Source organism: Microtus pennsylvanicus, chromosome 5, assembly GCF_037038515.1.
Source record: "Microtus pennsylvanicus isolate mMicPen1 chromosome 5, mMicPen1.hap1, whole genome shotgun sequence".
In the NCBI taxonomy this organism is placed as follows: domain Eukaryota; kingdom Metazoa; phylum Chordata; class Mammalia; order Rodentia; family Cricetidae; genus Microtus; species Microtus pennsylvanicus.
Window position 1 is genome coordinate 44,831,755 of NC_134583.1, and position 72,089 is coordinate 44,903,843.

At 38.1% G+C, this 72,089-nt stretch overlaps 6 protein-coding genes and 1 pseudogene across 6 annotated transcripts; 4 read left to right on the forward strand and 3 right to left on the reverse strand.

Annotated features, from left to right (window-relative positions):
• The first annotated feature begins 1,105 nt into the window (after positions 1 to 1,105).
• Positions 1,106 to 2,056, forward strand: LOC142850651 (olfactory receptor 51I1-like). The gene has a single exon (XM_075974585.1). The coding sequence runs from the start codon at positions 1,106 to 1,108 to the stop codon at positions 2,054 to 2,056; it is 951 nt and encodes a 316-aa protein (XP_075830700.1).
• A 2,423-nt stretch (positions 2,057 to 4,479) lies between these two features.
• LOC142850807 (olfactory receptor 51A4-like) lies at positions 4,480 to 5,433 on the reverse strand. Its single transcript, XM_075974713.1, has one exon. It carries the CDS (start codon positions 5,431 to 5,433, stop codon positions 4,480 to 4,482), a length of 954 nt encoding a protein of 317 aa, XP_075830828.1.
• Positions 5,434 to 23,293: 17,860 nt separating this feature from the next.
• LOC142850652 (olfactory receptor 52Z1P-like) lies at positions 23,294 to 24,259 on the forward strand. The gene has a single exon (XM_075974586.1). It carries the CDS (start codon positions 23,294 to 23,296, stop codon positions 24,257 to 24,259), a length of 966 nt encoding a protein of 321 aa, XP_075830701.1.
• A 7,451-nt stretch (positions 24,260 to 31,710) lies between these two features.
• On the forward strand, positions 31,711 to 32,656 carry LOC142850808 (olfactory receptor 52Z1P-like; annotated as a pseudogene).
• Positions 32,657 to 43,442: 10,786 nt separating this feature from the next.
• LOC142850809 (olfactory receptor 52Z1P-like) lies at positions 43,443 to 44,405 on the forward strand. The gene has a single exon (XM_075974715.1). The coding sequence runs from the start codon at positions 43,443 to 43,445 to the stop codon at positions 44,403 to 44,405; it is 963 nt and encodes a 320-aa protein (XP_075830830.1).
• A 7,668-nt stretch (positions 44,406 to 52,073) lies between these two features.
• On the reverse strand, positions 52,074 to 53,015 carry LOC142850810 (olfactory receptor 51V1-like). Its single transcript, XM_075974716.1, has one exon. It carries the CDS (start codon positions 53,013 to 53,015, stop codon positions 52,074 to 52,076), a length of 942 nt encoding a protein of 313 aa, XP_075830831.1.
• Positions 53,016 to 70,882: 17,867 nt separating this feature from the next.
• On the reverse strand, positions 70,883 to 71,776 carry LOC142850811 (olfactory receptor 51V1-like). Its single transcript, XM_075974717.1, has one exon. It carries the CDS (start codon positions 71,774 to 71,776, stop codon positions 70,883 to 70,885), a length of 894 nt encoding a protein of 297 aa, XP_075830832.1.
• Positions 71,777 to 72,089: the final 313 nt, after the last annotated feature.

The window sequence follows — 72,089 nt, forward strand, 5'->3', positions numbered from 1 at the left end:
ATGAATACTAACAACATGCTTTTAGAATGTGAATTCAGGTCTATGATGAAGGAACTTTTGTCTATATTTTAAGCTGTGTAAAAAGAACTTGATTAATTAAGAGAAGAGTCAAACAATAGGTCAAAATGAAATAGTCAACAGAGTTACACATTAGAAAAATGATTGTATCTCAAGACACAAATATGTGTTCACACACACACCTATGTGTGTGATTGTGTGTGATTGTGTGTGTGTGTGTGTGTGTGAGAGAGAGAGAGAGAGAGAGAGAGGGGGGGGGGAGGGAGGGAGGGAGGGAGGGAGGGAGGGAGGGAGGGAGGGAGGGAGAGGGAGAGGGAGAGGTAATGGGTACTCTGCTATCCAGGGTAACTTTTTCTGTTTTATAATTGTATATGTAGCCATGAACATGTATATTCATGCACTATACACACAGAGAATATCGAGGATGGTGTTATCTGTCCAGCTTTATTACTCTCCACCAAATTCCCTTGAATTGAATTCAGGTCTCTCTCTGAACCTGAAGATGGCTTGTAGCCAGTAAGTGCCATTTACCTGCTTCTCTCTGCCAAAATGCTGAGGCTACTGAAACCTGTCACTGTGCTTTGCTTTTTGCATGGATCTGGGTATTTGTAATCAGGTCCTTATGTGAGCACAGCAGCTTCTTTTGCCCACTGACCCATTACTCCAGCCCATGTTCGTTTGCTATCTGTTAAGACTTTGAAGCAATTCTTTTTAAAAGTACTTCTACTTGTATTTGCTGTCTCATCGTTCTCATCCTAAGCTCTTGGCTCTAGCTGGTTTGGGAATGGGCTGAACACCAAATGTACTATTCATTTTTATTGACATCTTAACTGGGTCATTTCTACATGGAGATTAGTAATTAAAAGGATTATTTATCCTCAAGGTAGTCTTCAGGAGAACATTTGTTCCTTGGTATAACTGTTAAGTTCATCTTACCACCAATAAGCTCTTCATCCTTAGACTGTCCTTCACAAATGCTCATTGGAACTTCCTAAATTCAAATTCCTGACATTGATGTCTAACTTTTGCTTTTTTCTAGGTTTCAATGTTGAAGAAACTGTTTGCACAGTGATTCACACAGTCACCCATGTCTGAATTCAATACCACATTTCAAACTTCTCTCTTCATTCTAACTGGTCTCAGAGGGCTGGTGGGCGCCCGCCTGTGGCTAGGACCACTCCTAAGCCTGATGTACATAACCACAATGGCAGGAAACTGTACTGTAATTTACTTAGTGAGGACAGAACGGAGTCTACAGGAGCCCCAATACCATTTTTTGTCTATGTTGGCCGGAGCTGACATTGTCTTGTCTGTTTCCACACTTTTTTCAGTGTTAAAAGTCTTTATTTTTGACCTGTATGAAATTGCATTTGATAGCTGCCTTGCTCAGCTGTTTTTCATCCATACATCTTCCTCCATGGGCTCAGGAATCCTGTTGGCTATGGCTTTTGACCGCTTTGTGGCCATCAGTCACCCCTTGCAATACACCACAATACTTACCAACTCGCGTGTCACCAAGATGGGAATGGCAGCCTTTCTGAGGGGTGTAGTACTTATGACTCCTTTACCTATTCTGCTCAAGAGGCTCCCATTCTGCAAGGGGCAGATGTTGTCTTATTCCTACTGTATTCACCCAAATGTCATGAAACTAGCTTGTGGCCAAGTCAAAATCAATATTTTCTATGGACTTGTTTTGGTTATATTTTCCTTTGGGGTAGACTTTCTGCTCATAGCCATTTCTTATGCTCTGATATTCCATGCAGTCATGGGGATTGCTTCCAGAGAAGGTCAGATGAAGGCACTAAACACTTGTTTGTCTCATATATTTATTGTCGTTATTTACTATGGCCCTTTGCTGGCAATAACAGTAATGCATCGAATCAGTCACAAGAGTTCTCCAATAGCACATGCAGTCCTGGGAAATATCTACCTCTTTATGCCACCGATGCTCAACCCAATTGTATATAGCCTGAAGACCAAGCAGATACGTTCTGCACTAAGAAAGTCTTGGAAGATTCAGATAAGACGATCAATTTGAAAAGTTAATGTAGATAGCTTCAGTGAAGGAATGTACAATTCTCAATTTCACAGTCAACATGCTGTTTATTGTGTTGTATTTTTACACCTAAAGTGTGTATATAGATATTAAAGTGAGGTATAGCTTTTATGAATGAGGATGTTGTATTTAAATACTCAAAAATTATATTTTCTCCTATATTTTGTAGGGTGTGATTTGATAGACTTCATAAACTAAACAGTAAAAAAAAGAATGTTTCTTTGCTGGATATTTTATGTTAGCATCTATCCATGGATAAGATCACTTTATTTTTATAGATGCAAATGAGAGTTATAATTAAAGAACTTTAAAAATCAAAAACCATTAAATATTCAGTCCTATTCTTTTGCTATCTGCTTTGTTCTCTTTCCTTCTGTATTTACTAAAATATCCCCCTTCTTTCTTGCACTATCTCCATATGAACAAAGGTTCATACGCATTTCCTAGACCATTTTGACTGCCCCTCCTATGGACTGTGTAGGTCATAGCAGTCAATTAGAGAATTATTTTGCATCTATTTCCTAAAACATACTATCATTCACATCCTTTAGAAGAAAAAAAATGTTCTGCTTTTCTACAGAACACAACATTGCTAACTAGTTTTGTATCTTTGATTTAGTTCAGTTACAGAACACCTGTATAATCATTTTGAGAGGCTTGCTTTTGATCTTCAGATGGGTGTGCACCCATGAATATATTCTTTGTAACTATAGCCCTCAAATCCATGAAAACCAAAGTAAAATTTATGAACTTTTTCAAATGCATCTTCCTCTCAAATCCCCATATTCCCTCTGCACACAATGACTCTATTTTTATGTTTCCAGAGTGATCTCTACATATCTCTTAAATTTCGTCTTCATTAATATCATTTACTCATATCTCCTGAATTCATCTTAAATGCTTTCACTTTTCTACATCTCAATATCAACTTCACTAATTTAAGCATTCTAGATGCTTCTCTTTATGTAATGTGGAGTTGAATTCCAAATATCTAACCTTACCTGGAGTTTAAACTGGCATTTAGTGTTCTTAAAAGTGTTTTTAAACAAATATGATTGTGTTAAATCTTTATTTCCAAATTAGTAACACAATGTCTGTTTGTTTGGACAAGTTTAACCAAATGTATATGTGAAGCTCTCTATATTCCAACCTTCCTGCTATTTCTTTCATACTCTAATCTTACCAAATAATCTTAGGTTCTCAGAACAGAGCTATAATTCAAGACATTTTTTGTCTGCTTCTATTTATGATTGGTAGTATAGTTTTCCTTTCCTTTATAAAGTATTTAATTGTAATTTAATAATTGAACTAATGGTAGTTAGACTTCTGTAACTGCTAAGAGTTCAATCAAAATTCCAATGATTAGAATTTCATTGTTCGCCCAGTGACCCCTACATTGGAATAGTCATACACGATTTAGCCCTTAATTATTTGTGCCTGATGCTCTCTCAGTAGACAATATCAGAATTTAGTTAAATCAAAAGACACTCAACTAATATTCACTGGAAAAGTACCCACTTGTTATTGGGAAACATATCAGGTATCAGAATTTTAATGCCTCATTACATGATGCTCTAAGTATTGGAGAGACTATTTTGGTTGGGTTTTCCTTATATTCTCTGATCATGTGCATGGTGTGTGAGAGAAAAATAAAAAGGTGAAAAATATTTACAAAAATATAACAGAAAAAAATAGCAAAAGAAATACCCTCTATACTAGATGTTAAATATAAAACTCTAACAATAGCCAAGCACTGGATAATTTTAAATTATGTACATGGAATTATTTCTTAAAATATCATCAGAATAACTGTGTTGCAAGAGTACTATCAGAGCGAGAGCATTGTCCATCTGAAACAAAGTACTACAATGGCTTGGAATAGCAATCTTAGTAGGTTCAGCATATAAATCAAGTTTATTTATTAATTACACAAATAAATGTAAAAGTTGATGTACATTCAGGGGTCCACTCTTTTTACTGACCTTTGTCATGCTTCCCCAGAAGAACTTCTATTATTATACTCTACTTCTTCCAAGTATAATATTCTGTCCTACTCGCACATCTCCGGATATGCTGCTGACTTCCATTCTTTACAATGATAATTCAAAATTTAAAAGAACAATTTTATTTTCAATGTTTTACATTAAAGTTTAAAAATACATTAAAAATCAAAAACTGACATTTCCCCCATTATGTTAGCTAAGTTTGCATTTGTTTTTAAACGATGAATAGCATTTACTTGGTTTTCATACCCCTTCAAATTTTGTATAGTTCATGTGTTTCTTAGAAGACAAGAATATCTCAGTTCTCACATTATTATACCTTGAAATAAAAGTATGATCCTGAGAAGCAGGCAGATGACAGGGAGAGAAGTGAGGCGTCTCTTTCTCTACAGCCATATGCAACTATTTGAGCAAGTTTCCTCTAGTTTTGAATACTTTACACACTGCATACCTTGTCTGTTTGGTTTTTAAGCTATATACCAAGGGATTCAGAACTGGAGTCAAGAAGAGGAAGAGATTGGCCATAGTGACATGGAGCAGCGGAGATGTAAATGTACCAAACCTGTGAATTAGAGCCAGGACAATGAGTGGTACATAAAATATAAAGACGGTGAAAATGTGGGAGACACAGGTGTTGAGCGCCTTTAGTTGACCATCACCTGAGGCAATACCCAACACTGTTTTTAAAATAAAGACATAAGAGATGACAATAAATACAGAATCAGCTGCAAAGGAACAGATGACTAGAGACAATCCATAGATGATATTGACCCTGACAGGACCGCAGGCCAGCTTCATGATATCAGGATGGTAGCAGTAGCAATGGGATAGGATGACACCCTTACAAAATGGCAACCTTTTGAGCAGAATGGGCAAGGGTATCATTAACATCACACCCCTAACAACAGCTGCAAGTCCCATTCTGATAATCCGAGGGGATGTTAAAACCACAGTATAGTGTAATGGATTACGAATAGCAAAGAAACGGTCAAAAACCATGGCCAGTAGGATGGCTGACTCCATGGAAGAGAAGGTATGAATGAAGAACATCTGTGTCAAGCAAGAGTGGAACTCAATTTCTCTGTGATCCAGGAGGAAGACATTCAATACTGTAGGCAGAGTTGATACAGACAGACCCATGTCTGTAGCTGCCAGCATAGACAGGAAGATGTACTGAGGCTCATGAAGGATGGAGGTGGTTTTGATAACAAAGAGGATGGTGCAGTTTCCTAGAAGGGCAATTAGGTACATGACACATAGGGGGATAGAGAACCATATCTGCACATCTTCTAGTCCAGGGATGCCTGTAAGAAGAAGGGTAGTGGGTTGGAACCAGCTACTGTTTGTATTCTCCATGAAGAGATCCCTAATCCAGCCTATGCCAGCTTCCAAAGGTTTCTACTGTAAAGACAAAAATGGTAGATTTTAAGATAAGACATAATTCATAATGTTCTTTTAAGTCAACACTAATTCTGACATATTTATATGAAAAAAGTCAGGTTTCCAAACCTATCTGAAGAACTGTCTGCAGCCTGGAAAAATGATAACTGCTATTATATGTAGGAAATAATATGATTCCCTTGACTTAGCACCCTCAATCTAAAGACAATGATTAAGTATAAATGAAAATTAAGGGCATAATTTATTGTGTCTCTCAATGGTAATATCAAAGTACTCTCAAAATCACAATTTGATGTTATATATTTATGTCTCTGTCTGCTTCATTTGCACTAAACTTATCAGAGTTCTCAAAAGAATCCTTGTACCTTCCCACATACCAGCATCATACTTGGCAACACTCCAGTCTCTAGTAACATGAACATTTTTTTCTGATATTTCTTCTGAATAAATAAAATGCAGGGTTACTTTAATAACTATCATAATACATTTGTCATTGACCAACTTCATTTACTGACTCTCATTCTTCCAGTGACCTTCTATGTCATTTGATATTTTCTTCTAGAATGATAGGTTTATTCTTACAGAAGAGGATGTTGATCAAAATAAGAAAAAGTGATGAAATAACGAAAACAATGACTGTTAGTTTCCTCAGCCAGGGCTAGAACAGGATTGGACACTAACAAATAGTTTCTTAGAAGAAATGGAAACATCTATTTGCTAAAATGCAAACAATGTATTAGTGAACAAACAATAATATTTTATTAAATATTTAGTAAACATTTCAAATCAGCACCATTGAAGGAAAAGGTGCTATTTTATATCTTCAATTTTAAAGATGTAGAAACATGATAGAAAAAAGTGAATTTACATAAGTGCTTTTGGTAAATTATACTAAAAATAAAAGTGATCAAATATTTTTATATATGTAAATATTTATATAGCTCAAATACTTATATATTTCATTGACCTAAGAATCAATAAAATAGAAAGAAATAAGGTATTCTTTCTCAGAGTAAAGGTCATAGTAAAGAGATGTGGCTAACTGGGAGACAGCTTGACCAGTGAAGTGTTTCCTGCGAGAGAATATATATGGGGGGGGATATATATGGGATATATGTGGAATGTGTATATGTTGGATGCATATGTCTGAGATATATGTGGGATGTATATGGGATACACACACACACACACACACACACACATATATATATATATATATACACACACACACACAAACATCAACCTTGAAAAGAAAGCTGGGTATACAGAGTGTGGGAATACCAAGTGCTAAGATGACAGGCAGATCCCTGGCCAATCTCATTGGCCAATCAGTTTAGTGAATCAAAGTTTTCTAGGTTCAGGGAATAAGGAATAAGAAACTGAACATCAACTGTATCCAAAAGTAGGCACACATATACCAACATGTACACACATAGACACTCATTACATACTTGAATCACAGATAGACACACACACACACACACAGAGAGAGAGAGAGAGAGAGAGAGAGAGAGAGAGACAGAGAGACAGAGAGACAGAGAGACAGAGAGACAGAGAGACAGAGATAGACAGAGGGCAAAAACAAATACACAAAGACTAGAATAAGAAATTGCATTTTCCCTCAGCAAGATCAGAATTCTATATGTTTTATATATATGCAAATGTAAAAACATCACAGATGTTATTTTTTTAAAGTGAAAATATGTCTTTGAAGGGAGGTTCCTCAGAGAGTCATGATATATATCTAATGTTATGTTGACCTCTGTTCACTGACCTGCATCTGGTGGCATCTTTACCCATTTTTATGGCATCAAGAACTGGTAATGAGGTTCACAAAGCCTATCTGTTCTGATAATACAACTACAAGGAACATATAGCCCCAAAGAAGAAGCCTCTCTGAGGACCTAAGACACTAAGAACAAGATTATCTTAATGCAACTTTCTCAATAGTTTACTTAAAATGCCAGATTAATTGAAATAAATATTTTTCAAGGCACAGTGCATATTGTACTGGAACATCCAATCCCATGACAAATCAACCATGCTCAGCCATTCATGTCACTGAGTCTCACCACACTAAAACAAAGGACTTTCTTACAAACCACACAACACTGCTATTTTTCATCAATACAAATGCATATAACCCCATACCTCCAAGTTCCTATCCAAATGTATACTATTAGTCTCTCTCTTTAACTTTCTTCCTGAACATGTTGGAATTTACTGTATTTCCCTTTCTTTTCTATGCTTAGCCCTGACCAGATCTCAGACACTAGATGTTAAGATCACCATTGACACCCTTGCAATGTTTTCTGTAAACCTCACCAAATGCTTAGCCTATATCTTAGTCTGTTTCATCTTTTGGTATTGTTTGTAGACACGTCACTGACCCTTTTCCATGAAGGTGTGCTTCATTTCAAATGATCTGATTAGCTTAGTTATTTTGGAGTCTTGGATATTTTAATTACTAGACACAGTTTACTCATTCTTACAGTAGACATTTTGATGTCCTTTGATTATGAGTTCATTAATGTTTAGTTTCCATGCAGCCTTCTACTGTATAGAATATCAGTAGAATATCTATAGATATTTTGGATCATGAGAATTACTTTGGCCATTAAATTCCCACCAAATGTAAAGTGGTTTCCCCTAAAACTAACACTAGCACATTTGATTTAATATCTTCTACTCACTGTTACCTAGATAGATTTTTCTTACTTGATAGACTTTTAGTGTCATTAATGTTGAGATTATAACTCCCCATAGTTTTTGAAGATAGCTATGTTTTGTTTATGCATACAAATGACATAATAAATATTGCTTAAATAAATAAATACATAAACCGAAATTTTGTACATTCCTATTGCACCCAGCAGAGACATAAATTCATCAGTGACACAAACCTATTTCAAGTTCTAGGGTGTGAAGTGTTTGGGGGAATCATAAGTTGGTAGGGAGCATTAAAGCCGAAGAGAAAGTTCCAGTAAACTAAAATAAGGAATAGGTGGTTGTCATCTGAAAGGTGGCATTTTAGAGCTTGTTGACTTACTCGGTGTCTGACTTACTGGTAGGTGTGCCCTGGTGTTCATGTTTCTTTATGATGGATTTTCCATACTAGCCAAAAATTATTCTTCAGTTTCTACTTGAAGATTCAGAAGTTGTTTCAACTTTCCAATTGCTATGACTCACTTCCAGCCTTCTTCAAAACCTCTTGTAACATCTCCTTCCTCCAGATTTCCTTCAAGTCCCCAATCAAGAACTTAATCTGCCATTTCTCTTTTATGACTTCCCATCAATTGAACCATTAACTACTGCAATGTTTATCTCAGTTCTTCTATTAGTTGTCTCTGTTTACACCATTGCAAAGCTCTATTTCCTCTCTTTCACTAAGGATTCCAAGTTTCATTCTAAAATGTAACAAAACTTCACTTAGGAAAATCCTGAAGAAAAGGCCTCATTTCTACTGTACCAATAAACACACCATGGGATCATCATACCATAAAACCCGAGCTTTCTGATTAGCAATGCATCTTTCTCTTCTCTTTCCAGCTTACCCACCTAGGGATGGGTGGTGAAGGATATATGAATTGTTAAGGACATGCCCAAAACCTCTACTAGGGAGAGCTACTTGACAGGAGAGTTATTTACTACACTACAGGAAGAAACAGACAGAAGGTTCCAGAGGGAGGCTATCAAAATATTCCCATGAGAGAGTGTCTTCATCATGGCACACATGAGATGACACATAACAAATTACTTGGAACTGAGGCCTTTCTAACTTTTCTCAGAGTCTTTCCATTCTGTCACATAATCAATGAAGAAACTCTTGTGCTACAGCTGTCTATTGCTAACATGCGACAAGCTTAACATTATAGTTGATGATTTTCTCACAAGTGATATTTTGGTGTCTAATCTTACTTTGAAAAATCTTTCAATGTAACTTTTCATTTTCTCTCTGAGAAAATGAAGGTTACAATCCCTATAACCCTTCATCAGTACCTATTCTTTCACAACATTGAAATATTTTTGGCAGATTTATAGCCATTTAAATTGAGCTAATGGTCTAATTATAAGTGTTGTTTCTCTCTTTTTTCTTCTCATCAAATTATTACCTTTCTTTTCCATCAATTCATATCTATTTATCTATCTATAACTAACTATAGAATATTGGTATATAGTTGTACATTTCTTATGGTTCTAGGTTTTTATTCTTTTTTTCAAAGTTGTATTCCTTACTTCCTAATAACAATAAACTATAATATAAAAGGTTATAATATGTACAGCTCAGTCACAAAACCTTGTACTGACAATCTGTTTTGTCTGCCAGAGTGCTGGAGCAATGGAGGTGCAGAACTTGTGAAAAATAGCCAAAGTCTGGTTTAATTTGAGACCCACCACAAGATGGAGCCCAGGTCTAATACTGCCTGGATTGTCAGACCCAGAGAATGGATAGCCCAAAGTCCTAGGGGAAAATCAAACAAGACTGTGCAAAAAAATCGATATGGATAGGTGCCTTGTGCAGTAATCATCAGAAAGACTTCCTCCGGCAGTAGTGGGAGACAGGCATTATATGGAAGAGAGACAATTTAAACTGGGTGTGTCCACTGATACCTTCCCTCAGAAATTCCTGATCGTCATGTAAGAGGGGGCAGAAAGATCGTAGGAATCAGAGCGAGTGGAGGACTCAAGGATAACATGGCCCACCAAATCAACTAAAATAGGCTCACATGGGCAGAGAGCTACTGAAGCGGCAAGGGTGGGACCTGCATGGGTTGTAGCACCAGGACTTCTGCATATATGTCATTGTTGTTAGCTTGGTGGTTTTGTGGGATTCTGAACCATGGGAGCAGACGTATCTCTGACTCTTTTTTTTTTAATTTATTTATTTATTAAGGATTTCTGCCTCCTCCCCGCCACCACCTCCCATTTCCCTCCCCCTCCCCCGATCAAGTCCCCCTCCCTCATCTGCTCGAAGAGCAGTCAGGGTTCCCTGACCTGTGGGAAGCCCAAGGACCGCCCACCTCTATCCAGGTCTAGTAAGGTGACCATCCAAACTGCCTAGGCTCCCCCAAAGCCAGTACGTGCAGTAGGATCAAAAACCCACTGCGATTGTTCTTGAGTTCCCATTCTTTCTCATTGTCCGCTATGTTCAGCTAGTCCAAATTTATCCCATGCTTTTTCAGACCCAGGCCAGCTGGCCTTGGTGAGTTCCACATAGAACATCCCCATTGTCTCAGTGTGTGGGTGCACCCCTCCCGGTCCTGAGTTCCTTGTTCGTGCTTCGTCTCCTTCTGCTCCTGATTTGGACCTTGAGATTTCTGTCCGGTGCTCCAAGGTGGGTCTCTGTCTCTGACTCCTTTCATCGCCTGATGAAGGTTAATATTCAGGAGGATGCCTACGTGTTTGTCTTTGGATTCACCTTCTTATTTAGCTTCTCTAGGTTCGCGAATTATAAGCTCAATGTCCTTTATTTATGGCTAGAAACCAAATATGAGTGAGTACATCCCATGTTCCTCTTTTTGGGTCTGACTTACCTCACTCAGGATAGTATTTTCTATTTCCATCCATTTGTATGCAAAATTCAAGAAGTCCTTGTTTTTTACTGCTGAGTAATACTCTAATATGTATATATTCCATACTTTCTTCATCCATTCTTCCGTTGAAGGGCATCTAGGTTGTTTCCAGGTTCTGGCTATTACAAACAATGCTGCTATGAACATAGTTGAGCATGTACTTTTGTTGTATGATAGGGCCTCTCTTGGGTATATTCCCAAGAGTGGTATTGCTGGATCCAGGGGTAGGTTGATCTCGAATTTCCTGAGAAACCGAAACACTGCTTTCCAGAGTGGTTGCACAAGTTTGCATTCCCACCAGCAATGGGTGAGTGTACCCCTTTCTCCACAACCTCTCCAACAAAGGCTATCATTGGTGTTTTTTATTTTAGCCATTCTGACAGGTGTAAGATGGTATCTTAAAGTTGTCTTGATTTGCATTTCCCTGATCGCTAAGGAAGTTGAGCATGACCTTAAGTGTCTTTTGGCCATTTGAAGTTCTTCTGTTGAGAATTCTCTGTTCAGCTCAGTGCACCATTTTATAATTGGGTTGATTAGCCTTTTACGGTCTAGTTTCTTGATTTCTTTATATATTTTGGAGATCAGACCTTTGTCAGTTGCGGGGTTGGTGAAAATCTTCTCCCAGTAAGTGGGTTGCCTTTGTGTCTTAGTGACAGTGTCCTTTGCTTTACAGAAGCTTCTCAGTCTCAGGAGGTCCCATTTATTCAATGATGCCCTTAGTCTCTGACTCTTTTGCATACAACTAGGACTCTGTTCTTCATGCTATGTTGGCTTGTGCAGCCTCAATTTGAGGGCTTTTGACTTGTCATATCATGTTTTGTTGTGTTTGGATGTAGTCTCTGGGAGGCCTGCTCTTTTCTGAAGGAAGAGAGATGGGAGTGGATTTGGAAGAATGAGGAAGGCAAATTGTAGTGGGGTTGTATAGGAATCTATTTTCAATTAAAAATTTTAAATTAAAACATACACTTGAACAAAGGGTAATGAATGGATGGAATACTTTACATTTGCACAAAAATAAAGGGGTTTCATTTATCTTCTTACTTAATAAACATTAAAATAATTATTAGACAATCATCTGTCAACAATAAAGGAAACAGCAAATTCTTTGAATTGAATATGATGTGGCTGTTAAAGATGAACCAGCTAGTCCATCACTGATACGCACCCACTGTCCAGAGAATCTGCTTCCTTAACCTTCCCATTTACAAGGAGAGGCCTCAGAAGATAGAAACAAAAGCTTCCCTTGTGCAGTGTGGAAACCAAACCAGTTGTATGGACTTTGTGTTGAATGTACTTGTCAGTTCATGAGCACAAACAAAGCTTGCCCCATACGAAGATACTACCAAATTTTGTGCACTGTTCCAATGTATCCAAGGTATATAAACTAAACATTTATTTTTCATTTTCAAAATATCTGCTGCCATAATTTTGTAGAAATCTGAAACTTGCATTTGAAAACACATATTAATGAAGTTATTGCATTGAATATGTTTTCTGAAAATGTGAAGTTTATTTTAATATCAAACAATTTTGTGGCATCAGGCAAATAGCCAGTTTACAAAATATAAATTTACATTTAGGAGCGAATAGGGTCTAGTGAAGAAATCTTGGTTCATCTTCCTTTGTATTATGTTGCAATTATATAATATAGGTCTATTCTTAAAAAAATTCAATCTATCTTAGTTGCTCACAGCTTTCATATTCTTTAAAAGACTAGCAATTTTAATTAAAAATCTCAGCCACTGCTCCATATTGTCATCAATTGTAAGAATCTGTAGATAAGCTTGCATATCGTTATCTAAAGCCTGTCAAATCATCATCCTTACTTTTAATCTCTGCTTCTATTTCAGTTGCCTGTTTCAGTGATTATTAGGTCTTGTCCATTTAGCATAAGGAAAATCTATTGATAATACTAAGCTATTTAACCCTATACAATTTAAGAGCATTTCACAAACATGAAATGATATACCTGATACATTACTACTTTAATGTGGTTCTATTATTGTATTAAAGGACTATTTCCAATCATATTTGTTATTCTCAATTTTTTTTTCTGTCAGCTGTGTCTGCTTGTCCAAACAATGTTATTTGGCACACAATCCCACATTATCCTTAAAGTTAGGGAAGTATCATTTGTGCTGATGAATTATTTTGCTCATGTTTGAGCTCTGATGTCAGTAATTAACCAATAGAAAAATAATACTAAAAAGGATATATATGGACTTAAATAATGATATATGAAAGTGTGTTATAACTGGTAAGTGCTATAGATATGGGAATTGATTTTAAAGCAATTTTCCTACATATATGTCTCATCTTATATATGACAGTATTAACAGTCTCTGTAGGTGAAATTGTTCTGTGGAAAAATATTTGACTAACATATACAAGAAAGTGGTTTTGCCTCAACATCACGCCATATGGCCAGGATAGTACACCAACCAGGAGGTGCCAGGCAGTTAGGCACTTGGCTCCACCTCTCTCCAATTTTAAAATGGTGGAAGCACCACCAGTGGTAGCTCTGGGGCCACCAGGCAGGAGCTGCACTCAGTCCAACGCCAAAAATGAGCATGAAGCACATAAACCCTTTTTATCTGAGTTACAGCCAAATCTGCCAAGCAGAGCACTGTGCAGGCTGGAAACATCTCTCTGTATGGTGGCCGGAATCCACCATGCTCTCCTGCCTGCCTAAGCCTAGTAGACCTGATCCCACGGCCTGCCCAGGCAGGAAGCGCCAAGCCACAGGCATGGTCTCAGCTACTTTCCTCCCAACTCAGAGTGGGCACACAAACACCTGGGCCCACAAATGCCATTGAAATGCTTCACAGCTGGAGTTCACACTGGCAGAATGGCCCAGGATGTGGCATTTTAAAACCTTAAATCAACACAGCTATTTCCTGCTATAACTGAATAAGAAAAATCTCTCTCAAAGGAGCCAGCAAACAGGAAAAATCTGTATTAAACTGCATTTTTGTGTTTAAAATTAAGCTCCTTAATGTTTTTAAGTGGATTTAGTCCATCATGTTGGCACTAACTGTTGCAAGGGAGAGGGCCGCTTATTTGTCCAGGCTGTCCAACTAGCTTACACTCAAATAACCACACAGAAACTGTATTAATCAAGATACTGCTTGGCCATTAGCTCTAACTTCTTATTGGCTAACTCTTACATATTAGTTTAACCCATCTCCACATGGCTTACAAGAGATTCTAATTGACATCCATCTCAGGCAGAGGATCCATGGCTTCTGTCTGACTCTGCTTTCTTCCTCCCAGCATTCAGTTCTATCTTCTCCACCTACCTAAGTTCTACCCTATCAACTAGGCCAAGGAAGTTTCTTTATTAATTATCCAATGAAAGCAACACACAAACAGAAGGACCTCCTATACCAAGGAAGCATGTCACATCCCAGTGTCATGGTGACCTGAGTGACATAAGGAAACCCACATGTGGGCCTGGGAATATCTGCCTTGGGTTCCAAAAAGAAAACACGAGCTGTCTTGCACCTTATGACACCAGCCGAATGGGCACTATTAGAGTGAGCAGATTATTAGAGTATGGGATAATATGGTATAGGAGAAAGAGAGAGAGGGAGAGAGAGAGAGAGAGAGAGAGAGAGAGAGAGAGAGAGAGAGAGAGAGAGAGAGAGAGAATGGAATGTTTCAAGTCCTATGACAGAGGCATGTCTGAAGAGAAGAGAGAGGAAGGGAGTAGGCTGATATGGTGAGGAAGCTGATCCCTTGACCAGCAGCAACACACAGGAAAGTAATCCCTATACTTTGTCTAGGCAGCACAGCCAAGAAGACACTGTTTGAGAGCATAGGTGAGCCAACTCTGCGGATGGGAACATGGGGCAGGTGGGAGAGCTGGCCTGTGTTCATAAGAAAGGGAGAGTTGTCTTTGCACCCCACAAGCTGCAACACTCTGAAGAGCAGGTCCTGTACCATGTGAGTAGAGGTGTGGATAAGTCAGCCTGAAGTCATGAGCATGGGAGAGCTCTTCCCATTTTACATCTGTCCTATGGTGGCATGGGCAGGAGAGAGTTGCCCCCTCATAATGCCCGAGGCAGAAGAGAGTGCTAGCTTTGTGGTCACAAAAGCAGGGGAGCTAACTATGACCCCCTTCAGCTACAATACTTAGCAGAGTAGGCCCTCTACTTCACCAGGGCAGCCAAACCCACTGGCACAGGGGTGGGTGAGCAAGTTCTGAGATTGTGAGCATGGGAGAACTAATTCAGTTATCGAACTATCTTAGGCAACAAATGTGGGGAAGAGATGCGTCCCCCTGCCCATCCGCCGCGGAAGCAGTGGGAGAGCTGTCCCTGTGGACCCAAGAGTGGGAGAGCTGTCCCTGTGGACCTAAGAGTGGGAGAGCTGTCCCTGTGGACCTAAGAGTGGGAGAGCTGTCCTGGACCCCTGCTAGCTGTAACACTCAGGATAGTAGGCCTGTATCTTGCCAGGACAGCATAATAGAGCCAACCCTGTTAGTGGGGGTGTGGATAAATCTTCCCCAAAGTTATAAACATGGGATAATTGTCCACATTATTCATCTGTCTTGTGGTGACATAGGTGAGAGAGAGTTGACTTCCTGCCTCCCTGCCCCCACTCCTGCCATCAGCACCTGAGGCAGATGGCAGAGTTGGCCCTGTGCTCATCAGAACTGGAGAGCTTTCCCTGATCCCCAACAGATACAACCCTCTGGAGAACAGACCCTGCCCATTACCTGGGCAACACAATGGAGCCAACCCTGCTGGCACAGGTGAGTGAGCCATCCCCAAAGTTGTAAGAGTAGGTGAGCTGTCCCCACTATTCATCTGTCATGTGGCAATGTGGGGAGGGTCAGCGGATGCCCCCTCACTCCTTGCCACTTGCAACAGAGGAGAGAGCTGACCCTCTCCGTTACCAGCTGCCACACTCAGGAAATGAGCCCTGCACCTCATGCATGTTCAAAGGTGAGGGTGACCAAGGCCAGATATTATGAGCAAATGACATCTGTCCCCATTACTCTGGCATGTGGTGGCATGGGCAGAGAATAAATGTCTTCCCCAAAGCCCCAACAAATAAACATGAGATGGGTAAAGGAGCTGGCCCTGGGGTCATAAGAGAAGGAGGGTTGCTTCTGCCCCTCAGCTGCTGCAGTACTCATCGGAGTAGCCCCTGCTCCTCACCTGGGTAACACAATAGAGCTGGCCCTGATGGTGTAGGTGGGGAAGAGTTGACTCTGAGGGCGTGAAAGCAGGAGAACTGGCCCCACCTCTAACTCGTTGCTGTAAGGCTGAATTAGCCAGGGAGAAGCTGGAGAGCTCACCCTGATGATGAGGACAGGGGAAACTGACAGGCAAACCAACCCTGCAGTTGCCTATGCCCTGAACAAGGGTTTTGACTTGACCTGCCCCAATATCCACCCCATCTATGATCTGCTAGGACGTGTGAAGGGGCCTGACCAACAATCACAAAGCTTCAGGATCTCCACAACACAGGGCAACACCAGGATATCCAAGAAGAGTATCAGTGAGGTCCCAGCATCAATGGTGTAGAAACCAGGGGCCTCAAACCAGACCAATGACTTTTTGCAATGAATACTTGTAAGAAAAAAAAAGAGACATATAGACAAAGGGGTTTACTGTTTGACTCAGTGTGTCATATTGCAGCTTTCATGACGAGACTTTTAATTTTTTCCCTTTTTTCCCTCTTAAATGTTGTTTTGCCTTTTTTATGGAGGGGGTGCAGGGAAAGGATGGTAGGTACGAAGGCACAGAGAAACGAATGGGATCAAGATGTATGATGTAAAAGAGACATCGAATAAATAAAAAAAGTTTTAAAAAAGCTGGTTTTAAGACCCAAAGAAAACAAACAATACTAAATTGTGCTTCACTTTATCTCCATAGATTCTGAGCTAAGATTCAAGAGAAATCAAGTCCTAAGGCGATAGCTGGTAAAACTGATCAGTGGCAAAGAGGAATCCCTGTTCTTCTTGGGACCTCAAGTCCAATTCCAAGCACTTGCATCCAATTTCTCACAATCATTTTAACTCCAGTCCTAAGGCACCCAACGTTCTTTTGGGACTCACTGGGATCTCACAGATATGTGTTATATACTCACACAGATACACATACACATATGTAAAAAGTTAAAATCAATTTTAGAAATCAAAGAACAAAATTTCAGTGAATTATTTATAAATCCCTAAGGAATACATTGATGGAGTAAAATTTAGGCTCAGGTACCCTGACAACCAAATTCTTACAGCATTCATTTTTAAATTATTTTTGCCAAAAAAGTCATAGTGTATGTTGCAGGTTGTAAAAGGTTTCACTAAACTCTCAGAACTGTCTCAGAGAGATGATCTTTCTGAGGTGGATTATTTAATTTAAGTGGATCTTTAGGCTATGTGTTGTTTTGCTTTGGTTTGGGTTTTCTTACCTAAGGACCTAAGCCTCAGAAGACCACAGACATCTTCTGGGATCCGTCAATTCTATGGAGTTCTAGGTCTCTTAGGATTGAGAAACTTACACCAGTCTCTGTGTGAGTAGGATGTAATTTATGGGCCACAACCCACCTTGCTGACCACCATGGAGTCTGCAGCTGTAGCAGAGGAGGCAACAACAGCTGTTGTTAGAAATCAGAGAATTCATAGTGCTCTCTGCAGACCATGTCCTCTTGTGTGAAGTGTGAGATTATAGATAGTCCTGATTCCTCAGAAAGGAATGGTGACAACGTCCCAGCTATTCTTGTCCCTGGTAAGGCACTTGTTCAAACCATGGATTTAGCTATTTTAAAGTTGAGGATGGAAGAAGGTTTTCTGTAACTGAATACCTGAAACAATAGGGAATTACTGTTTCAGTCCTACAAGTCTTACAAGAGCTCATTGACAAATAAATTATATCTCTTGATAGGCAATTACCATGATGGAGAATTTCTCCAGAATGTAGATCATGAGTTTTTATTTTTCCTAAAGTAGGAATAAGCCAGAAAACAATAAGGTTTTTTTTCACTATAATGTAGTCAATTACAAGTTAGGTTTCCTATAAATTGAGAAAAATCCATGCTATGGTTTAAGATTCTGACTCACAGATGTTTTCAAATATTAATGACATCAAAAGTTTGCTTCATGTTATTCAAACCAGAAATGAAGGAACACAGTAACAAATTAAGCATTAGTAGAGTAGGTGAGGACATATGATTCTTAAAACAAATATTTGAATTTGCTGGAGCATCTCATGGTAAGTTTCATTTACTGCTTTGTTTAGTTTCTCTTGACATGCTTGATGTGGCACTATGTATTGACTTCCACATGAGGTAAATTTCTGAACACAGTGAAAAAGAAGAAATAGCACATAATTTAGAAGGAAAGCACTTAGGAGTGATGTAGTTAGAAATGAGAAGAAAAATAAATAAGAACAAAAATTAACATGAGTCTAACAAATGTATGAGCAAAAGACTGCACAAGGATCTTAGCATTTTTATGAATTTCTTCCAAGGAAGAAAAACCAATCGAGGCCAATCCTCTCTTACAAAAGAATGCTTACTAATGTTATTTGATTTTCAGTGACTGAATTTTTCTTTGAGTGACTATTCTCTTGACAGCCACCAACCACCGTGACTTCTCTAGCTCCTTGCAATATCTCCAGACATGACACCCACTAACCCTTTGTAATTTCAATAAACACTGGTGATCTAAGGTTTTTATTGCAAGTCTTATTCTCAACACAAAATTTTACCCAGTACACTGGATAGTCATATGTCTAACAATAATAACAGCGTAATGGTGGAAAAGCTTTCCAATAGCTCTTCAAGAAGAGCTATGAGAACTTAATAGGAAGATAACATAACTGTATCCATAGGAAGATAACATAACTGCATCTATAGGGAGATAACATAACTGCATCGATAAGAAGATAACATAACTACATCAAGAATGCCAGAAGTAAAGGCAGTTGAAGGGGGTTGTTGCTATGTAAATAGCAAATGATGGGTCATGTTAAGGACAGGAGCTGAGTTTTTGCTTTGTTATATACAGGCTGTGTGACTTAGCCTGTTCCTATCTCATTTGTATAATGTGTGGTATATAAACCAGTAATCATATTTACATGTTATTATGTTATTATGAAAAGATGTTGCATGAGCATTAAACTACAAAATCACAGGACAAAACTGATATGAAGGCCTTGAAATATTTAGTTTAAAAAATATAATAATACAAGTTATTAAAAGGTATCCTGTGAACAGAATGGTCTAGACATTGTTCCTACATAAACTATGTACCAGAGATAAAATATAGAGGCCCACACAGGCTGTTTAGTTGTTTTCAATGTTTATTTAATCTAAAAGAATGGACTAAAATATGACCAAAACCCCACAGCCTGGTGCTTTTGGTCTTAGAACTCCAAAAATCAGATTTGATGTTTTTAAATAAAATGATATATAAGCTGGTTATACTTTAGTTGTTATAGGCAGAGAGGTCAGAGTAAGGCATGTCTCATTAAAGATCATGGTTGGATGGGAAGAGCTGAACTCAGAGACATTCAGTTGTCTTTCTAGTACACAATGCACATTTGGTCAGCTTCCAGATTGATTCACTGACTTTTTGTAGGCATACAAAATACTTTCCTATTATGTAAAGACAAAAATACAATTTGGGAGACAGACTCTATATTACATTATATTATATTATATCACATTATATTATTATATTCCCTAAGAAAATGGTTTTCTAGTGATATATAAATGGGATAGATTGATCTGTTTAGGAGAGATGTAGAGAAACCAGGAGGACAGTAGAGAAAGGGGGAACTATAAATATTATATACTGTGTGAAAAAATATAATTTCAATAAGAAAAAGAGTAACTATACATATATAAGCATTCTTTGTATATACGTATATACTGCTTGCAAGTTTTTTAAGAGTCATTTGAGTGCCTGTTTCCTGTTTGTGTTTCCTCCAATGTGTTTCATGGCCTTTGTTTGTATAAGATAGAGGAATTCGTCAAGAATAATCCTAGGGTGATTTCTGGACCTTCAAAACCACAAATGATCTTACTTCTGATAAAAAATGACAGGAAGAAATCTGGCATATGGGTTGGTTTCTAATTCCTCTATTTGGTGCAATACATGAATCAGTTATAGAAATGATTACTTATTAAGCAACTGTGTGTGAAATGCTGTTCTTACTCCTTCAATAGTCACCCTCCTTGAATCCCATGTCAATGTGACGATATAACCATTGTCATCACCTCACTTCAGTATACTCATATATACAGATGAGAGTTTTATGCTGGAATAACAGTGCAGTCAGACTCTGAAGGCCAAGATCCTACTTAACCTTAGTATTCTTCACAGTGTAATTCATGTTGTGCAAATAATGTGAACACCATAAATATTCATTAAAAAACAATTCCTATAAGCAGCTGATTAACTTATATGACCTTAAAAGGTTTCAATATATTCATGAAGGTGACAGTGTATAAAATGAAAAGATGCTTGTTTATCAAAAAAATTAAAAGGAACCTAACAATTCTTTTAAAATCACAACTCACTTTACAAATTACTCCTTTAAATTCTTGATTTTCTTCTATGTTAATTAATGGCATCACTACATTTTTCCAAATTGTGTCAAAATAATTTTTGAGCTTTATTCATCACATATTAATCTATTCCAAAAAAATCTCTGTTTTATGCATTTGTGTACACACACATTTACCAAAGCAGTTTTTTATTTATTTATTTATTTATTAAGGATTTCTGCCTCCTCCCCGCAACCGCCTCCCATTTCCCTCCCCCTCCCCCGATCAAGTCCCCCTCCCTCATCTGCTTGAAGAGCAATCAGGGTTCCCTGACCTGTGGGAAGCCCAAGGACCGCCCACCTCTATCCAGGTCTCCTAAGGTGAGCATCCAAACTGCCTAGGCTCCCCCAAAGCCAGTACGTGCAGTAGGATCAAAAACCCACTGCGATTGTTCTTGAGTTCTCAGTATTCCTCATTGTCCTCTATGTTCAGCTAGTCCGGATATTTTGATAGCAATACCATGGTTCAAAAGTGTTTATGTTTTATCTCTTGAGAAACCCCTAATTGCTAATGAAAGCAATAGCAGGAATTCTATCTTTATTACCTTAAGCTGGGACAACACTTTACTCAACAAAAACTTGTTATACTATAATGTTGAAAACATGCTCATTACTATTATTATATCTAGGATTGAAAATATGAAATAAAATGTAAACTTTTTATTTTTGACATCAATATGTACTTGGAAAAGAACAAAAAGAAGCACACAGTCCCTTTGAAAACATTACTCTGAAATGATAAAATATTTATATTGTATCATACTATATGTATTGCATTTCCTCGACGTTTAAAAAATCATTCTTAGCATTCAGGTTTAAACCAAAAGTCACACACTCTGCCATATATCTGAAGCGTAAAGTTACAATCTATGTGTTCAGTCCTATGTCTCATTTTGCTTAGTTAGATGTGTTTGCTAGATGGCTTGAAATGTGTGCAGTTACATGTATTTATTATCTGAGCTTTTGATTTGTTAAATGAATTGCTTAAATAAGGAAAAACACAACTGTTTTACTAAAAATTTTGCATTAAAATAGTACGTAGATAATGGTTAACACTTATTCAAAAGCTATGAGTTACAAGCTTTTGCTTTGTAATTCAGAGGTGTCACTGACAAACAGATTTAATGACAATATTTTCAAGAATCTTTACTGTTTCTTTATAAACATACTATATATTATGTTAATGACACATTGAATATCTCCAACCTTTTCTATCTTGAGCTATTTTGAGAGATGGTTATTATTTGTCCATGCTTTGAGTTCTCTGAAAGGAATAAAATCTTTCTAATTCAATATATTTATGATCTATATCTTACCATCTCCTTAACATAGTAACATACTAGAGTGAACTTAAGATTTTTATTTTGATTCCTTGATTTGTTTATAATTACACAATTTATTTATTTTCTATTAACACTTTTCTCCATTATCATTGAAATTTGTTTATAAGATGAATAAAGAAAAGAACCCTGAAATATAAACAGAAACAGAAGACATATGTGTGAATAAGAGTCAAGACAGGTGTAGGGTTAAGACAGCCCCTTTAGGGGGCAGGGTTTGCCTCGGGCGAATGCCTGCCAATAAATGGGCATGCGGGGAGGCGGCTTGGCCTCTTTTTCCTTCCTACCTCCTGTACTACGCTGGAACTTCGGTTCCGTAAGTTTATCATTAAAGTGGTAAATATTCTTTAATATCTGCATTGCATTTATTTTACGCCAATACAGACAGGTGAGGAGAGAAGATAACTTGTGCGTGAAAGAGGATATATGCTGACTTCCATTAGTGTAACATAAGTGCTCACTCAGCTCCGTGCTGGCTATAGGTGTGTCCAAAACATGATCCGTAAGCTGCAGATAGTTAGGTGTAGTCCAGTTGACACTCGGATACTTAATTAAAACACCGTGGGAGTGTTTTGTGTGTGATTTTATTGTAACTTGAAAGCACAGTATTTTAAGCATGAACTTTGTAGGTCATAATGTGGTCCAGAGAAGACAAAATGTCAGATGGCTGGTTAAGCTGGAGCGTTGTGCACTGACTGCAGTCATGACAAAGAAAAGCACAGATCCAGTATCAAAACACAAAACTGATATATCATTCTTCAAGACAAGGATTTGCCATGTTTTTATATCCTTGGTTTGTTAAATAAATGGCTTAAGTAAGGAAAACGACAACTCTTTACTAAAAGTTTTGTATTAAAATAGTTCGTAGGCAATGGGTAACACTTATTCAATAGCTATGAGCTCCCCAAAGGAAGCAGGTTTCTGAACACTGCACCTCTGGAACTGGAAGAAGAGACTTGTGTTTGAACATCATAAGTGACAATAGGAGAAATCAATGATGCTAGGCAAAGCCTGTCAGACTCACAGGTCTGGAGGGAAAGAAGCAATAGAAAGCATTTTACAGTGTGGTCTCAATTTCAAGCCAAGTTTGCCACTGTAATTAACATTGTTAGAGTTCCAGTTAGCAAAGCTTTATAAAGCTTTGGTTACTCTCCTGCTAAGAAAATCTGTCAAGCAAGAGATTAACATTTTCACTAGAAAATAATCTTAGCCAATGGTGAGTGTTCACATCTAATTTAATAAAAAAAAAAAATACCATGATTCGTTTTTCTCATTTTGTTTTGTTTTGTCCTGTTGTTGCTGTTTTGCTTTGACAGGTCCAGAACGAGTGGATAAAATAAACATGACAACATTTTCAACCACTTTAAATCACACCAGTCTCAGAGACATCTGGTACACCATGATTGGGATCCCAGGACTAGAAGATGCACACATATGGATCTCCATCCCCATCTGTTCAATGTACATAGTGGCCATTGCAGGCAATGCACTGCTATTATTTCTGATCTCCACTGAACGGAGCCTACATGAACCTATGTACCTTTTCCTCTCAATGTTGGCCCTGGCTGATATCTTTCTGTCCACAGTCACAACACCAAAAATGTTAGCAATCTTTTGGTTCCAAGCTGGAGGCATTTCTTTTGCCAGTTGTGTGTCTCAGATGTTTTTCCTTCACTTCATCTTTGTGGCAGAGTCTGCCATACTGCTGGCTATGGCATTTGACCGTTATGTAGCCATCTGTTACCCACTAAGATACTCCAATATTCTAAAACCATCTGTCATCATTAAAATGGGCATTGCATCGGTGACTCGAAGCTTCTTCATCTGCTTTCCCCTGATCTTCCTTGTTTATCGGCTCACTTACTGTGGGAGGAACATCATACGACACTCCTACTGTGAACACATGGGCATTGCCAGGTTGGCCTGTGACAGCATCAAAGTCAATATTTACTATGGGGTAATAGTGGCCCTATTTTCCACCTGCCTAGACGTGGTACTGATCATTGTCTCATATATCCTTATCCTTTGTGCTGTGTTTAGAATTCCTTCTCGGGATGCCCGACTCAAGGCTCTGGGTACATGTGGTTCCCATGTATGTGTAATTCTCTTGTTCTATACACCAGCTTTTTTCTCTTTCTTTGCTCACCGTTTTGGTGGTCACAGTATACCACTGCATGTGCACATTCTCCTTGCTAACCTCTATGTGGTTGTACCACCCACAGTCAATCCCATCATTTATGGTGTGAAGACTAAGCAAATTCAAGAGAGAGTTATCCAGGTCTTTTCCTTAGGCACGACAGTTCATTAACATAATCTAAGCAGCTTAGTCCAGTTCTTTAGAATTTTCTCATGAACTATAGAACTCAAGAGTATATGAAGCTACAGTAGAAATGTTAAATCAAGACATCATTAGTGATGGTTATCATTGCAGTTTTAAGCAATCAAGATAAGGGTGTATTCTACTCAACATATATCTTGTTCAGAACAATACTAGAACAAGGACACATTATTTTATGTATTATTTTCATCTTTGTTGCAACATACATATTCATAAAAGTTAAAAAGCTTTTAATTTTGTGTTAACATACAAAACAGGAAAATAAACAATATGGCCCTTGTTCATACACCAAACAAATAGAGCCAGAATCCTATATAACTTTGTCAATTCAGCTCATTTTTCTAAAACTGAGAAATAAAGAGTGCTACATGTCCAAGACATTATTCCTGTGCAGTTTCACACTCACTCAGTCATTTGGGTTCCAAGTTCAAGTTTCATATTTAAGATATTTGATTTTGGTCAAGAGTATTTAAACTTCTTACATTTGTATACATACATCTTCAATTTTCATTGATAGATGGATGGATAGATAGATAGACAGAGAGGAATGACCTATAGAAAACTCTTAAACTACTGCCAGGTATGATATTAAAATAATAATTTTGTCTATTATTTATTGATAGCAATTACTACAGAGTATAAATTTAACAATCCGAGAGACCTGGTTCCTTTTAATTGCATTTCTTCTCTCACAGGAAATAATCCTGTAGTGAGTAAATGTTAAATATCTTCACTGTACATATAAAAAAAACTACCAGAGAAATATTTTTAAAATAATGTTTTATCTTCCATACCAATCCCAGTTCTCCTTCTCTATCATTCTCCCACTCTCCCACCTTCTACCTATTCCATCCCCAATCCACTTCTCAGAGAGGGTAAGTCCTTCCATGGGGAGTCAAAATGTCTGTCACATCAACTTAAGGAAGGACCAAGTTTCTCCCCCCTGTATCTAGGCTGAGTAAGGTACCCATCAACAGGAACAGGGAATGGGCCTCAAAAAGCCAGTTCATACACTAGGGGAAAATCATCAACCCCCTACCAGTGGCCCTACAAACAACACAACCCATACAACTGTTACCCACATTCAGAGGACCTAATTAGGTGCTGTGGAGGTCCCAGCTGTCATCCAGTCAATGAACTCCCACTGTCTCGTGTCTGTGAGTTTCTTCATCATGATCTTGATCCCTTTGCTCAGATTATTGCTCCTCTCTTGCTCCAACTGCTCCTATTGGTAGAGGCTGCTCATTTGTTACCAGCTGCCCAGACCCAAAATAATCACTTAGAAACTATATTATTTGCAATACTGTGTTGCCAAATAGCTTAAGTGTTTTATAAGAACTAGCTCTTATATCTTAAATTAACCCATTTCTATTATTTTCTATTTTAATATGAGACTCATGGCCTACCAGCAAGGTTCTGACTAGTGGCTAGTGTCTTTCTCCCCTGGTAGCTACAAGGTGTCCCTTTGACTCTGCCTAATTTCTTCTAGTATTCAGTTTAGTTTTCCCACCTAGCTCTATTCTTCCCTATCACAGGCCAAAGCAACTTCTTTATTCATTAACCAATAAAAGCGCCACAACCGCCAGGCTCAAATCTAGTTGTTTTAATCTCAACATCAGAATAAAAATAGGAAATCTAAGGAGTAAAGTAAAAAGTACAAGTTGGCAACAAATAAGTGTTTAAGACTGAGGTCAGCATTCTGTAAACAGAGCTGAGAAGAATCCATAGGGTACCCTCTACATCATCATCATCATCAATGCCCCAGTAATGCTTAAGCTTGCATAGGCAGTCCATTTATTGCAGATCTCCAATTGTTCCTATCCTGGGCAGTCCTAGACGCTTGTGTTATTGTCATACCCAAGGTTACATAGTCTTCCTTTATTCTGTCTACCAGTGTTCCTTGGGCCTTCCACTCCATCTTATCCTGTGCACTTCTCCAAGCAGTGCTATCTTTGGGGATCTGCTGTTATTCATTCTCATAACATGGCCAAAGTATCTCAAGCACCATTGCCATACCCAGTCGTTTACTTCCTTCTAGAGATGGAGATGTTTCTTCATGTCATCGTTGTATGGTCTACCCTTCGTGTGACACTTAGAATCATCCAGAGATGTGCCATCTCAAACACATTCTGTCACTGTTCTTAGGAGCATTTCATGGTCCAGGTTTTGGAGTTGTAAAGAAGACAGCTCAAGACAGGTAGGTGTCTCACGTACTTGTACTTTTGTTGTTGTTGTTATGTTTCTTATGTCTTTCCTAGTGCATGGAATGTAGTTTTCATTATTCCTATACACCTCTTGATGTCTGAAATAATTTCCTCTTTTGAACTGAGGTCTCCTCCCAGATAGACAAAGTTGACTATTTGTTCAATGTTCTGATTCTTTATTACAGTGTTAACATCTTGTGTCCCCTTCCCATGTGTTGTATCTCAGTCTTGTCAATGTTTGTTTTAATGTCAAGGTTTTCACTGACTTCCACCACTCTATTTACCATGGCCTCAGCTCATTTGGACTTTCAGCAAGTAGTGCACTACAGTTGGCAAAACACAAGTTATTGGTTCACACAAAACCTATCTTGTCATCCTCCAGGGCTGTTGCTATTATAATTCCAAAAGTATATTAAAGAGTAGTGGAGAGAGGACACATCCCTGCAACACCTCTATGATTGTTTTAAATGGATCACTTAGTTCTACACACACTTTGACTAGTGCAAAGATGTCTTTATAGGCATTTTCCAGTAATCTTACAATGTTCTCTGGCTACCTATAGAACATCATCATTTTCCAACGTCCTTTCCTCCAAAGCCATGTCATATGTTTAGCTCCTTTACATATAGTTATAATAAAGCTACTACTGAACACATTCTGTACTCACTGATAAGTCCTGGGGTATCACTGGAGAACTGTGTCGGGGCCTATTTAGCCCTTCCTCGAGGATGGCTTCCAGGGCCCAAAGAGGAAGAGTTTGGCATTTCTATGCATTAAAAGTAGAGAATTCTAAGTGAATTGATACAATGATAATTTGATTCCTACTAGCAAAACAAATGTAACTTAAGTAAGAATAAACTCATTAGAGTTCCTCAAAGATCAGCTTTTACTTCCACTGAGCATAAATTTTCATTAGAATCTGGGGTAGTGATTTATGTTCGTTTGTTAAAAGTAAACCACTAAACAAAGACTATAGCACAGGGCATACTCATCAATCTGTGTGCAGTGCTCTGAGCATCCCAGGGCACAGCACACAGTAAACTCACCATTTCCTGTGCAGTGCTCTGAGCATTCCTGGGCACAGCACACAGTAAACTCATAATGTTGTGTGCAGTGTTCTGATCTTTCCTGGGCACAGCACACAGTAAACTTGCCATGCTCTGTGCAATGCTCTGAGGATAACTGGGTACTCTAAGAGCACAACAGCTGATTAAAGCAAAAGGATCAACCCGAAAGTTTATGACAAAATTAGTCATGGCAATTTTGAGTTGAAGTTAAATAACAATGTTGAAATGTTATTCCTTTGCAGAATTAAAAATCCCAGAAAATTGAGTTTATCCTTGTCTTTCCATGCAAGAAGTTGCCAGTTTCTCTAAATAAACTTTCTTTTCTAGCTAAATCAAATTACTCAGTGCAGAAAGATGCTCATAATTTTATGCTGCATTTCGATGAATGTATTAAACACTCTTTTATTCAGCCCTTGCTTTTCACTTACAGCTTTTATTTCACTGAATGTCAGATGAAGACAAAATTGTCCTTACTACATTTTTGTTCCATGAATAACAAAACAAAATCAACCCTGAATTTCTGTGTTATGGTTTCTTTCCAATCATAATATGTAAGATACTATCATTGACTTTCTTTTAACCTTGGCTCTTTGAATTTTCATTTATTATATGGGATTGCATTATGACATTAGTAAAGAACAATGTCATCTACACAGCTCTAATGTCTTGGCTCTAGAATCCTTCACCTTTATCTTGGCATTCTCTCCTGTAGGCATTGAACTCTGCTTTAGCGTAAATGTCATATAGCATTAGGAGGGCACCATCAACAGTGATGGGATCAGGAAAGTCAGAAGTGGATACGGTTAAGAGAGGGTTCTCTTTCCAGGGTACCTTGGAGACTTAAAACAGCCTTCTTAATTCATCTACCTTATTTTTTAGAAACAAATTATTTTTATTATTTCTCAATAAAAACTGTATATTTTTTAATTTCTGAAATTCTTACTTTACTTCTTATATTTGTCAATAGTATTACTATTTTTAAGATGGTTTATGTCAAGATAATTTATAGCCTTACTTTTTTCACTTATTTCTTTTTAATTGTTTTTATTATACTGTATATTGTTATACACTTCCTTCTTTTCCTCCCCTTTCCCTTTCTATGATCTCCCAAAGCCCCATGCTCCCAATTTACTCAGGAGATCTTGTCTTTTTCTCCTTCCTATTTAGATTCATGTATGTCTCTCTTATGGTCCTCTTTGTTTTCTTGGTTCTCTGGGATTGTGGATTGTAGGCTGGTTTTTCTTTGCTTTATGTCTAAAGTCGTTTAAGAAAGAGTATGAATTATATTTGTCTTTCTGGGTCTGGGTTACCTTACTCAATATGTTTTTCTCTAGGTCCATCCATTTGTCTGCAAATTTCAAGACGCCATTATTTTCTGTGTAGTACTCCATTGTGTAATTATACCACATTTCCTTTATCCATTCTTTGGTTGATGGACATCTAGCTTATTTCCAGGTCTGGCTATATGAACAATGCTGCTATGAACATGGTTGTGCACATGTCCTAGTGGTATGAATGAAAATTATAGACTTTCTTATATGATTGATTTACCTAACATAAAAATTCATTATTTTATGTGACTATATAGACTCAGTTTTCTGCCCTATAGTAGTATTGGTGATGTCATGTTTATTATTCTGCTTAGCTTTAGTCTATCTAGAAACTCCTCTTAGGAAAAAGGAATAAATGTCAGTCACTGTATCAATGCTGACTGATACCCTTTTTCTCAAAGGAAAAAGTGACATGCTGAAACATACTTGTGCCACCATAGAATTCAATATTTATTGATGAAGAACAAATTATAGTTTAGGAATTGTATCAGCACGTGATTGGGATGGCAAGGAGCAAGAAAAAGGCATTATTTCCATTAGAAAACATTTAGTTTATATGAAAGGTATGGGGATACATGTCTTTAATTCCAGCACTCAGAATAAAAGAAACATGTAAATCTACACAGCAAGTGTCAGGCCTGACAGATATAGATAGTGTGACCTGCTTCAATGGGAAAAAAAAAAGAGGCTTCTACTGGACTGAGCTCCCAAAGTCTAGATGAAGAGCAGAAGGAAGGAGAACATGAACAAGGGAGTCAGGACTGCGAGGGGTGTGTCCACCCATGGAGATGGTGGGACTGACCTAATAGGAGCTCACCAAGGCCAGCTGGACAGGGACTTAACGAGCATGTGACCAAACCAAACTCTTTGAATGTGGCTGACAATGAGGGCTGACTGAGAAACTAATGATAATAGCACTGGATTTTTATTCTACTGCATGCACTGGCTTTTTGGGAGCCCAGTCTATTGGATGCACACCTTCCTAGACCTGGATGGAGGGGGGAGGGCCTTGGACTTCCCACAGGGCAGGACACCCTGACTTCTCTTAGGACTGGAGAGGGAGGGGGAGAGGGAGGAGGAAAGTAGGAGGGAAATGGGAGAAGGGGAGGGGGTGGAAATTTTTAATAAATAAAAAAGAGACTTCTGTGAAATGATAAAACATAATAAACTCATAAAATATTCTAAAATAATAATTTAATTAATTAACATAGAAAACTAAACAAACAGAAAAACCTTGATCTTCCAGACCTACTCTGAAACTTTAAGTTTACAATTAGTTATCAAATTTGATACTTATTTCTTAAAGCTCTGTCTCAAGGTGTACAGTGATGTATACTCTTGATAGAAGCCTGTTACTTATCTCTCATACTTTCCAGGTTTAACCTTTCATTTATAATCCATTTTTCACAACAAACACATAACATAAAAACATGACTATTACCCCTGATAAAGATTATATATTCACAGTTCTGTTTGAATGCAGAAATGAATATATCCCACCATTCCTATCCTGGCCTGATTAGAAATGTGCTTGTTTATATTCATATATTTAAGTTCTTCAATGGGGAAAGATACTTCAAATACAATTTATATATAATAGTTGATTATTACTTTAGCATAAGATGATCTTAGGTCAATAACTCCTTTCATTTTTGTGACTTAATTATTTTGTCACATTGTTGTCTTTGAGATAAGTTCTTCCTTTCTCAGTTTTTATGTTTGATCAAAAATGGAAATAAAGGAGAAATATTAAAATTTAAAAACAATGTAGAAGATGTAATGGGTAAAAAAATCAGTGTGGGTGGAGGACTGGGGGAGAAACATGGCACTTAGACAATAAGGAGACAGGGTATATTGAGTTAGTTCTGAAGAAATGCTCATGCTGCATGGTGCTGTTCATGCTGCATGGTGCTGCATAGGGCAACATGGTGCCTCTCATGCTGCATGGTGTTGTTCATGCTGCTTAGTGCATGCTGCTTTAGTGCATGCTGCATGCTGCTGCTCATGCTGCATGGTGCTGCATAGGGCAAATGGTGCTGCTCATGCTGCATGGTGCTGCTCATGCTGCATGGTGCTGCTCATGCTGCATGGTGCTGCTCATGCTGCTTAAGGCTATTCATGTTGCATGGTGCTGGTCATGCTGCATAGTGCTGCATGGTTTTGCTCATGCTGCATAGTGCTGCTCAAGCTGAAACAAGCGTGGACCATGGTGATGGAAAACAAGGACATTTCCATTTGACACTTAGTAAATGCCAGACTGTGAAAATCAATTATTTCATACATTTCTATTACTTTCTAAAAATGCATTGCTGGAATAAGGAAAAACAAAATCACTTTATGGAAGTGTTTGCATTAGTTACAGGCCTGATGGTTAACACAGAGCTCAGTAGTGTTGTGCTTCTAGTAAGGCAGCAAGGACTAACCTGAACCTGCAATTCTAGAACTTCAGTAAAGAGTATTTTGATTACGAGTCAAGAAAGGAACAACTGAACAATACCAGCTATGATATGCAAAAACTTTCACGCATGTATGGATTTGTATGTTTGATCTTAAACATAAAAGTTTCCAAACCTGACTTAATTTAAATTTTGGTTCTATTCATTTTAAGCATCACTTTTGTCAAGCCCTTACAGTTTCTCTTTTCCTGTTAATGAGCAATATTTGGCTAGCAATCAATGATTCATGTGTGTCAACCAATTTTTATTGTAGTAACTTTTGCACAGTGATATTTCATGGTAATCTAATAAAAATAAACATATTTTTTTGTAATTTCTATTTTTCTTCAGTTTTAAGCTCTAGTATCTGAGGACAGAGAAGAGATGGCAATGTTTTCAAATCACAGCAACCTTAGAGACATCTGGTACACCCTGATTGGGATCCCCGGACTAGAAGATGCGCACATATGGTTCTCCATCCCCATCTGCTCAATGTACATAGTGGCCATTGCAGGCAATACCCTATTAATATTCCTGATCTTCACTGATCATAGTCTTCATGAACCCATGTACATTTTCCTCTCAATGTTGGCCCTGGCTGATATCATTCTATCTACAGTGACCACACCAAAGGTTCTTGCCATCTTCTGGTTCCAAGATGGAGGCATTTCTTTTGCCAGCTGTGTGTCTCAGATGTTTTTCCTCCACTTTATGTTTGTGACAGAGTCTGCCATACTGGCTATGGCATTTGACCATTATGTGGCCATCTGCTTTCCATTAAGATACACCACCATTCTAACCCCATCAGTCATAGGCAGAATGGGCATCACATCTGTAGCTAGAAGCTTCCTAATCTGTTTCCTCTTGGTCTTTCTAGTCTATCAGCTCACCTATTGTGGCAGAAACATCATTCATCATTCATACTGTGAACACATGGGCATTGCCAGGTTGGCGTGTGACAATATCAAAGTCAATATTTACTAGGGAATGACTGTACCCTTGTTTTCCATAGGTCTAGACATTATGCTTGTCATCATCTCTTACACCCTTATACTCCGTTCAGTGTTTAGAATTCCTTCTCGAGATGCACGACTCAAGGCTCTGGGTACATGTGGCTTTCACGTCTGTGTTATCCTTCTGTTCTATACGCCTTCTCTCTTCACCTTTTTTGCTCATCGTTTTGGGGGGTCATAGCATACCCCGTCACATGCACATTCTTTTTGCTAACCTTTATGTGGTGGTACCTCCTACCCTCAACCCCATCATTTACAGAGTAAAAACAAAACAAATTCAAGAGAAGGTGTTTTCTTTCAGTAAGGAATGTTTTTGATATAAGCAGAGAAGTATAATCTTAATGATTTTTCTTGGAAAATAAATTACTAAAGCGCATCTGAAGTTGCTCCTAAAGTCTTATGTCATGGCAGCATTAAAAGTGACAAAGACAGTTATGTTGAAGTAGGGTAGACAGTGTTGAATTTTCATTGATTATTTGTCTCTTGATTAGAGCAAAACTGGTCTGAAGACAGCTGAATTTCTGTTCCATATCCATATCACTTAAAATATCCCCAGAAGAACTAAGAATAGGGCCCATACTCACAAATCAAGCAATTGGAATACAAAAGTCTATTATCAACCTGTCAGATATTCACCCTCTACTTTTGTATGATTGGGAAATATAATAATACAATATTTCACAGAATGTTTAAGTACCATATTAGCAGTGTGGCTTAGTCACTGAGTTTTACACTCTGACTTCAAGACTAGGGTCAGATGCTCGGTTTCGGTCATGACTATTACTCTTCATGGGATCATGAATATCTTAGCTTCAAAAGTACCAAACATGAAATAAAACTAATCTATGTTTAATTTTGTTATCATTTGAAAAACTAGTCAGTATCTCACAAATACTAAAGTTTCCAGACAGAATGAAACCTTTGTTTCTCTTCCTTTCTCAGGCAATCATAGAACCTGTAACATTGAATATTTGAGAATAAGAACAGGAGTTTCCAATAGAGAGAATACAACCTTATTAATGTATGTGTTAATTAAACTATTGACATTAATCAAAATTATTTCCTTCTTCAAATGAAAAAACAAAACTCCAGTTTCCCTCGTGGCCATTATGTCAGAGTGAACTACAGAATTCACACCATTGTGCATATTTTGTTAATAACAGTGGTTACAAGTTTTCCTCAGAAAGTAAATGCGATAATAGGACATCAGAGCACATAACAAACTTAGGTCAATAAATAGAGAGTGATCTCAAATATTTACCCCAACACACATGTAACTCTTTGGTGTGGATGCTCACAGCACTGAAAGCGAGGATAAACTAAAGAAATATCATGAATACCCTGGGTCTGTGTTCTAAGATATTTCTTAAAACAGTAATATATTGGATTGACACAGGAGTTGCTCCTAAGCAATTCTATGGAAATGAAGTGTCAATTTTTTTTTACAGAGAAATGAGGTAATGTAAAATGATACATATTATAGAATCTCAAGTACAAGAATGCACCAACTTAAGCACATATAGATCCATATAAATTGTATTTTCACAAAATTAAAGGAGAATAAATTGTCACTTATATTGTAGAAATGTTTAAGGAAAGATTTTAGCTAAGATAAATTTAAAACTTAATACTCTACCAATTTTCTCTTTTATAAGAAAGATATATTACACTAGTATTGCATTATTTCATGGTCATGTATACGTATATGGTCAAACCATATACATGTTTTCCTACATATAGTATAAGTTAAATACAATTGTTGTAATATACACTCTTTATCAAATATCCAATTACCCAATAAGTTATGGATAATTCAGATTTCCTTACTTTCATTGTATCTTGAACGTGTGTTTAACTTTTTGGTTATAGTTTTTTATTACTTACAGGAGTCTTGTAAGACTTCCATTTTGTGCCAGACAGTGGTGGCACATGCCTCTAATCCCAGCACTTGGGAGGTAGAGGCTGGTTGATCTCTGTGAGTTCAAATTTAGCCTGATCTAGAAGAGCTAGTTCCAGGATGGACTCCAAAGCTACAGAGAAACCCTGTCTTAAAAAAAAAAGAAAAAGAAAGAAACAAAGAAAGAAAGGATGGAAGGAAGGAAGAAAGGAAGGAAGAAAGGAAGGAAGGAAGGGGAAAAAGGAAGAAAGACTTCCATTTTGCAGAAGAATGAAAAGAGAAGGGTATGGTGATGGCTGTTTGCCAATATCTATCACCAGGTAACTGATAGCCATGGAGGAGAAAACTGTATACATATCTATAGAATTATTAAATCGCAATGTATATTTTTCAGAGTTCAGGAGATATACTTTCAAAACATTTCCCTAACTCTACAAATCAAATGCTGTGTGCCTACTGAAGTGTGTCAATAAAGCTAATATCTATTAAGAATTCCTTGGGGTTGATAAAAACTAGAGAGAATAAAAGTTCTATAGTCATCTCTATCACTGCTGAGAATTTAAAAATACCTAAACATTGAGGATGTAAGAATGGAGGAAACAGGCTGTTCCAAAAGAGGAATCTGTGCATTACCCCAGTTCTCAGGATGCTAATTCTTGTATGTCTGTGAGCAATAGGGCCAGGACACCAAGTCCCCACCATATGAGAAGAAAAAATTCCAGAGCTCAACATGACCTGAATAACTTAGTTTTTCTCAGCCAAACTGAAACATTTTATAATCCACAGGGAATGAAATAAAGTTTATAGAAAAAGTGAGTCTCTTATAGAAGTAATTTAATTAGTTATTCTCTGGTTATACATAATAAACCTTAAAAGATATAAATGAAGTATTTTAATGGCCAATTCTACTTGGTGTTTATTTATTTTTTATTTTATTTTATTTTTTGGAGTGGGGTGGCTTGTTTACTTCATTGTTTTTTATTTTTTATTTTCTTTGGTTTTTTTTCAAGACAGGATTTCTCTGTTTAACATTCTGGCTGTCCTAGAACTAACTCTGATAGATCATGCTGGCCTTGGGCTCACAGAGATCTGCCTGCCTCTGCCTCATAAGTGCTGGGATTAAAGGCATGCACCACCATCGCCTGGCTCAAATCTAGTTGTTTTAATCTCAACATCAGAATAAAAATAAGAAATTTAAGGAGTAAAGTAAACAGTACAAGTTGGCAACATTTCAGTGTTTAAGACTGAATTCAGCATTCTGTAATCTGGACTGAGAAGAATCCAAAGGGTACCCTCTACACCACCACCACCACCACCACCACCACCACCACCATCATCATCATCATCATCATCATCATCAATGCCCCAGTAATGCTTAAGCATACATAGGCAGACCATTTATTGTGGTTGTTCCAAGCAAGGGCAGTCCTAGACGCTTGTGTTATTGTCATACCCAAGGTTACATAGTCTTCCTTTATTCTGTCTACCAGTGTTCCTTGGGCCTTCTGCTCCATCTTATCCCTTACACTTCTCCAAGCAGTGCTATCTTTGGGGATCTGCTGTCATTCATTCTCATAACATGGCCCAAGTATCTCAAGCACCATTGCCATACCCAGTAGTTTACGTCCTTCTATAGATGGAGATGTTTCTTAATGTCATGGTTGTATGGTCTACCCTTCGTGTGACACTTAGAATCATCCAGAGATGTGCCATCTCAAACACATTCAGCCTTTTATCTTAGGAGCGTTTCATTGTCCATGTTTTGGAGCTGTAAAGAAGGGAGCTCAAGACAGGTGTCTCCTGTACTTGTAGTTCTGTTGTCATGTTTCTTGTGTCTTTCTTAGTGCATGGAATGCAGCCTTTATTATCCCTATCCACCTTTTGATGTCTGAGATGTCTGATTTCCTCCTTTGAACTGAGGTCTCCTCCCAGATAGACAAAGTTGACCATTTGCTCAATGTTCTGATTCTTTATTACAATGGTAACACCCTTGTGCAGACCCAGGAGAGACGCCATGCTACCTGCTCCAGGGAAGACGCACACCATGCCCCAGCTCCGACCCAGGATGGACTTAGGCTAGAATCTTCCCGGTAAGACCGGGATGTGAGAATTAGCCTAGAAGAGGCTAGATAGGAATGGGCCAGAGCAGTGTTTAAATGAATACAGTGTCTGTGTAATTATTTCGGGGCATAAGCTAGCCGAGCGGGGCAGGTGGCTGGGGTTTTGGGGACATAGCCCCGCCGCCACCCTTATTACTACAAAAAGCTATGTCTTATGTTCAGCCCCTCTACACATAGTTGTAATAAAGCTACTACTGAACACATTCTGTATTCACTGATAAGTCCTGGGGTATCACTGGAGAGCTGTGTCAGAGGCTCTATTCAGCCCTTCATCAAGAACGGCTTCCAGGGCCCAGAGATGAAGAATTTGACATTCCTAAGCTATGCATTAAAAGTAGAGAAAGCTAAGTTAGTAGATACTGTAATAATTTGATTCCTACTAACAAAAAAAAATGTGACTTAAGTAAGAATGAGCTCATTAAATTAGAGTTGCTCAGAACTCCCACTGAGCATAAATTTTCATTAGAATCTGGGGTAGTGATTTATGTTCATTTATTAGAGGTAAACAACAAAACAAAGTCTATAGCACAGGGCATACTCATCAATCTGTATGCAGTGCTCTGAGCATCCCAGGGCACAGCACACAGTAAACTCACCATTTCCTGTGCAGTGCTTTGAGCATCCCAGGGCACAACACATAGTAAACTCACCATTTCCTGTGCAGTGCTCTGAGCATCCCAGGGCACAGCACACAGTAAACTCGCCATTTCCTGTGCAGTGCTCTGAGCATTCCTGGGCACAGCACACAGTAAACTCATAATGTTGTGTGCAGTGCTCTGAGCATTCCTGGACACAGCACACAGTAAACTCACCATTTCCTGTGCAGTGCTCTGAGCATTCCTGGGCACAGCATGCAGTAAACTCATAATGTCGTGTGCAGTGCTCTGAGCATTCCTGGACACAGCACACAGTAAACTCGCCATTTCCTGTGCAGTGCTCTGAGCATTCCTGGGCACAGCATGCAGTAAACTCATAATGTTGTGTGCAGTGTTCTGATCTTTCCTGGGCACAGCACACAGTAAACTCACCATTTCCTGTGCAGTGCTCTGAGCATTCCTGGGCACAGCACACAGTAAACTCACCATTTCCTGTGCAGTGCTCTGAGCATTCCTGGGCACAGCACACAGTAAACTCACCATTTCCTGTGCAGTGCTCTGAGCATTCCTGGGCACAGCACACAGTAAACTCACCATTTCCTGTGCAGTGCTCTGAGCATTCCTGGGCACAGCATGCAGTAAACTCACCATTTCCTGTGCAGTGCTCTGAGCATCCCAGGGCACAGCACACAGTAAACTCATAATGTTGTGTGCAGTGCTTTGAGCATTCCTGGGCACAGCGCGCAGTGAACTCACCATTTCCTGTGCAGTGCTCTGAGCATTCCTGGGCACAGCATGCAGTAAACTCACCATTTCCTGTGCAGTGCTCTGAGCATTCCTGGGCACAGCACGCAGTGAACTCACCATTTCCTGTGCAGTGCTCTGAGCATTCCTGGGCACAGCATGCAGTAAACTCATAATGTTGTGTGCAGTGCTCTGAGCATTCCTGGGCACAGCATGCAGTAAACTTATAATGTTGTGTGCAGTGCTCTGATCTTTCCTGGGCACAGCACGCAGTGAACTCGCCATGCTCTGTGCAGTGTTCCTAGCCTTTCTGGACACAACACACAGTGAACTTGTTATGAGCTAAAGTTAAATCATAATGTTGAAATGTTAATCTTTGCAGAATTGGGTTTCCCTGAAAATTGAGTTTATCCTTGTCCATGCATGCAAGAAGTATGAGTTGTCATTTTCCTTAAATAATCTCTCTTTTCGAGCTAAATCAATTTTCTCAGTGTATTAAGATGCTCATAATTTTATGCTGCCTTTCTATGAATGTATTAAGGGCTATTTATTCAGTCTTTGGATTTTCTCATAAAGCTTTCATTTTACTGAATGTGAGGATGAAGACAAAATACTTCTGACTACATTTTTGTTCCATGAATCACAAAACAAACCAACGCTGAATTTCTGTGTTATGGTTTCTGCCCAATCATAATATATAAGATACTGCCATTGACTTTCTTTTAACCTTGGATCTTTGAATTTTTATTTATTATGTGGGATTGCATTAAGGCATTAGTAAAGAACTATGTCAGTCATCTTTGCAGCTGTTATGTCTTGGCTCTAGAATTCTTCACCTTTATCTTGGCATTTCTCTCCTATAGCCATTGGATTCTGCTTTAGTGTAAATGTCATATAGCATTTCCTAAGAAACCAAACCTACACTGTTCTACTACAGAGTAGCATATCTATTACCATAAAGAAAACTATCTATGAAATTTAAATCATGTTTTTTAGTATCTTGTTTACTTCAGAAGTCCATCATGCTGACGTTTTTTTTAAATATTCTTCTTCTTGGATTTTCAGATTTAGGTAAAATCATTGTGAGAACCTGGGTCATACCTGGGTGACACACTGTTGTGCTTTATACTTCATTCTTACTGTGTGCAACTTAAATGCAAACAAAAGAGGGTCTTCAACTCACAGATTAAACAAAATAAGACATCGAGATTCTAATATTTCTCCATACCTAAATCAACTATATAGCTTTCCAAAATCTCACTCTATCTCATTCTCCATGGAGAAAAAAATTCAAGCACATTTCAGGCATCTGTATTTGATCTTGGTATATGGAAAAAATATACATTGGCATTATACAATCGTAAGGTTAAATAACCCTGAAGGATATACTTTTATTCGTGATTCTCCATCATGCATGATATTCTGATGTCTCTTCATCATCTATCATAAGTAAAATTCATCAATCATAATTCATATAATAATGTATGAATAAGTCTCAAATAGAGGAAATAATATACTGAACACTTTCAAATGTCAAATAAGTGGCTTAATTGCTATACTAAAGAACTAATTTCTATTTTATTCATCACTCTAAATTATGACAGATTCTAGTGCTGCCTTGTCCAAATACTATTCAACAAAGTGATGAGCATAGTTTTCAGTCTGCTTACTTGCTATATGTTCAGGTGAATCATGTGCCATGAATTTCTAATACCATTACCTATTTTGTATAAAAATATAACACTGGTTATTTTATGAGTTTAAATAACTGATATATGGAAATATATTTTAAACTAAGATGTGCTAAGAGCATTCAAATGGATAGTGTATGTTTTTTTCCTACATATCTGTTCTTAAACTAAATTATGAACAGGAAAACCATTAGGTAGGCATATATATATATACATATATATATATGTATATATATATATATATATATAGAGAGAGAGAGAGAGAGATAGTTGAATCAGATTTAATAGAAGAAAGAATCTTCAAAATTCATGGATGATGAATATTTGTGTACCTGGTGGCACAGCACTTGCCTTTAGGCAACAAACCCTCAGATTGACTCTTACACAACAAAGGAGGCAGATGACGATACATTATACAATATTTTCACCTCAGTGGTATATTAAGTCTTTCATAAGGCTGAAAGTCAGTATGCTGTAGATTTCTAACACAATAAAATGAGCACATTCTCACAAAAAAAATCACACATTTTATAAGTGGCTGCGGCAACGTTATCTGATCTTTCTTAGTATTTTCATTTAAAGCAGCCATAGTGTGGGTTGTTGCCTTTGATAGAGCTTTTGTTAGTCTGTCCATGTTGTTTCAGAATAATGTTCTTCTCACACTATTTATAACTCAATGTGCCTTTAGTTTTCCGTTAGTTTGTTCATTTGCTTGATTATTTTGCTTTAATTGAAGTACTCGTGGGACTGTATATACTTTCTTGTATTCCTCAACTCCACTGAGTCTTGACTCTCTTGGGATTGTAAAAGCTGTATGACCAGGCCCTGGACCAAGGAGAGAAAACCAATCTCACAGAACATCTGGGAGACCAGAGCTGCAGCCTAGAGGAGGTAACAACATAGTGTATTCCATACTTGAGAGTTGTTTGCTGCCTTCAGAGGATAGCTTCTGATTGTTTATTTCAGACAGAGTGCATCCTAATTCAGATGGGAGAGGTTATGGGTCTGCCATATCATGCCTGCTGTTTTAGTTGACTGAAGGTTGGGGAAGTAACTCTATCTTCAGTTATTGAAATAACATGAGCTATCAATAGTTGTAGTTGAACATATTGAAACAATACTCTTTGATCCAATCAAAGTTTCCTCGAAAAGTGTTTTATATCATTCTAAATGGATAACTTTAATGAGGAAGAATTAGCTCAGAATATGAATGATGTGCAGTTTCCAATATGAAGATAAACATACAAAAATCAAGCATATGATTACCTATCAATCATCCATTTATCAGTACTCAGACCCTGGAAGGTAACCTACAAATGAGGAAAGATACCTGACAATGTTGTAGGTTCTTTTTTCCTTTCAACTTTCTCATTTGGAATCCACCTTAGAAATGAAGCACAACAGGAGTTTCCCTCACTTTGTTTTGGCAGAAATGAAAGAAAAACACATAAGGAGCCTTGATGTAGTGGGCGAGGAAAGCAAGAGCTGTGATTGCAAGAATTTCTCATGGTACATTGTCCTTCATTAAAAAATCCCCCGGTAATGCAATATTTAAAGATAGTGTAGAGTTTTTATAAAAGTTTAAATCAAAGTAATATGTAAAACAGAAATGAAGATCTTAGAATTGATGTAAAATATACATCACATAATTGATGTAATTAGAAGAATAAGAGTGAACTTTATTCATATTTAAGTAATAAATTCATGTACAATAGACAACAGAGAATAACAGTCTTGCTAACAGTTATTTACTTACGCCTTCTCTTGCCTGGTTGCTGATGAACTTAGTCCCAAATTTGTTGTGAAACATTTTCTTGATCAGGCTAAGCACAAATTATTACAGAGAAAATGATATGATTTGAATGTTAGTTTATTAGTGATTTTTAGGGTGCAGTGACTGAGGTGAGGAACGAAGCCGAAATTAAGCACTGTATCACGTCATCTCTGCTTCTTTAATAACCAAGGTTGTCTAAGCCATTCTCTATGATTAAAATGTCTTTTTCCCCTTGAGATACATATGAATACAGATTCATAGAAATTTAATACTTCAAATGTAAATTGCTAGGGTGAAGACAAGCCATGACAGTATGACCACAGAATCTTAGCTGTGGATCATAGAAAGAACAGATTATAAGAATTGAGACCAAGAATAATATATCTGACTTTTATCATGTGAACAGGAACAAAGTGTGCTCTAGGCAAACCTGCTTGCTCACATGTATTGCACCATCTTGCAGAGTCGTTTGCTAGTCCACCTGCCATAAACTTTAAATGTAGGAAGATGTGCTTTTTCTGGGAAGAGAGCCATTATCACTATACTGGACTGTTCCTGCATCCTGAAGGGTGCAATCATTCAAGCAGGTAATCTGCTGACACTTAGATGAAGCTGTACAATCTCTCCTTCTGTTAAAAGGTCCTTAGTTATACTTTTAAAAATTCCTTCTCAGACTGTGCATGCTTGCAAACTCCATAATCTCAGCATTTGAAAAGCCACTTCAAGGTAGTCTTGGGTCTAAAGCAAGACATTACCTTAGAAAACACAAACTTCTGTATTATGTATTCTAGATCTTTTACTACTAATAGATAAAAATTTATTAATATATATTTTATACTGTACAACACTTTTTAAAATCTATTTTATCTCTTTTAGAAGCCATATTATTTTCAAACTTTTTTGAATCTAACATTTGCTTTTGTTTTTTTAAAAGATCTAGATGTAATATGAAGTTTTTAAAAATCTTCTCTATGGTCCTTTGCTTTCTGGATTTTGTTTTGTCTTGATCTAGACATAAAAACCCACTTTTGTTGAATTTCTCTTACCATTATATAATTTTAATTCTATAATTGTCTGTTCACCATTGTTCCTGCAAAATAACAAATAACTCATTTTTCTGGCCCAAATCATGAAAAATGAAATTTGCCAAGATCCTTTGATTCTGTCCAGTTCTGCTTTTCTATACGTGAATGATGATGCTCTTCAAGTCTCTTGTTTGACAACTCTCTGTTCTTTAAAACCTCACATTATCAATGCTTTTTGACATAAGATGACTTATGCCTCATTAATTCTTTTACATTTTATTCACGATGGCTTGAATAGTTTTATTTCAGCTCCAATTCAACACAGCAGTACTGAAGACACATTGAGTAATGATGGTGCTAATAATACTAATAGCAAGGAAATATAACATTAAGTAAAATTTTTAAATTAACAGTAAAATAAAAACACATACTAGAATGCACAAAGGAGATTAAAAACAGCTTATGAGGGATATCTGGTACTAATATGACACTTGCAAGAGAGAAAACAAAGTGTAAGGTTAGGATAGGATTAGTGGGTGTTTACCAGAAACACGCGGATTGCAACCCTGAGAACAAATCCACAATAGTGAAATCATATCACAATCCTATGCTAATGCAGCATTGCACACAGTGAGTGTACCTATAGTCTTGGTTTTCATTACTAGCAAATTGCTAAAGAAAATGAAGAGCAATTCCTTAATGAAATGTTTCATATTAAAATGTGGAGGTTGGCTGTCATTGACTCAGTAGTCTTCATATCCAAAAGGACACGACTTAGGGTGTCAGGATAGCCAGATGCTCTAAGGCACCAGTCTCAAGCTCATCTTCCCAATGACCATGATAGTAGTGTCCTGACTACTTTTCAAAATTCCAGAAAAGAGAAATGTGATGAATCACTAGAAAACATCAATCAGGTACAAGCCTTTCAGAGACTCTCATTTTCATAAAGTGTTGAGTACAGTTTCTAGAATCTGTGTTATTTACATGTAAGTTTTCTACAAATGCAGATTTTACCATTGCCAGTAATATAAATATTATAAAACTTTAGTTTATTTTTTGGTCATAAAATGTTCCTATTTTATTATCTGTTAGTTATAAAATATTTAAAAATCATTTCCATTTTTATTAGTTTTCTTTTTTGACAGTTCTTTTTCAAGTAATTTCTAAATTATTTTCTCAATAAATTAAGCCAAAATTAACCATGGTTAATGATTTATTTCCATCACTACCTCCAGTATCAAACAGCAGAGGAAAAGATGACATCTTCAATCTCGTTAAATCACACTAATCTCAGAGACATCTGGTACACCCTGATTGGGATCCCAGGACTAGAAGATGCACACATTTGGCTCTCCATCCCCATCTGTTCAATGTACATAGTAGCTGTTATAGGCAATATATTCCTAATAATGCTGATCTCCACTGAGCGTAGTCTTCATGAACCCATGTACATTTTCCTTTCGATGTTGGCCCTGGCAGACGTCTTCCTGTCCACAGTAACTATTCCAAAGGTATTAGCAATCTTCTGGTTTCAGGCTGGGGGCATTTCTTTTGCTAGCTGTGTGTCCCAGATGTTTTTTCTTCACTTCATCTTTGTGACAGAGTCTGGTATATTGCTCTCCATGGCTTTTGACCGTTATGTGGCTATCTGCTATCCACTAAGATACACCAACATCCTAACCTCATCTGTCATCAACAGAATGGGCATTGCATCCGTGACTCGAAGCTTCTTCATCTGCTTCCCCCTGATCTTCCTTGTTTATCGGCTCACTTACTGTGGGAGGAACATCATTCGACACTCCTACTGTGAACACATGGGCATTGCCAGGTTGGCCTGTGGCAGCATCAAGGTCAATATTTACTATGGGATGGTTGTGGCTCTATTTTCCATATGCCTAGATGTGCTGCTTATCATTGTCTCATATGTCCTCATCCTTCGAGCTGTGTTTAGAATTCCTTCTCGGGATGCCCGACTCAAGGCTCTGAGTACGTGTGGCTCCCATGTCTGTGTTATCCTATTGTTTTATACGCCAGTTTTCTTTTCTTCTCTTGCTCACCGTTTTGGAGGTCACAGCATACCACTGCATGTTCACATCCTTCTTGCAAACCTCTACGTGGTACTCCCGCCCTCCCTCAACCCCATTATTTATGGAGTGAAGACCAAACATATTAAGGATAGAATTGTTCAGGTCCTTTATTTTAACAAAGCACTTTGTTGACATAAAAGCATGCAGCTTAATTTTTTAGTTTTCCCACAGAACTATAGGATTTTAGGGTATCTGAAAATATATTAGAAATATTTTGGCAGCATTAAAGTAACAGTTTTTATTTTGTGATTTGAGCCTAACCTTAATGACTGAGCCATCTATTCAGAGCTACAGAGAAACCCTGTCTTGAAAAACAAACAAACAAAAAAAGAATTACAATTTTTAGTAAAACAAAAGACAATGTTAACTTCCTAAAGATCATGTGTTTTTGATTCAAGTTAGTATTATTATTATCTGTTGTATATAATACTAACCAAGTAATTAATAGCTTGATAAATTATCCACAATTTATATTATAAAATCAAAACAACTTTTATCATATCTATTTATATCTAATACATTTTCCTCCATAAAATTGTTCAAATTATTTAACTTTTTTTTTTTTTTGGTTTATCGAGGCAGGGTTTTTCTATAGCTTTGGAGCCTGTCCTGGAACTAGCTCTTGTAGATCAGGCTGGCCTCGAACTCACAGATATCCTCCTGCCTCTGACTCGCAAGTGCTGGGATTAAAGGCATGCGCCACCACCGCCTGGCCCTCATATTATTTAATTGTTATGTGTGTGGGTTATCTTCTCTTAGTTTCTCTATTATTCTAAAATGCAAAGCACATACATTGAGAAATGCTTAATTTATTTAGCATAGCCCACAATGACATTTGCTTCCAGTCATTCAACCTGTCAAATAATGTACTTGTATATTTTTATATTTGATTTCAGTAAAAACAAATTTTTAAAGTCAAAATTATTTTAATATCATATGTTTGATGTATTCGAAATTAATTTCATAGATAATTGCCATCAGTTCCATCAAGTAAATTTTCAGATCAAGCAAGGATAATATATTTGTCATGACATTCTAGTATGAAGCTTTAGCATAAGAAATTCCTTGTTTTTAGAATATAGTGTGTGACATCATGCCATGTGTTACCCATTATAAACTGAGGTATTAGTGAAAAACACTGAAATAGTATATCAACAGAAATGCCTTATTTGGGAGATACAACTTAAATTTTGTTCTAATACTCACAGTAAAAGTGAGAAAACATCCTTACAATGACTGTCTTAGTTTTACATAGCAATTGATCAGTTTTGGCCTACATGTTTCCCTAACACTTAGGTTTTTGTTTTCAGTTTGCTCTCGAATACCCATGTTAATTCAGTCTCAGGTATACACACAGAGGCTAGAATACGTTTCAGAGGTGGAGAGCACTTTCTATTCTTGCTGAAGGCTGGAGTTGGGTTCTCAGTGCACATGTTGGATGGTAAAAAATTGTAACTCTGAGGATTTCAGCTCCCTCTGCTAGCCTCACCTGTATGCACATACATATGGGATATGTACATACATCCATATAGATAAAAATAAAAACAAATCTTGTTTATAAATGAAAAGTTGTTTCCAAAAACAGGTTTCAGCAACAAACGTTTTTAACAACTAACTAGCTACGTTCAAAACAATTGCAATGACAAGTCAGAACAAATGAGTGATCTTTTTTTTGCACAAATTCTTTTTTATTTATTATTTTTATTGTTCTCTACATTTTTCTCTACTTGACTCCCTGCCTCTCCTCGCACCTTCAACTGTACTCCAAGGTCCCCGTGCTCCAAATTTACTCAGGAGATCTTGTCTTTTTCTACTTCACATGTAGATTAGATCTATGAATGTCTTTTTAGGGTCTTCATTGTTGTGCAAGTTCTTTGAGATTGTGATTTATGGGCTGTTTTTTGTTTTTTATTTGTTTGTTTTTTACTTTATGTTTAAAAACCACTTATGAGTGAGTACATGTGATAATTGTCTTTCTGGGTCTGGGTTACCTCACTCAAAATGATGTTTTCTAGATCCGTCCATTTTCCAACAAAATTCAAGATGTCATTATTTTTTTTCTGCTGTGTAGTACTCCATTGTTTAAATGTACCACATTTTCCTTTTCCATTCTTCGGTCAAAGGGCATTTAAGTGGTTTCCAGGTTCTGCCTATGACAAACAGTGCTTCTATGAACATAGTTGAGCACATGTTCTTGTGGTGTGATTGAGCATCCTTTGGACATACACCCAAAAATGGTATTACTGGGACTTGAGGAAGGTTGTTTCCTAATATTCTGAGAAATCACCACACTGACATTCAAAGGGGTTGTATCAGCTTGCATTCCCACCAGCAATGCAGAAGTGTTCCCTTTACTCCACAACCTCTCCAGCATATGTTGTCACTAGTGTTTTTGATATTGGCCATTCTTAAAGGTGTAAGATAGAATCTCAGAGTTGTTTTGATTTGCATTTCTCTAATGACTAAGAATGTTTGACACCCGGATATTAATCCACACACCTTCGAAACCTGATTTTTGACAAAGATGCATAAAATATCAAATAAAAAAAGAAAACATTTAATAAATGATGCTGGCATAACTGGATATCAACATGTAGAAGAATGAAAGTAGACCCATATCTATCACCAAGCACACAACTCAGGTACAAATGGATCAAAGACATCAACATAAAGGCAGCCACACTGAACCTTATAGAAGAGAAAGTGGGAAGTACACTTGAATGCATTGGCACAGGAAACCACTTCCTAAATATAATCCCGGCAGTATAGACACTGAGAGAAACAATTAATAAATGGGACCTCCTGAAACTGAAAAGCTTCTGTAAAGCAAAGGACATGGTCATTAAGACAAAACGACAGCCTACGGAATGGGAAAAGATCTTCACTAATCCCACTTCAGACAGAGGTCTGATCTCCAAAATATACAAAGAACTCAAGAAATTGGTCATCAAAACAGCACATAATCCAATCTAAAAAATGGAGTACAGACCTAAACAGAGAACTTTCAAAAGATGAATATAAAATGGCAGAAAGACACTTAGGGAATTGTTCAACATCCTTAGTCATCAAATGGGTGATCTTGATCCCAGAGGAAGAAGGGGCTTGAGAGTTAATGTCTGAATGGTTCAGTAGGAACCCAGACAAAGAGAATTCAGTCTCTCTCTCTCTCTCTCTCTCTCTCTCTCTCTCTCTCTCTCTCTCTCTCTCTGTGTGTGTGTGTGTGTGTGTGTATGCATGCTTGTGTGTGCTCTGTAGTTTTGTGTTGTTCATTGGCTTTCTTTTATTCAAAGTTGAAAAACGTAAACTTTAAGAAGCCAGCATGAAATGGTCTACTGTGCCAATGGGTTCAAGTGCATTTCCCACTTTCTCTTCTACAAGGTTCAGTGTGACTGCCTTTATGTTGAGGTCTTTGATTCATTTGGACTTGATTTTTCAAAAGAACAAGTAATCCAATAAAAAAAAAATGGAGTAGAGACCTAAACAGAGAACTCTCAACAGGTGAATATAAAATGGCTGAAAGACACTTAAGGAAATGTTCAACATCCTTAGTCATCAGAGAAATGCAAATCAAATCAAAACAACTCTGAGATTCTATCTTACACCTGTAAGAATGGCCAAGATCAAAAACACTAATGACTACTTATGCTGGAGAGGTTATTGTATTGCTGGTCAGAATGCAAGCAGCCACAACCCTTGGGATGTGTGGTGATTTCTCAGAATATTAGGAAACAACCTTCCTCAAGTCCCAGTAATACCATTTTTGGGTATATATCCAAAGAATACTCAATCGTGCCACAAGGACATGTACTCAACTATGTTCATAGCAGCATTGTTTGTCATAGGCAGAACCTGGAAACAACCTAAATGCCTTTTGACTGAGAATGGAAAAGGAGAATGTGGTACATTTACACAATGGAGTACTACACCACAGAAAAACATAATGACATCTTGAATTTTGCAAGAAAATGAACGGATCTAGAAAACATCATTTTGAGTGAGGTAACCCAGACCCAGAAAGACAATTATCACATGTACTCACTCATAAGTGGTTTTTAAACATAAAGAAAAAAACAGCCCACAATTCACAATCCCAGAGAACTTGGACAACAATGAGGACCCTAAGAGAGACCTTCATAGATCTAATTTACATGGGAAGTAGAAAAAGACAAGATCTCCTGAGTAAATTTGGAGCATGGAGATTTTGGGGGACAGGTGAAGATGAGGGGAGAGGCAGAGAGTGGAGCAGAGAAAATGTAGAGCTCAATAAAAACCGAAAAAGAAAAAGAAAAAAGAAAAAAATGTCAAAATGAGACAAATAATACTTAGATTCTGAAAATAAGTGATGGAGGTTTACAAACCATGGAATCAGCAGTTGTTTTCAAAGTCTCTACTTTTGATAGCATGTGTTAAAAATGACTTAGCAGAGACAATCATGTTATGGATCATAGATAACATCCTACTGTCCCCGTCTTAAACCGGTTTAAGCACTACGTGTTCCCTTATATTTATAAATAAGTGTGCTCTTTACCAACCATCAAGGAAATTTGTCTTTGAGACAAACAGAGACCATCATAGAAAATCATAATCAATCTTAAGGTGGAATTGTGGAGCTCAGTACCAATGGATACCTCTGCACAAAAGCTCCTGCACCTAACGCTCAGGGAACATTGCAGAAGATGGAGCAGACAGATTGTTAGAGCAAGAGTATAAGGGATTTTACTATGAGATTGTGTCTCTCACTAATGTCAGAAGATATACCCATAAAGTCTCACAACATTACTGACCAAATCACATAATCTGAATAAAAGCAATAAATATGCCAACATGGATGGGGGAAGTCCATAGGTCTCAATCCTCACAAATAAGTAAAGATAACTAAGGAATCCTGAGAGAAGGAGAAATCATTTTCCCCAGTGAAGGGCACACCAATTGGTTACCCTATATTGTGTTCAGCCATCAAAACGTACCTACAGGTAACATTATAGAGAGTGAACAAGTAACAGTTATTGAAAAAAGAGGTCACAAATTTGAAAGAGATCAAGGAGTAGTATATAAGAGGGTAGGAAGGAGAAAGGGAAAAGAAAATGATATCATAATCTCAAAAATAAAATAAACAATAAACATGACTTAGCTTTACTTTATAAATAGAAATTGTCATAAATAATATAATGTACCATGATCATAGATGTGGTTGAAAGCAGACTTTGCTCACATTTATATGTATTATGTATAAACTTGATACCCATTCCTTGTACTTTCTAATTGTAAATATATTTTGGTCTTTGAAAGGAAATGGCTTTCCTTTCCTGTTTCTAGAGTCCTGGTGCCCTAGCTGTTGTCACTGCAGTCAAAGCTATAACGGGATAGTGAGCAAACTGACGGGGAGAACAGAAAGAAAGGCAACGAGAAGAATCCTTTTGTCATGAAAAGATGCAAGGAGACACAGATGCAGAAAGGTTATAGAGACAATAATTCAGTTTCTCAGGTTTGGATGAACATTTTATTGCTGATGGCTGTGAAAATATACACATTTAATGTGCATTGAATATACACATTTAGTAATACCCTATTTTCCACTTAACCAGGTAAAGGATTTCCCCTGACATGCCATATCAGCCACGGCAGCGAGGCAATGTAGGGCTGATGCCCAAGTAGCATGGGTAGTCTGGGAAAGGGAGAAAGAAACCTGCATTTCTTCTCTCCTTCCAAAGTAAAAGGAGCCTGCAATAAACTAGCAAAGTATGGCAGCTTCACACGCCTGAATGTGCCCAGGCTGTGAGGACTTTGAACAGGGGTGTATTTAAACAATGATCCTGATACAAATGTCAATGTCTAAAACGTAAGAGAAAGTGGGTTTCAAGGCTTGAGAAGTAAGGATGAAAGGTACAAACGAGTCACTAAATACAAGAGAAAAAAAAATCTACTGAGTTCAGCAGAGGTCACAGAAGTGTTCAATTCCCGAAGGTGAGAAGCTAGGTATAAATGTCAATTAGGTAATCAAGGCAGCATCATACTGAAGATGCAGGCTTCACTGGTCCTCTCATAGGATCCTAGAAGAGAGAGATTATCTTTTATTTTGGTGCTCATGACAAGAGATGCACGTGGGTTTGAGTAAAAGAGACCTGTGAAGGAAAGGAATACTTTAGCACAAATTATTTACTTCTGCTCGACAAAAGGTCATTTAATTTAGATTATTATTGTATCCTGTTATGTGTGTTTGGTTGATGACCCTGGTGGTCGGCCCTTTTATAAAGGTAATCGGAGTAATGGATCTGCTGAAGGAGATCATGGGAAGAGAGGAGAGGGGAATTTGCAGTCAGGATGTAATGTATGAGAGAATACATTATTTTTTTAAAAAAAATCCTTTAATTTTAAAAGTATAGCAAAGTCTTAGAGGGAAAGTTGGAATTCTAAACAATATTTCAATTAAACAGAATAATGATGAACAGTTAGCAATGCAAGAGCAAGTAGCAAACAGAAAGGCCTTCACAGAAAATTTTAGATAATAAAATGAAAATATTACTACAGCAGAATTGGTTATGTTGTAATATATGCTCAAAAATAATGATCCCAAATTCCTTTCTTAACAACTTTAAAATTTTTAACCTGTAACATGAAAAACATAAAGTACAAGCATATTAAGGACATAATTATGCAGCAATGTATAATATCAATTATAGCAGAAATACTAATTTCAGACCAAATGGTCTCACCATTAGTTTTGAATAACTTTAAACTCCTTTTCTTAATGGTTTTATGTAGAGACATTGAGACTTATGATTTATTAGCCATAGCATTGCTCTGAAGATTAAGACTAAGAATTATGTTACATTTCTAAGAAATTGGTTTTGTAGATTTTATTATGAAGAATATATTTTATTCCTGTAGTGAGGCTGTTTTCATTCATATTAGTGAAGTTATAAATATTGAAATTCAGAGCTGTCAGTTAGTAGTAGTGGGAACGTTGCTGTAAGTGAAATGAAGGATGGAGAACAAGTTAGACTGGTACAGTGTAATTTACAGGACCTTCTGAACACAATAAGTCACAGTAATGCTGTAACTATTACTGGATACTCAAGACAGAGAAAATATGAATCAAAGAATATTTTCACAGGATTTAATTAGTCTTCCTACAATAGTCACTGTATTGAGATGAGTGTCTGTTCCCATCTATAGGGTAGCTATATAGGAAGCTGTGGGTGTGGATAACAAAACACTGAAATTGCTTCTTTGGTTTATTTAACTATAGTTAAGTGACTAGACAGTTGAAGTTCATATGCTGCTTATTTATTACATGCTAAGTTTCTGAAGTAATTAGGATTTTGTATATTCTATAAATATGTTGCTTAGGTGAACAAAATAAAAGATTAAGATAATGACTGCTCTATATCAACCATCAAATGCTTTTAAAACCAAAAATTTAAGGTTCATAATGAATGTAAGAAGAAATAAACATGTGCAATTGGCCACAAAGATATGGATTTTATGAGTAAATCAACTTGATACAAAAAGTAAAGTGGAAATAATATAAATGTTTAATTAAAATTAAAAAAAATTAAAACAGGTTTAAAAGACAATTCTGAGTATATATTGTTTGCATATTCTAGTTTGAAAAATTAACAACAACATGATAGAAGTCAATTGCACTTGCTTACAAACAGCTATGAGAAAATGAGGATTTAAAGCATAAGAAGCATCATTAAAAGACAGTTAGTAAGTCTAGTTACAATGCTTACTCAATCTCACCCCTGTTAAATCTGCAAGTTGATTTTCAAATATAGTCACAGCAGATCTAAGATCCTAGGTTCCTTTCAGGAACAATCTCTGAATCCTCACTCGTATCTGCTGAGTCTTAATACTGTATATGATGGGGTTCATCAAGGGTGGGAAAAGGATGTAGATATTGCCCATGAGAACATGAACCAGTGGAGAGAGGTGCTTCCCGAAGCGGTGCACCATGGTCAGACCAATGATGGGGATGTAGAAAACCAAAACAGCAGAGATGTGAGAGACACAAGTCTGCAAAGACTTCATTCTCTCCTCCTGGGAAGCAATGGCTAGAACTGTGTGCAGAATCATAATATATGACATTATTATGAGTACTGAATCCAGCAACAGGTTGCTGATTACCAGGGCTAAACCGTAGATGCTATTGAAACGAATGTCACCACAAGCCATTCGAATTAAGTCTTGGTGCAGGCAGAAAGAGTGAGAGAGGAAATGAGGCCGGCAGTAATTTAAGAACTTCAAACGGATGATGACTGGAGGAATGAGCATAGAACTCCTACATATGATGGCCACTCCAATTTTCACGATTTTGGCATTGGTTAGGATGGAGGAATAGCGTAGAGGGTTGCAAATGGCAATGTAGCGGTCAAAGGACATGGCAAGGAGGACAGAGGACTCCATGAAGGACAAACCATGAATGAAATAAGCCTGTGCAATGCAGGCATCGAGGCTGATATCTTGGATGAGCCCCCAAAAGATGCCCAGCACTGTGTGTACAGTGGACAGCCCCATGCACAGGTCTGTAAGGGCTAACATAGCCAGGAAGTAGAACATGGGCTGGTGCAGGCTTGGCTCAGTCCGGATCACATGCAGTATCATGCAGTTTCCCAGGAACACCATTGCATAGATGATGGAGAAGGGGACAGAGAGCCAGAGGTAATAAAGCTCTAAACCCGGGAACCCAGTCAAGGCAAACCTCGAGCTACTTGAGTTGGTGACAGAGAGAGCAGACATTGGTAGAAGAGTGAAAATATCTTTGGAAAGATTTTGTGAATCAGACAAATTTCCAGTGCTATAATTTCTGATAATGTCTACCAGCTTTCTGAAAGAAAACAAAATATGGTAAAATTTCCATAAATAGCAAGATACATACGCAGTTCTTTCTTGTTTATCATCACAAACCCCGTTGTCTTGCCGCAGACCTTGCAGTGCTTATGTTGAGGGAAGCCAAGACAGTGGGAGTTTTGTGCAGGACCAGAAGCACCCATGGGATTATGGAATTTAGATCCCGGGAGTCTGCTGGGAGTCTTCTCAGTCCTGAAGGACAGTGCTCAGTCACTTGTTTGTTATGACCCTCAGGAGAATTCTCCTGTCTGGTGTGACATTTGGGCCTTTCCTTTCTTCCAAGGTTCAGATGAGCACGAGAGAACTGGACTGTTGAAAATATTGTGTCTTTAAATAATATAAACAGCCATGTGTAAATAGTAAGATTTCAGGTGATCTTCACTTTCTGGCTGTGCCACCATAATCATATCTCTAAATTTCTCATCTACATAAAATTTATTTCACTTCTTTTTTCATGACACTATTCTCTATGAGACTTTTGCTCTTTCTGAATATCATGGTATTTTCATTTGTTAATTTTTCACATGTAGGATAACATAATTGACCCAAATTTTAACTGTATAGTCTGAAGCAACCATTTTACAATATGCATATCAGCTGTGCCTTTGTTACATATTTAGGGACAAAATACATATATTATTAAAATAATGTAACCATAATGCTTATAGAAGCATTATTCATAATAGCTAGAACCTGGAAAGACTTAGATTCCCCTCAACTGAAGAATGGATAAGAAAAATGATGTACATTTATAAAATATCATGTATTACTCAGCTGTAAAAAACAGTGGCATCATGTGTTGTTGGAGGATGCTTGTTTGTTCCAAGCTGCTCAGCCCTGAAATAACCACACAGAAACTGTATTAATTAAATCAGTGCTTGGCCTATTAGCTCTAGCTTCTTATTTTCTAGCTCTTACATCTTAATTTAACCCATTTCTATTATTCTGTGTATCGCCATGTGGCTGTGGCCTATTGGCAAGGTTTCTTCCAGCATATGTCTCTGGTGGGGCTGCATTGCTTTACCTCGACTCTGCCTTCTTTATTTCCGCATTCAATTTAGTTTTTCTCGCCTAGTTCTATTCTGCCCTATAACAAGTCCAAAACAGTTTCTTTATTAACCAATGATATTCACAGAATATAGAGTGAAATCCCACATCAATCATGAAATTTGCAAGCAAATGGATAAAACAAGAAAAAAAGTTATATTAAGTGAGGTAACTCAGACCCAGAAAGACAAACATGGTATGTACTCACTCTTAAGTTATTATTAGTTATAATATGAAGGACAACCAGACTACAGTTCACAGCCCCAGACAGGATAGGTAACAAGGACGGCCTAAAGAGCGACTCATGTATTTCTTTGGGAAGGGGAAATAGAAGAGATCTCCTGGGTAAAATGGGGGCTGGGGCAGGGGAGGTTGAGAGAGGGGTTGGGATGGAGGGGGAGAAAAATGAAAGAGATGGCTTGATTAGGGAGAGCACTTTGGGGTTTGGGAACAATCTGTTAACAGGGAAGGTCCCAGGAATATATAAGGATGATCCAGCTAAGAATCCTAGCAAAGGTGAAGAGGGTTTTTAAACTGACCTATGCCAGTAATCATATTGGTGACTACCCTGATTGGTATCAGAGAGCCTCCATCTAGTAAAATATGTAAACAGATGCAGAGATCCACAGTCAAGCACTGGACCAAGCTCCTGGAGTCCTGCTGTAGAAAGGGAGGAGAGATAGGAAGAACCAGGGTGGTCAACATCATGATGGGAGAACCCAGAGAGACAGGGTGACCTGACCTCATGAACTCTGGACCAACCTTTAAAGAGTCTGTTTGGGACCAACCCAGGCCCTCTGCATGTGTGTGAGAGTTGTGTAACTTGGTCTGTTTGTGAGGTTCCTAGAAGTGAGATCAGAACCTGTACCTAGCACTTGACTTTTGGGTACCTATTCCCCATGCTAGGTTGATTTGTGCAGCCTTTATATGGAGTTGGGGAGGGAAGCTCAGTCCTGACTCACCTAGATTTGCCATATCCATGGGAGTCCTACTCCTCCCTGAATGGAGAGAGAGGAAGAATGGATGGGGAGGGGGCAAGATGAGACAACCTGAGACAGGAGGGAAAGGCAGAAAGGGAGGGGAGAAACTATGCTTGATACACAAAATAAATGAAAAAATAAATTAATATTTAAAAAGGTGTAGTAGACAAAAGATGAGAGGATTTTTCAGATTATTTTGTTATAATAAAAGCAGAGCAAACATGTTGTACAATTAAGAAACAAAACAAAAAAGAAAATATATGATGTTAGTTTGTTTATTTAATTAGCTATGATAAAAATACACAATCCAGAAATGTTTATATCTTACTTTAAGATATAAACATGTCGACATGTTTTAAGCTAGGCTACCCACGAGTGGATAGTTGTTTACTAGTGAAGAATTTGTTCTTTTAGGCTTGCTGTGAGCCACTATGTTAATATTTGGGGAATTGTCATCTGTTTATGTAGATCATGAACACATAGCCTCTGAGGTGGTGGTAAGTGTTCAGCTTTCTCCTTCAGCTATCTTTCATAGCTAGGGCTTTCTCAGGCTTTACCCTGCCTAATTCTTTTTCTGTTGAATACTAGTTTTATCACTTGACCTATCATTTTTCCACAACTTTGTTTAAAAGATTGAACATGTATTTTGACTTGATTAAAAACTTGGCTTCTTCAAAAAAGTATTTAGATAGTCTAATACATGAGAGAAAAGCCACCATTTTCTGCAAAGCTTTTTCCCAACACCAGTGGAAGCATGAATCTTTAATTCTTGCCAAGTTTTGTTCATGTTTCTAAGATAAACGTTATTCCATAAGGGACAGGTATCTGTCAGGTCAGTGTGTCTTTTTGATACATTGTAAACTCTTTTGTTTTGTTGGATTTTATATTTATTCTTATCTAAATAAAATGAACAATAGAAGTATATCTGTAATACTGAACAACTATATCAATTAAAGTGTGACTATAATATTTGATTTCAATCTCTTATCACATTTTCTGGGTCAGACAACTTTATAAAACTTAATCACTTTATATTTATTCTAAGTTTAAATAGAATATCCAAATTCATTTGTAACAATGTCTACAAATTCCTCAAAATATTGACAATATGTCTATCAGTTTGTTCCATAAATTCCACTTTGTAACTCATATTAGCAGTAAAGAAATTTAAATCTCAAAAAGTTATTTTTGCAACCATTTTTCTGCAGTGGTATTCACAGAAGCCTTGATATGGAAATACAATGACTCAGATAAAGAAAATAATATTTTCCAGCAAAATTTAACATTATTCAGGCTGAAAATTTGAAAATATTGCCCTGTGTGTCATTGTGAATAAAACAGAACCCATGGTGCTAGCTGAGTAAGCCAGGCAAAGAAAGACAAATGCTTCGTGGTATCATTTAAACTTTGAATCATACAACATTGGCTTTTGGGAAAAGGAGGAAAAGTATATATGAATGGAGTGTAGAATAAAGAAATTAGGAAAAGGATTTTTAAAAATTATAATTATCAAGCCATGGGTAACATACAAACTACAGTTATTAAAATGTGTACTATACATGGGAATGTGGTTACACACGCCCATGCACACACACAAACCTAAGCATACATAAATACACACTGAAACTATATACATAATTGATAAATTCCTTTAACAGTATTGACACATACTGTCTAAAGTGAAACACAGATATGGATAACAATCACTAAGAGAAAATCTGAGGGAAAAAATCAGAATGTGATACCATTTTTAAAATTGTTTTTAGCTCTTCTAATTGGGATAACATGAATTCTGACAGGATTTTCAGTTTGCATTTGTCTCATTGATGGAGGAAGGTCATTGGTTAAAATAAAAGAAGCTGCTTGGCTCTCATTGGTTAGGAGATAGGTGGGAGGAGTAAACAGAACAGAATGCCGGGAGGAAGAGGAAGTGAGGTCAGACTCCACAGCTCTGCTCTCCGGAGCAGACGCTAGAGAGAGACGCCATGCTACCTGCTCCAGGGAAGACGCACACCATGCCCCAGCTCCGACCCAGGATAGACTTAGGCTAGAATCTTCCCGGTAAGACTGGTGCTATACAGATGATAAGAAATGGGCCAGTCCAGGTGGGAGAGTTAGCCTAGAAGATGCTAGGTAGAAATGAGCCAAGCGGTGTTTAAATGAATACAGTGTCTATGTAATTATTTCGGGGCATAAGCTAGCCGGGCAGGGCAGGCGGCTTGGGGTGTTGGGAATCAGCCCCGCCCTCCTTATTACTACAAATGGCGCCCAACGTGGGGCTCGAACCCACGACCCTGGGATTAAGAGTCTCATGCTCTACCGACTGAGCCTTCCTTTTTTTGTTTAAACAGAAAAAGGGGAAGTGATGTGGGAGTGTCATATATCAATCTGTTCATTTCTTTGGCTAAGCAATAAAGAAACTGCTAGGCCTATTTGATAGGCCCACCCTTAGGTGGGTGGAGTAAACAGAACAGAACGCTGGGAGGAAAAGGAAGTGAGGTCAGACTCGACAGCTCTCCTCTCGGGAGCAGAGGTCCGCCATGCTACCTGCTCCAGGGAAGACGCACACCATGCCCCAGCTCCGACCCAGGATGGACTTAGGCTAGAATCTTCCCGGTAAGACTGGTGCTATACAGATGATAAGAAATGGGCCAGTCCAGGTGGGAGAGTTAGCCTAGAAGATGCTAGGTAGAAATGAGCCAAGCGGTGTTTAAATGAATACAGTGTCTATGTAATTATTTCGGGGCATAAGCTAGCCGGGCAGGGCAGGCGGCTTGGGGTGTTGGGAATCAGCCCCGCCGCTTCATATTACTACAAATGGCGCCCCACGTGATGGACTAAACCCACTTAAAAAACCTGAGAAGGCTTAAAAATAATGGAGAGAGAGTTTAACACAGATTTTTGCTGTTTGTTGGTGGCGTGCTCTAGGGAGATTTCCTGATTCGGCAACAGCAGCAGAAAAAATGCTATGTCATTTTAAAGCACAGCTCCTTGGGGCTGTGCTGCCAGTGCAAACTCTGGCTTTATGTTTGTGTTACCGCTTGGGATCGGAAGGAGAGTGCTCTGAGACCTTGACAATGACTCAGAGCTCCCCGCCTGCTCCTGGGCAGAAGGCAGAATCAGGCTTAGGCAGGCGGAAGAGCATGGCGGATTCCTGCCGCCATACAGGGACGTGTTTTCAGACTGCGCAGTGCTCTGCGTGTCAGATTTGGATGTAACTTGGATGAAAAGAATTTCTGTGCTGCACGCTCAGTCTCAGAATTAAAGTGCTGAGTGCCGCTCCTACCTGGTAGCCCCAAGGGGCTTCCTGACTCAGCTTTAGCTGCAAAACCCTGCGGCTCATTAAGAGGTCCTGCCACAAAACACTTAAAGGGTGTTGATGAAAAGCTGAACGCATGCTTTTCGGTTTTCAGCCGTAGCAGGAAAAAAGCTGTGCCGTTTAAAAATGCCGGCTTTCTGGGCCATCCTGCCAGGGCAAACTCTGACTGTTTGAGGCAGGAGGGCCGGCTACCGAGAGAGGACTTGAGTGTTGTCTGTTGTAGCTCGCTGGCTGGCAGGGACCTTGAAATGCTATAAAAATGGCTGCAGCCTGTATATCCGCCACGAGGCTGGATGGACTGGATCTAGCTGGCAAAGCCACACCTTTAGTCCTACTGATATTGCTTGGTAAATTAAAGGCTCTTGTGGTCAGAAAAAGAGAGTTATACAGTAAAGAGAGATTCAAAGACAGAGAAAATTTCTGAATGGTTTAAAGGGTGTTAAAAATATATGCAAGCTGAAAGTTGAAGTTCTTAAAGCAAAAAACAAAAAACGGAAGAGAGTTGTTGTGTGTACACACCTTTAATCCCAACACTTGGGAGGCAGAGGGAGATAGACCTCTGTGACTTCAAGGTGTGGTAGCACACGCCTTTAATCCCAGTGCCTAAAAGGCAGAGACGAACAGATCTCTGTGAGTTCAAGGAATAGTAGCAAACACCTTTAATCCCAATGCCTGGGAGGCAGAGACAGGCGGATCTCTGAGAGTTCAAAGACAGCCTGGTCTACAGGGTTATTCCAGGTCAAAGATATACGCTCAAAAAACAAAACCTTAACCTAGGAATGTCTCAGCTTAGATTCTTAAGCGCTAATGATTTAAAGGCGCAAATCAAAACTGCTCCTGGATAGTAAAAAATTACAGATTCACAATAGGACAGATTCAGACTACTAAATGAGTCACACTGATGGATAAATGTACGTTGGCTTGGGAGAGAGAAGAAAAAGAATATAGAGAATAAAGTTAATGGTTTAAAAAGAAAAAAGTAAAAGTAAAGTCTTTAAAGAGACAGAGTACAGATAGTTATAGATATAAATAAAAATAAGCCGCGTAAAGATGGAAAATTCACAGAGAGTCTGGATTATGTACATTGTGTTTTCTTTAAAATTTTTGACTGTGAAGGAGCTAAGTACAGAGAGACATTTCATTATATGGACTGCCAAATGGAACCAGAACGGATATGATAAGGGTATTATGATTTCAGAATTTGGATCTAAGGATATGATACTTTGGAAAAGAGATTCTTCTTTTGTTTTCACAGAGGATGAGACCCTGTTCATTTCTTCTATTCCGATTTGGTATGATGGACCACGTCCTCCTGAAGGGTTGCTGTAAACATCTTCAGAAAATTGCCTTGCTCAACTGCCAACTGAGATAAACCTGGCATACAGGTTACACCCTAAAATCATTAATGACGCCCCCATTCAGCAGGAAGCAGTTTGGAGAGAAAAAACTGCGCCCATGTTCCCAAAATATTGTTTATAAATGTTCTTTTACATTTAAAGGGGGAAATGATATAGGTATGAATAATTTGCATTGATAGAGATTTAAGGTCAATTTTGTTATATGTATAAATGTTTCTGATGTAACTTTTACTTATAACTGTTTTGTTATATGTAATTTTGCTATGTTAAAGTTAAAGCCTTTTTTTGTTTAAACCGAAAAAGGGGAAATGATGGAGGAAGGTCATTGGTTAAAATAAAAGAAGCTGCTTGGCTCTCATTGGTTAGGAGATAGGTGGGAGGAGTAAACAGAACAGAATGCCGGGAGGAAGAAGAAGTGAGGTCAGACTCCACAGCTCTGCTCTCCGGAGCAGACGCTAGAGAGAGACGCCATGCTACCTGCTCCAGGGAAGACGCACACCATGCCCCAGCTCCGACCCAGGATGGACTTAGGCTAGAATCTTCCCGGTAAGACTGGTGCTATACAGATGATAAGAAATGGGCCAGTCCAGGTGGGAGAGTTAGCCTAGAAGATGCTAGGTAGAAATGAGCCAAGCGGTGTTTAAATGAATACAGTGTCTATGTAATTATTTCGGGGCATAAGCTAGCCGGGCAGGGCAGGCGGCTTGGGGTGTTGGGAATCAGCCCCGCCCTCCTTATTACTACATCTCATGGCTGACGTTACTAAAAAACCAATGTATATGATATATAAGGATACTAAACATAAATATTCCTTAGTGTTTAATGTTCTCAGTACTTTGTGTATTGTAGATGCCAATCCTTTATGAGTCATGCAGCTGTTGAAGACTTTTCTCATTCTGTAGGTAGAGTTCTCACTTGAATGATGGTGTCCTTTGCTGTACAGAAATGTTTTAGCTGTGTGAATCCACATTTTTCAGTTGTTAGCCTTTAGGGGGTGTGTGATTTACTCTCAGTGTAAAATTCATTAAGTGAAATAGGACATTGAATATTTCCTTGTGAGATGGGTTTTGTGCTAGGTGATTTGTCCAACAGAACGCTAATGAAAGGTCCAGAGTATACTTGGTGCAACTTTAGCTATGCCCCTCTGGTTATGTAGGTTAAGTTGATTAAGACAGTTTCACAAAACAAGATTTTGAACTTATTTGAGTTCAGTGGGCATAAATGACCTTGTCATTCATTGGTCAAGAGGTATCTCTACTCAGATGGTCCTGGTCTCCCATCCCAATTTTACTTGCTGTTGCATGACTTTCTAATAGATATAGAGATTCAATGCAGTGAGATATTTTTTTTTGTTTTTTATTTGTCCTTTTCCTTTTATTGAAAATAGATTGCTTACATCCCATAATATATCATGATAATAATTTCCCCTACTTGTGCATCTCCCACTTTCCTCCATTTCTCCTCCCATCCAGATCCATCCCCTTAATATCTTTTGTTAGAAAACAAAGAGGCTTCTGATGGAAAATAATAAAATAAAATAGGATAAAACGAAAACTATTACATCAGAATTGCACAAAACAAATGGAAGGAAAAGAGCCTAAAGAAGATACAAGAAATAGAGACCACTGGTTAACACACTTGGGAATCTCATAAAAACACTGAAGTAAAAGCCATGATATATGTACAAATGACCTTAAGCTAAAAAGAGAAAACCCAAATATATACAAATAAGATTTATCTAATTTTTTTTAAAAAATAACATACGTTTTTGTAAATGAGGGAAAATTTAAAGTAGTATTATGAGACATAGCATCTCCAACGATGCCAGTGAGTCAGTTTTCTGTTTGATCATATTGCTGGGCATACAAACTGCATTTTCTTTTAATTAAAATATTTTTTCATTTTACATACCAACCCCAGGTCCCCCTCCTTCCCCTTTTCCCACTACCCCCGCTTTTCCCTATCCCATTCCCTATCCATTCCTCACAGGGGGTAGGGCCTCTCTTGGGGAGTCAACCAAGTCTGGGGTACCAAGTAGAGGCAGGACCAAGCACCTCCTCCCTGTGTCAAGGCTGAACAAGGTATCCCATCATAGGGAATGGGCACCAAAAAGACAGTTCATGTACCTAAGATAAGTCCTAGTCTCACTGCCAGGGCCCCTCACAACAGATCAAACCACAAAACTGTCACCTACATTCAGAGGACCTAGTTTAGTCCCATGCAGGATCCTGAGCAGTCTGTTCAGACTCAATGAGCTCCCACTAGCTCAGGTCAATTGTTTCTGTGGTTTTCCCCATCATGATCTTGACTCCTTTTGCTCATATTACCCCTCCTCCCTCTCTTCAACTGAACTTCAGGAGCTCAGCATGGTGTTTGTCTGTGGATCCCTGAATCTGCTTCCATCAGTTACTAGATGTAGATTCTATGATGACAATTAGTGTAGTCACTAATCTGACTATAGGGGAAGGCCTGCTTAGGCACCCTCTCCACTGTTACTAGAAGTTCTAGCTGTGGATCCTTGGCATTTCTCTAGTACCAGGTTTCTCTGTAATTCCATAAAGACTCCCTCTATCAAGATACCTTCTTCATAGCTTTCTCATCTGTCCCTCCCCAAACTAGGCCTTCCAGATACTTCACGCTCCCATCCCCTGCCTTCTACTCCCCCTCCCAGCTTACCCAGGAGATCTTGACTATTTCCCCTTCCTGGAGTCCTCCATGTGTGTCCCTCTTACGATACTTTTTTTTTACCTAGCTTCTCTAGGGTTGTGGATTGTAATCTGGTTATCCTTTATTTACATTTAAAATCTACTTATGAGAGAGTACATACTGTGTTTGTCTTTCTGGGTCTGGGTTACATCATTGATATATACATATATTATTTCCATTTGCCTGAAAATTTCACGATGTTATTGTTTTTTACTGCTGAGTAATACTCCATTGTTTAAATGCATCACATTTTCTTTATCCAACGAAACTCAAGTCCAAATGGATTAAAAACATCAACATAAATCCAATTACACTGTACCTGATAGACAAAAAAGTAGAAAGTAGCCTTGTATGCTTTGGTAGAGGAGACCACTTCCTAAATATAACACCAGTAACACTGACATTGAGAACAACAATTAATAAATGGGACTTCCTGAAACTGAATGCTTCTGTAAGGCAAAGAACACAGTCAATAAGATAAAATGTCAACCTACAGAATAGGAAAATATTTTCATCATCCTTACATCTGACAAAGGCCTGATCTCCAAAATATATAAAGAACTCAAGAAACTAGACCCCAAAATACCAAATAATCCAATTTAAAAACAGGGTACAGATCTAAACCAAGAATTATCAACAAAAGAAACTCAGTGGTCAAAAGACATTTAAAGAATTTCTCACCATCCTTAGTCATCAGAGAAATACAAATTAAACAACTCTGAGATATCATCTTATACATATCAAAATGGCTAAGATGAAAATAAACTGATGACAGCCTATGTTGGAGAGGATATGGAGTTAGGGGAACACTCCTCCCCTTGTTGGTGGGAGTGCAAACTTATACAGCTACTTTGGAAAGCATTATGGCATTTTCTCAGAAACTTGTGACTCGATGTACCTCAAGACCCAGCAATATTACTCTTGAGTATATACCCAGAGGATTCTCAATCATACCACAAAGACATTTGTCCAACTATGTTCAGAACTGCTCTTAAGGTTAGTTTGTTTCACCAGGCAGTGGTGGTGCATGCCTTTAATCCCTGCATTTAGGATGCAGAGGCAGGCAGATCTCTGTGAGTTCAAGGCCAACATGGTGTATAGAGAGAGTTTCAGAACAGGTACCAAAGCTACAGAGTAACCTAGTCTCATAGAACCTAATAAATAATTTAAAAAATTAGTTTGTTTCCCCATGGAGACTGAATTAAAGAAAACTCAATTTTCCTGAACACTAAAGATGTTGAAGATTTCTTTCTTTTTTTTTTTTCGATTTTAGAGACAGGGTTTCTCTGTAGCTTTTGTTTCCTGTCCTGGAACTAGCTCTTGTAGACCAGGCTGGCCTCGAACTCACAGAGATCCGCCTGCCTCTGCCTCCCAAGTGCTGGGATTAAAGCACCGCCCGGCATGAAGATTTCTTTTTTCTTTTTTCTTTTTTTTTATATTTTTTTATTTTTCTTTTTTTATTTTATTTTTTTTAATTTATTTATTTATTAAGGATTTCTGCCTCCTCCCCGCCACCGCCTCCCATTTCCCTACCCCTCCCCCGATCAAGTCACCCTCCCTCATCTGCTCGAAGAGCAATCAGGGTTCCCTGACCTGTGGGAAGCCCAAGGACCGCCCAAACTTGCTTCCAGCTCTTTGTGTTTCCTCTTTTGAGAGGACTTTGCTTAAACCCGGGCTTTTATGTACATAGTAGGAGTTGCAGTTTTATGTTCCTGTGGGATGTCTGTGTGTATGAAGGGTGTGTATCCATGTCTATATGTATTTCTTGTACTTTTTCCTTTGATTCTTTTTCTTGTTTGTTTTTTCTTGTTTCGATTTTCTTCTTTTGGTTTTATTTTATTTTATTACTTCTTGAGATGCCTGGTTATTCTTTTATGAGAGAAAAGAAAGGTTGTGGATTTTGGTGGGATGAGAGGTAGCAGAATCATAGAGGAGTTTTGAGGAAGGGGAAAGTGTAATCAGAACATATTGTATTAAAAAGTATTTTCAATAAAAGACTGAGATTCCTAAGAAAAAGTAAAATAAAATATGCCCACAAGGGCTCTTTGGGAATCCTCAAATTACTCAGGATTTTGCCCTAGCTCTTGGTTGTGCTTCACAAATGGATTCCAAGGCTCCACCCTTGGAAGCTGGAGGCAACACCCACATAACTCATGGAAAATGGAGAAGTTGAGATAAAGTCAATCTATAGCCTTCACCCCTACTGACTACTATTCCTGATACTATGAAATACTCTGCATTTCAAAAAGTAGAAAGATAAACGCCAAAGCATCTGAGAAACCCTTCAATCTACAATGGTGACCTTATTGCAACATGTGCTGGTACAATAGGGGCACAAGCTTGGAGAGTAACTGACTAATATATGATTGATTTAAGGCACAATCCATGATATTGAACCCATAACTGACACTCTTGTTATGCTAAAGGAATGTTGCAAAAATGACTCCTAATAGCATTATAATATGCTCAAAATCAATGTCTTAATGAGCCATCATCAAAGAGGATTGCTCCTACAGCGGATGAAAACACATTACAGAGACACACAGCTGAACAATATGGAAGAAAGGAAGAGACTTCAAAACACTCAGTCTTAAATGAGATGTCACCATCAAATGCCTCCCATCAGGGTTCAGGAAAATCTGGGAAAGATGAGGTGGAAAGGCTGTAATAGCCAGAGTGGGTAGAGGACACAAAACAATAAGGACCTCCTAAACACAGCATGACTAATGTGCTTGTGTTCTCACAGAGACTGGTAGCATACACAGAACCCGCATACATCTGGGCCAGATGGGGTCCCAGCACAGAAAGGGAAGTGGACACAAGCTCCATCCCTAACCTAGAACTTATCTGCAATTAGTGAAAGCATTCAAAAGAAAACATTAGTTTCCTCCAATTGACTCTTACTAGGTAAACAAACCACCATTAAGAATAGACGCCATGCCCAGCAGTATAAACTCAATGAAACTCAAAAAAATTCAGTGACATTTTTGGAGACTGTGTCTCATAAGGCTTTACCTGGGCTATTTTTCATCAATTATTAGTCTTAAAACTTATACCGCTGTGGCCATAATGCTCCCAGATTTCTTTTAACCTTCTTGTGTGAATAGGAACCCTCTGCCAGACCTCCCAAATCATCCTGATAAGCCCCAGTTCTAAAACAACAGTTATAAATAACCATAACAAAACTTTCTGTTTGGATTTCCCTCAAGGAGGCCAGCTTTGTATGGTTCAAGAATGGTTAGAACTGGCCTTGCTCTGTAGTCAGATTAAAGACAATTTTAGAATACTCCTGCATTGCTGGTGGGAATACAAGCTGCTTCAGCCCCTTTGGATGTCAGTGTGGTGATTTCTTAGAAAATTAGGAAACAACTTTCCTCAAGTCCCAGTAATACCACTTTTGGGTGTATACCCAAAGATGCTCAATCATACCACAAGGACATGTGCTCAACTATGTTCATAGCAGCACTGTTTGTCATAGCCAGAACCTGGAAACAACCTAATTGCCCTGCAACCAAAGAATGAATAAGGAAAATGTGGTACATTTACACAATGGAGTACTACACATCAGAAAAACATAATGACATCTTGATTTTTACAGGCAAATGGATAGATGTAGAAAACATCATTTTGAGTGAGGTAACCCAAACCCAGAAAGACAATTATCACATGTACTCACTCATAAATGTTTTTTAAACATAAAACAAAGAAAACCAACCCACAAATCACAATCCCAGAGAACCTAGACAACAACGAGGATCCTAAGAGAGACATGCCTGGATCTAATCTATATGTGAAGTAGAAAAAGACAAGATCTCTTGTATAAATTGGGAGCATGAGGACCTTGGGAGAGGGATGAAGGGGAGGGAAGAAGTAAGGAGGGAAGCATAGAAAAATGTAAAGCTCAATGAAAATAAAAAAAAACCCTACTACCTTAAACTTGCCATAGAACCTTCATCCAGCAACTGATGGAAGAAGAGGCAGAGGCCACAGCAGATCACTGGGAAAAGAGGTCAAGACCATGATGGGGACACCCACTGAAGCAGCTTACCAGAGCTAAAGGGAGCTCACCAACTCTGGTCGGACAGGAAAAGAACCAGCATAGGACCAAATGAGGCCCTTGGGATGTGGGTGATAATTATATGGCTTGGGTAGACTGTGGGGCCACTGACAGTGAGACCAGGATTTATCCTTACTACTTGTACTGACATTTTGAAACCCATTTTCTTTGGAGGGATTCCTTGTTCCAGCCTAAATATAGTAGGCTTTGATCCTTCCTCAAAGCACTGTGTCTTACCCTTTCTGATGAGTGGATGGGAGGTGGGGTGGGGAGAAAGGTAGAGGGAATGGGAGTAGGGGAGGAAGTGGATACTAGGATTGTATGTAAAATGAGAAAAGATACATATTTTGGTTTTTTTAATAAAATAAAAGAAAAAAGAATGTGGTTAGAAGAAGGAAAATACAAACATACTAGGAGAGAACAAAAGAAAGAAGGAAAATACTCAGGCATTGTACAGCTTGAATCAGAAGCCTTAATTCTGAGAGTTCTAACCTGGAATATTCTACTTCAGTTTCTCCTTCGCAGGCCCTCAGTGCCCACCCTGACTTGGATCTCTGACTTGGACCATCAGGATTGGAATTATTCTCTGTCAAGTGCCATCATTGCCCTGTATTAGACAGACCCCTCCTTTCTTAGTTGCCAAAATTGAGTGAAAGTGAACTATTATTTGAATTGCAAAGATTATTTGCCTTTTGGACATTCTTGATGTTATTTCAGGGATCTTAGTTTCAACTATGTATTTTCTGGGTCTAGCTGAAACCATCATGACATAAAATGCATCGGCATACTATATCCTGAGAGGAAGCTAAAAGCAAGAGACGGTGCCACTCTTTCCATTATACCAATGAGGCAGGTGGCGGGAACTGTCGTGGCAGCAGAAGCAGGCTGCAGGGACCGCGCACAACACCGAGAGCAGATCGCCCCACTACAATTAAATCAAAGAGGTAGGCCTTTGGTTGGGGAGGTCCCTGGCAAAGGAGGAGCCGGGTCCTATTCCTGGAGACCCTTCTGAGGGGTGAGAGGGATCTTGGCCCCCCGGCAGGAACCAGGAAACAGAGCGAGGGCATTTTGTAAGAGGAGCCCCTGGCCCGCAGGGAAAACTGAACCAGTTTTAACAGACCCCTTAGATAGCATCGATAGGAGGAGATGGGCAGGTGCCAAGGCAAGAATTCACCCAATAATCTGAAAAACAGCATGAAAACACCAGAACCCAATGATCTTACAACAGAAGGTCTTCAACACCCTAACACAGAAGAAGTGGAAAAAATTGACTTTATGAAAGCAATAGAGTCCCTTAAACAACATGTTGTAGTGAGCCCGACAGGATTGCCATTACAAGATGGCACCAACATCCTGTCTTGTTGGAAATAAACAACTCCATATTTGGCTATGCCTTTGAGAGCTGCTTGTCCCCCGCTTCCTGCATGCACGGTGGATGAGGGTCCCTGGGCCTATCCCGATGCAGTCTGGTGTCAGCTGTTGGTGGCAGCCAATCACAGGGCCATCCGTGTGCCATTTCCCTATATAAGCAGCTGCCTCAGGGCTCTCGGACCCCCTTCGCTTCATGCTCTCTCTCTCTCCCTCTCGCTTCCTGCCCCTCTCGTCTCCTGCCCCTCTCGTGTCCTGCCCCTCTCGTTTCCTGCCCCTCATTTCCTGCCCCTTCGCTTCATGCTCTCTCTCAACCAAGGGCACTCCAGTAAAGCGTGATCTGAGAAGAATCCTCATGTGGTCGTTGTTCTTTCTCGCAGGTCGAGAAGTCCGCCGCAACATGTGAAAAATGCCCTTATAGAAATGGATGAGAAGTATAACCAAAAATTTGAAGAAATGAAAGAACGATCAAACAGGTAATGGAAACAGTTCAAGAATTGAAAACTGAAATGGAAGCAAGGAAGAATACACAAACTGAGGACCAGCTGGATATGGAAAATCTCGGTCAACGAGTAGAGCCTACAGAAACAGCATAATCAATAGAATACAAGAAATAGAAGAAAGAATCTCAGATTCTGAGGACACCATAGAGAAAATAAACACACTGATCAAAGAAAACTGCAAAGCCAACAAATTCTCATCACAAAACATTCAGGAATTATGGGACACAATAAAAAGACCATTATACGAACTAACAATTAAGTGAAAATAAGCAAAAAAAAAAATTGTAAGAATAGTAACCCTGGTAAGCCTAATAATTTGAAAACAAATTAACTCCCTACCATTTCCTAGCATTTAAATACATTTATTTCCATCCCTTCTAGAAATGATTAAATGATTATAAATCACCCTACAGACTTGTTCATTGAGTCTATGATAAGGAGCTTGGTATAAATAGGCATCTGATAAATATTAACTAATGATTGTTTTAAAGGGATTTTTCTTTATTATTAGGATGCTGGTTGTAGCATTCAAAAAAGAAAAGACATAAAAATCAGAATAAAATAACATAAAACTCAGTGGATCACACATCTCTGAATGCATAGGGAACAAAATAAAGCAGGAATTTTACTTAGACTTAACCCGGGGTTAGAGTGAGAAGTTCTCATCTCAATAGGATCATAGAGGGAAATAAATACACACCAAATAAGAGATTCTATAACTAGGGGGATATTTGAAATTATGATATACAATGTTTATCATGTCTTTATAAAAAAACATAATGATGAATGAAATATAGATTGGCATTGAAAGAAAATTTCTTTATTTACTAGTTCAATGCAATATTAAGAGAAAATGGCGTTTTAAAAATATGAAACAATATACAGCATAAAGAATCTCAAAAGCATTATTGAATGGAAAATTATTCATTTAAGAAAAGAGATCTAGTCTATTTGCAGTTGTATAGTGATTAAGAACGCCAAATCTACACGATAGAAATGAGATACCTGGTAGTCAGGAGTTTGAGTTTGTAGAAGCTAATGACCCAAAATTCCCACAAGAGGGCTTACAACTTGGTGTAATATACTATGTTTTCATTATGGTAGTGACTACATCAACCTAAGTATCTTTCAAAGTTCACCACAGCATGAATTCCATCAAAAAAGGATGAATTACTGTAGGTAATTATGTCTCAATATACCCACCACCTAAGATCAGTTAATAATATTTGAATAAAATTTATACAAGTAGGAACTTCTGCAACATTTCCTCTTCTAGTTACTGTATATTTTATTTATTACTTGAATATTATTCTATGTATGTGAGTACTTGAATACATGTACATAAGTGTACCACATACACGGATGGTGCCAATAGAGGCCAAAAATCTAACACTGGACTTTCTGAAACTGGAGTTAAAAGAGCTAAGGCATGGTTTCAGTGCTGGGAAAGGAACCCAGGTCAACTGCAAGGGCACCAAGTTTTTGTAAGCCATCGCTCCAGTTCCTTTACTATAGATTTTACATTGGGCATCCATCCATCTAAAACTTCTTTTAAACAAGGACAATGGAAAGTAGGAAATGAGCATGATTTGCTTGAAAATAAAACAGACAATAGATGCAAAACTCATGACAAAATATTTCCTAAAATCTGATATTTCATAACTCCCTTGGCATTTCAAAATCAAATAACACAAAATAAAATACTATCTAGAGCAAAACGCTGGCAGAAATATTACTTTAGAAACATATAAACATTTTAATACTATATACACCAGAACTTCAAGGTCTACACTAATTTTGTAACATATAAAAATTTTAATGAAAAATCATCCAGGTACTTTAATACACAATTTTAAATGAAATGAGACAGGGATGTGAATTAAAGAAGAACTTGTTCAGGTCACTCAAATCTTCCTCTATCACAGTCACTATTTATGTCACTGTTCATTATTGCTAAATATAATAATTACAAACATGCACTCTACTCCAAGTCACTAAGATTTAAGCAGTGAGTTATAGTTCCAATCTTTTTACTATTCATATGATAGAATTATGTAGATATTTGGACTGAAAAACACATCAACAGCAAGACATCTATTGGTTTTCATTGCATTGTGTTTTAACTGACTAAAATAGTCAATCTCTCAAAATGAAAAGATGGCTCAGCTATCAGCAACCTCCTCTAACTCAAGCTTCAGGGAGACCTGATGCTGTACTCATGTGAGCATATCCTACCACACACATGTGTCAAGAAGTAGGAGAAAGTTTTATAAAATGTAAATTGTCAGTAAAAGATGAGTTACTTAGTCAAGTTCCAGGTCTGACAGTTTTCCTTTGTGAATGTACTCCTTTACTTTTAAACACAAGTTACCTGAAGACTTAGGTTCCATTCAAGGAAAATAGTCTCTGGATTCTCACTCATATCTGCTGAGTCTTGATACTGTATATCAAGGGCGGGAAAAGGATGTAGATGTTGCCCATGAGGACCTGAACCAGTGGAGAGAGGTGCTTCCCAAATCGGTGCACCATGGTCAGACCAATGATAGGGATGTAGAAAACCAAAACAGCAGAGATGTGAGAGACACAAGTCTGCAAAGACTTCATTCTCTCCTCCTTGGAAGCAATGGCTAGAACTGTGTGCAGAATCATAATATATGACATTATTATGAGTACTGAATCCAGCAACAGGTTGCTGATTACCAGGGCTAAACCGTAGATGCTATTGAAACGAATGTCACCACAAGCCATTCGAATTAAGTCTTGGTGCAGGCAGAAAGAATGAGAGAGGAAATGAGGCCGGCAGTAATTTAAGAACTTCAAACGGATGATGACTGGAGGAATGAGCATAGAACTCCTACATATGATGGCCACTCCAATTTTCACGATTTTGGCATTGGTTAGGATGGAGGAATAGCGTAGAGGGTTGCAAATGGCAATGTAGCGGTCAAAGGACATGGCAAGGAGGACAGAGGACTCCATGAAGGACAAACCATGAATGAAATAAGCCTGTGCAATGCAGGCATCGAGGTTGATATCTTGAACGAAGCCCCAAAGGATGCCCAGCACCGTGTGTACAGTGGACAGCCCCATGCACAGGTCTGTAAGGGCTAACATAGCCAGGAAGTAGAACATGGGCTGGTGCAGGCTTGGCTCAGTCCGGATCACATGCAGTATCATGCAGTTTCTCAGGAACACCATTGCATAGATGGCTGAGAAAGGAATGGCAAACACAATATAGTAAACTTCTAGGCCAGGAAATCCAGTGAGAGCAAATCTAGAGGTACTTAAGTTTGGCATCAAGATAATAGACATTGTTAAAAATATAAAATATTTCTGTAGGAGTATTCTATATTACATATAACATTTCTCATTTAATATTGATCTTTTGTTTAAGAAGAAATTATTTAGTTTTTGTAAGCAGATAAGTAGATACCTGACGGTTGTTGATCGTCACAGAGACCTCTTGTCTAGACATCAAACATTTAAACCTAGTATTAAGAGATATCAGGGAAACAGGGAGTTTGGGGTTGATACAATAATGACTGGGGTCTTTTGGGATTTAGATTATATCCTGCACTTCTGAGAGTCATTCCTAGAGGAACACAATGCTTAGTTGCAGGTTCAC

Coding starts and splice junctions, on each gene's coding strand:
- LOC142850651 (XM_075974585.1), top strand. CDS start 1,106: ATGTCTGAATTCAATACCACATTTCAAACTTCTCTCTTCATTCTAACT.
- LOC142850807 (XM_075974713.1), bottom strand. CDS start 5,433: ATGGAGAATACAAACAGTAGCTGGTTCCAACCCACTACCCTTCTTCTT.
- LOC142850652 (XM_075974586.1), top strand. CDS start 23,294: ATGACAACATTTTCAACCACTTTAAATCACACCAGTCTCAGAGACATC.
- LOC142850809 (XM_075974715.1), top strand. CDS start 43,443: ATGACATCTTCAATCTCGTTAAATCACACTAATCTCAGAGACATCTGG.
- LOC142850810 (XM_075974716.1), bottom strand. CDS start 53,015: ATGTCTGCTCTCTCTGTCACCAACTCAAGTAGCTCGAGGTTTGCCTTG.
- LOC142850811 (XM_075974717.1), bottom strand. CDS start 71,776: ATGTCTATTATCTTGATGCCAAACTTAAGTACCTCTAGATTTGCTCTC.